At 41.1% G+C, this 72,089-nt stretch overlaps 2 protein-coding genes across 2 annotated transcripts in view; both read right to left on the reverse strand.

Moving 5' to 3' along the window:
- Window positions 1–21,865, reverse strand: part of ADGB (androglobin) — a 91,547-nt gene extending 69,682 nt beyond the window's left edge. Inside the window, exons 1-10 of the mRNA XM_063125694.1 lie at window positions 21,792–21,865; window positions 13,964–14,141; window positions 12,965–13,057; window positions 10,710–10,781; window positions 9,902–10,108; window positions 8,433–8,572; window positions 7,020–7,106; window positions 3,731–3,930; window positions 2,000–2,122; window positions 473–567 (exon numbers count right to left, since the gene is read on the reverse strand). Coding sequence (XP_062981764.1) covers window positions 473–567; window positions 2,000–2,122; window positions 3,731–3,930; window positions 7,020–7,106; window positions 8,433–8,572; window positions 9,902–10,108; window positions 10,710–10,781; window positions 12,965–13,057; window positions 13,964–14,141; window positions 21,792–21,865 — 1,269 coding nt within the window. The remainder of the gene's footprint in view (window positions 1–472; window positions 568–1,999; window positions 2,123–3,730; window positions 3,931–7,019; window positions 7,107–8,432; window positions 8,573–9,901; window positions 10,109–10,709; window positions 10,782–12,964; window positions 13,058–13,963; window positions 14,142–21,791) is intronic.
- A 7,856-nt stretch (window positions 21,866–29,721) lies between these two features.
- RAB32 (RAB32, member RAS oncogene family) lies at window positions 29,722–54,558 on the reverse strand. The gene is made up of 3 exons (XM_063124573.1): window positions 54,142–54,558; window positions 37,752–38,029; window positions 29,722–37,295 (listed from the first exon to the last, which is right to left on the reverse strand). Exons 1-3 carry the CDS (start codon window positions 54,392–54,394, stop codon window positions 37,146–37,148), a joined length of 681 nt encoding a protein of 226 aa, XP_062980643.1. The 5' UTR covers window positions 54,395–54,558; the 3' UTR covers window positions 29,722–37,145.
- Window positions 54,559–72,089: the final 17,531 nt, after the last annotated feature.

A 72,089-nucleotide genomic window follows, 5' to 3' on the forward strand; every position in this document is an offset into this window, starting at 1 on the left:
AAAACCTGTAATAAGGCCAGGATTGGAGTGTAATGAAAAAAGTAATTTTGAGTTGACAACGTCTCTTAAATATGCTCGGCAAACACGGCTGGTCAGCAGATTAATTACTGCAGCCTAATTTTGGATTATCCTTCATAATGATGAACATCCTGAACGTGACACGTTCCCACATGGGAAGTCTCCAGTAATACTGGGCAAATCTACTTGTCAAAAATAAGGATACTCTAAATGATAGACTTCCAGATATCCATACACTGCTGTGCCATGCTTGCAAAAGAAATGTTTACAAAATAAGTATTTCAGCTTTACAGGTCAAAAATGCTATAAGGTTGTTTTTTTTTGAGAACTTGAATTATATGCTGGCAGAAAGCCTGCCTACAAAGCAGCCCCTTTCAAAATTATGTTTCTTGTTCTGAATTGGTATATCCAGTTGTTAGTTCATTTTTAAAAGCCGAAGTATATGTGTCCTTACCATTTTCTCTAATACAAAGATCTTTTTTTCAGACACATAAAGAGGCATATAGCAAGCATATGCTACCATCTGTGGCTGCAGTGGTGCTGCAGAACCTATTAAAAAGAACCCATTAAACCTATTAAACAGTTAAAAAGAAATAATGCTGTAGATAATAACGTCATATTAACAGATAATATTCCTTCTTAGGTACTATGTTGCTACAAAAGCCAGAAAGAGAGTCATGAAAGTAACTTTCTTTTATGTGGTTCCAATTAAGTAACCTATTCTGAAAGAGATGTATTGAGCTATTTTAGAGCAAGAGGTTTAAGGATACCAGTCATAATCAGTTAAGGTTTTTCACTTAAACTGCACGGATTTCATTCACGTTGAGAGAACAAATACATTGTGAAGGGGTAGTGAGGAATTGATGCATTTAACTGTTACACTAGTTAAAATCATTTTATCTTCTTTCAAATGAAAAGACATAATGAAAAGAAAAGAAAAAAGTATTTCCTATAACTTATTGAAGAAATATTTCTTCCTGTGTGTTGTTATGTTTTAATTTTCTTTGAGCTTTTACTAAGGTATTTTCCATGAATAAAACATAACTGAGAATTATTTACTATTAAAAACGTTAGGCTCCATTGATTTAATCTGCTATTCTGATGGAAAATCTTCCATAGCAAATAGAAGGCGAAAGAACAGAGGAGATTGCAACATTAAAGACAGCAAAATAAGAGCTTGGCCAAATGAAATTATCTCAAAAACTAATGGAGTTAACAAAAATGTGTAATTACAAAAAGTATTTGTCATTAAATGTGAAACATTTCAGAAAAAAATTCATCTCTGTAGCATAAACCAGTGAGAAGTCATGCATATTTAAATATGGCAACTATATAATAGTGCGGCAGCCATGTTGATGACATCATCACGCAGCCCCCCCCCCCCTCACTTTTCTGAGACATTTATGTCATATATAAACCAAAAATATTCACTAAGCTTTGGCACTCACTGGGGTAAATAAATCCTGCCTGGCTCTGGATACATAACTGACAGCTGAGTGGGGGGAAAGAGTGAAAGGCAAATGAGCACTTAAAGCACCTGCAGTATTTCCTATCTAAGGAGAGAGGAGAGGAAGCCTACAGGATTCCAAGCAGGCCTTCCCATAGTCACAGATGTGGAGGTTAGCACATGAACCACTCATCAATGTCAGCAAATCCCAAACATTAGCAATGGGTTCAAATTGCAGTGCACATGTTGTATTTCTGAACCAGGGCTAAATTTCTTCCCATACAGAAAAGTGGGTCAAAATTCACATACCATGAGGTTGAATACACTGGTGAAGTACTTTCTGATTGCTTTTGACATTCATTTGTTTTTCTTGTAGTCTGCTATCACCTTCAGCAGACTCATTTAGTTGAACCAAACGCTGCAGTTCTTTATCAGCCATGTATATTATTATGTATATTATTATGAGTTAAAATCAAATAAATGTACAATATTAAAACTAGCTGTTACATATGCCTAGGAATATTTATAATTTACCATCAATAAACATCTGAAGAGAATTTTGAAAGTCAGAAGACAATCGTCCAGAATGAAGCACTGACTTATTTCTATCCTTTTCACCATCCTTACTTCTCTTCTTTCCAAGAAGATCAGACTTTTCTGCCAAAGAAAAGAAATACATGAGGGGATACTACTATACTTCAGAAATAAGAAGAGCCCTGCTGGATCAGACCAAAGACCGATGTAGTCCAACATTTTGTTCCACAGTGGCCAACCAGATGCCTATGCAAAGCCCACAAGTAGGACATAAGGGTAATAGCACCCTCCTATTCATGTTTCCCAATAACTAGTATTGAAAGGCATACTGCCTCTAATACTGGAGGCTATAGTCATCAGGACTCATAGCCACTGATAGGCTTAACCTCCATGAGTTTGTCTAAGCCCCTTTTAAAGCCATCCATGTTAGTGGCCTTGTGGTAGTGATGTCCATAGTTCAACTACATGTTATATTATCTCTCCTGAATCTCACATCATTTCACTAATTTGTATAACCCTGGGATCTAGCATGATTCATTGTCTAAACTCCATGCATAATTTTATATACCCCCCCCCACACACACACACTCGCCTTATTTCTAAGCTAAAATTTTTCCAAATGTTATAACCTTTCCTCCTAGGGAATTTTGCCCTACAGTAAGGCTTTCACAGAGAGAAATCTATATAATATTGGAGGGTTGGTTACAAAAAGCCTTACTTTAGGGCATAGTATTAGAAAGAATTAGAATTTATCTCTGGATATTTAAAGTCCATTGATTTCATTGGGAATTAAATGCAATTAATGGAGGGGTTCAGAGGAGGGCAACGAGGATGATCAGGGGTCTGGAAACAAAGTCCTATGAGAGACTGAAAGAACTGGGCATGTTTAGCTCAGAGAAGAGAAGACTGAGGGGAGGCATTATAGCACTCTCCAAATACTTCAATGGTTATCACAGAGAGGAGGGCAAGGATCTCTTCTCGATCCTCCCAGAGTGCAGGACACAGAATAATGGGCTCAAGTTACAGAAAGCCAGATTCCAGCTGGACATCAGGAAAAACGTCCTGACTGTTAGAACAGTATGACAATGGAACCAATTTCCTAGGGAGGTTGTGGGCTCTCCCACACTAGAGGCATTCAAGAGGCAGCTGGACAGCCATCTGTCAGGTAGGCTTTAAGGTGGATTCTTGCATTCAGTAGAGGTTGGACTCAATGGCCTTATAGGCCCCTTCCAACTCTATGATTCTTTGATTCTATACCCTGGAATATTGAGTCAAAATTCCACCTCTTTGTAACAGTTTTTAGGAATGGTATCTCCTCTGGATAACTAAAATATTCAATATGCTTACTTGAAGGTATATAAGGAAAAAGGCAAAGAAATAAAATTTATCTCTGACCAGAGCATTTTGTTAACACTCAGACTGTCTGAGAGTTATTAGGATATGGCAGAGTAAAAATGAACTCCATCAGAAACTGTTTGTGCTCACAGTAAATCTACCATCGGGGGTGTTTCTACTAGCAGTAAGAACCAGAAAGCCCTAAAATGAGGTGTTCTAGGAGAAGGGCAAGGGCAGGACGGTGGTGGCTTTGGATCCACGGGATTCAGTGGATTTAAAGGCTTTTTTGTTCACGAGGGAGGTCCAGGATCTACCACTTCACTCCCCCCACATACATACTTAGGACCACCTATCTTTTAAGGCAGCATATCATTTAGAGTCTGTATAATTTCATACCTTTGCCTGTTTTTTCAGCTTTTTCTGGCTTCTCTGGTTGCTTAATTACAGGAATGGTGTCATTTTTAATTTCAGAACCTTTTAGATCTTTTTTTGCATCTTGAACTGATCCTTCAGATTCAGGAAGCAATTCTTCTGGTAACTTAAACTCTGGCACTACATCTTTTAAGAATTCCCAAACTTTATCCAAATATCCAGACCTTCAAAAATATAAAGAATCATTTTAAAATATTATTGCTACTTTCCATTCATTTAGTGGAAATGCACGATACTACTCACAGTTTCGGGGTGGTGTTTGTTTGCTTGTTTTGTTTTACCTATGGGAGTCAATTAAAGAAATATCCCAAATATATTTTGCTACTATTTAAGTGGTGCAGTTATGATTGGAAAGATTGTAATAACTTGTAATAACCCTTTTGACAGCATTTTCTTCTAGTGTAACATACCTACTCTTTGAAAAGGAACGAAAATATGGAAGCAACCTAATTTAATAAACCCAGGAATAACAATTTGCTAAAATGTAAGCAAAACCTAGAAATATATGAACATCAAATAAGTTGAACTGAGCAGGTACAAAGTCATATAATTAAAAACTATCATTTGATACAATAAAATATGTTCCCCCTCCCCCCACAATATGCTTTAGATGAATTCAAATGGAATGTACAATAATGATTTTAAAAAGTAATATCCAGCTAAAGCAAGCATAAAGAACTTCAGGAGTGATAGCTTTAAAAATGTAAATTTTCCACAAATCTTGAGGCTATGGGGAACAAACTATATTTTTCAGAGCTTTTGGGGGGAAATGGAAATTTTGGGGAAATTGAAAAATAAGCAATACTTTTTTTAGCACTCTTTACAGATCTAAAGTCACTTTCTTGCTTTAAGACAGCCTTCCCCAACATGGTGCCCTCCTGATACTTTGGATTCAGTTGCCAGCAGCCTCAGGCAGCCTGGCCAATGGTCAGGAATGATGGGTACTGTAGTCCAAAAATCCAGAGGGCACCAGGTTGGGAAGGCTGCTTTTCTGTTTCTAAAGTTATTTTACGTAAAATGTAGTTTGCTCATAAAATTATCTTTTAAAAGTAAATTCAGTTAGCAAATTTGTAATTGTTATCTGAATAGATTCAAAGTACCTTAAATGACTGCTATAGCATCAGAAATAGGACTCTGCAGAAACTGTCAAGAATGCACATTTACTGTCAGGAATGCACAATTGTTGGGAAACTGAGCATAAATGTCTATCAGTAAAATTTACTTTAGATCAATAATTTTAATAAGGAATGGAAGAAACAACTATATACTGGGAATCTTACAGAAAGAATAATAATAAAAAAACATTGTCCCCAATGACATCATTATTTCCAGACAATTTACATCTCTAGTCTTTCTATAAAAGTGTTCTTACAATTCCAAGGAAGCTGTTTCAGTGCTAAACCAGCAGTAATGGACTGGCTGAGGGCAAACAAACTGAAGCTTACTCCTGACAAGACAGAGGTGCTCTTGGTCAGTTGAAAGGCAGATCAGGGAATAGGGAATCAGCTTGTGCTGGATGGGGTTACATTCCCCCTGAAGACACAAATTTGCAGCTTGGCTGTACTCAGCCCCGAGCCTGGATGCCCAGGTTTCGGCAGTGGCCAGGAGTGCATTTGCACAGTTAAAGCTAGTGTGCCAGCTCTGCCCGTTCCTTGAGATGTCGGACTTGGCCATGGTGACACATGCCTTAGTTACATCCTGTTTGGATTTCTGTAACATGCTCTAAGTGGGGCTGCCTTTGAAGAGTGTTCGGAAACTTCAACTGGTCCAAATAGCTGCAGCCAGATTGTTGGCTGGTTATAGGAAGCATACAACTCTCCTGTTAAAACAGCTTCACTGGCTTCCGGTCTGTTTCCGGGCACAATTCAAAATACTGGTTATCACCTATGAAGCCCTATATGGCTCGGGTCCAGGTTATCTGAAAGAACATATTATTATTATTATTATTATTATTATTATTATTATTATTATTATTATTATTTATATAGCACCATCAATGTACATGGTGCTGTACAGAGTAAAACATATTCTCCCATATGAGCCTGCCTGTGCTCTGAGATCTTCTGGGGAGGCCTTTCTCTCAGTCCCACCAACATCCCAGGCACGGCTGATGGGTACGCGGGAGAGGACCTTCTCAGTGGCTGCTCTAAGGCTCTGAAACTCCCTTCCCAGGGAGGCTAGGCTGGCCCCCTCTGTGTATGAAATCTTTATTGCTAAAAGCGATAAGCCATCACAATTTGACATAGTTAGAAAAATAAAATACAAGTAAAAAGATGAGTTAAAGTAAATGGAATAAAAACAATTTAAAATAAAATAAAAATAGTAAACAGAAATACAAGAATTTAAAAATGGTAATTCATATTAACATAAATTAAGAGCTCCCCAGTGGAGTACTAGATCAGCACATATAAAAAGGGTAAAATCTCCAGCTCCCCCTTACGAAACTTGTAGATGGTCTTGATGCGTAGCTGTGCTACACTTTCAGAGGCAGGCAAAAGCTTTTTTTGTTTTGGCAGGCTTTTGGAACTACTCTGGACCTGTGTTAATGCATTGGATCCCCCCTTTTAATCTGTTAGTGTTTTTAAATTTTTAAACATGTTTTTAATTGTACTGCAGGTTTAATTCTATTTTAACTTTTGTAAATTAATATTGATATGTTTTAATTGTACATGTTTTAATCTTGTAAACCACCTTGAGTCTCAGTACTGGGGGAAAGATGGGAAATAATAATAATAATAACAACAACAACAACAACAACAACAACAATAATTTTTAGAAATAATTTTGGGGGGAGTAAATCCTGGGTAACAATATATAAATGCTTGTCTTAAATTCTAACAGAAAATTTTCATGAACTAAACCAGTTCAATTTTTCGGGAAAAAACAAAACCGGTTCTTGGGGAAAAACATTCCTTCCTGGTGTAGACCAGGAAGACAGGTGCACTATTGTTGGGTCGGATGCAAACTTAGTTATGGTCATTGATTACAATGGACGTCCCCTAACTATGGCTAAGTCTGTATCCAACCAATTAAAATGACTTCAGCAACAAACTACTTCAGAAGTCCTGATTTTCAAAGATACAAAGCACTTGAGTTAAATATATGGCTTTCAGAGAACTGATTTTGATTGCTTTAAAGGTCTGAGTCATGGTGTAAATCTATCCCCCCACCAAAAAACAAAACAAAAACACCCTGATGAATCAAGTACGTGGCAAACAAAGAGAAGGGAACTCTTTATAAAAGTAGAACTTACTGGAGAGGAATAATTTCTGGTATCCATCCAGTAAGTGCATGTAGAACTGTGAATTCCCCCAGTTCTCTTTTTCCAACTTCACTTATACTACAAAAATACGAATATGCATATAAGCAGTACAATATAATATTCAGATTTTAATTCTATATCTCCATTTATCATACAATGTCCTTCCCAATTCCCCACATTTCATATATAATTTTCACCACTGAGCCATTTTATTTGTAAGTAAACATGAATGCTCAGAAATCTAATAACTGCATAGCTATAAATAGTTAAAGGACTACAGCTCTCTTTTCGTATCTTCCTAGAAACAACAGATTGCAATGGACAAACATGCAATGTTCAGCAACTCAGCTTTTCCAAGGTCTAAAGAAATTAAAATGGAAAACAGGATCAAAGTACTTTCTCTTGGAAATACAGGTTGCTGCAAGTTAATGTACAGACTCAATTACAATAATTTCCAAAGGGGTGGTCTTGTTAGTAAGTTGCAGCAGAAGCAGTTTTAAAGTACCTGAGAAATGAGCAGATTTATATTAAGGCATACATTTTTGTGTATATGGTCTCCAGTGTATAAAACACATGACTCAATAAATATGTTTGCATTTTTGTTTCAACTTAAGTATATATGATGTTATATTGTCAGTCTCCATCCTCTCTGTATAAGTATGCAGCTATAGCAACTACTTTTCTTTAGAAGAGTAATAAATAAATAAAATAATTATCCAAAGACTGATTCTAAATCTATGTAATTCTATACACCTGAAATTCCAAGTAAGAAAGAAGCATAAAATAATGGAGTTATTGGTCAACAGGGATAGATATGCGGGATGGCAAAGCCACAAAACTTAACGCTATGGTTATTATGTTAGTGTTCTAATCACTAACACAGTGCCAAGATACACAGTGATATCCTATAAAATGTTCTAATTCTAACACCAGGAATATTTCCAAACTTTGCAATCATTTCCTTGCTTTGGTGGCCCTGAGTTTTGTTAAAGAATTCTGTAACAGTTACACCTCTGAACAAAACAGATTCTTGGAACTTAAAACTGCACGGGAAGTTTCACACATGGAATGGGGCTTCTGCACCTCCTAGGGCAGCGTCCTATGTAGGGGCCATCAAGAATGGTATTCACTGTAGCCTGGGAGGCTGCAGTTGTTGCATGTGTGCATGAAAGTATGAAATCGGAGACCTTCACTCCTTCTGCCAAGGGGTCTAATAGATCAAAGCCAATATTTTTTTTGTTCATGAATACAAACAAACAATGCCTTCTATGCATCTGAGGCTCTTTCTTTGTTTATGACAAGTTTCAAAAACACCCACATTCATCCTACATATTACATTCAGGTTTTGTTGCTTATTGCTCTATTTTGATTTCAAAACAGGCATAGGAAACTTTAAAAGCATACTCATTGTTTGCTAGTTTAATTATGGCTTTAGTTAATATCAGCGGCCAAAGTTCAACTTCACATGTTGTAGTTGGAAGCAGCATGTCATTGTCCTCATTGACAGGTATGCTATCATCCACAATGATCTTTCGCCAGCTCCCCTATAAAAAGAGAAAGGGATGTGGCAATGAAAAATACAGTTGGTATAAAAATCGGTGTGACCTTCCAACAATCTAACCCGCATTACTACCTTAATAAATAGGGAGTACAAATTTGAAAAACCAGCAGATTCCATCAGACAACAGTACAACTAGTACTTTGGCAACCATTTGTGAAGTATTAATGAGCTATTCCTCAGGTGCCAGAATTCATATGGCTTTTGCTAAGGGAAGAATATGCTTTAAAGGACTAAAATGACTAGCTAAAATATTCTCACGTTATAAAAGCATAATGAAGAACATAGTTTGTCATTATTTATCATTATTACAGTTATATAGTAGAAATACTTGGGGGTGCAGTGTGTGCTGGACGGATAATGCCACTGAACAACAAACTGGGAGGGGGATAACCTCCTCTACGATGAGCTGCAGAACCCACAGGAGCCACTTTGCATATCCAATCCCTACTCAGCAGTTGCACATTGTGCAAACCATCACATCACTCTCCAGTTGCTGCTATTGTGCCAAGTGCACTATGCAGGCCTAGCCTGCCTCTGCCTCTCTTGCATAGGCCTCCTCCCACATCTCAGTGGCAGCAGCCAAGCGGTATAATCCATCCACAACATCTATGTGCACTGCCACTATAGTATTAAATGCGAACATACTATTGAAGACTATTTCCCCAACCAATATGTCCCTGATAAAACAGCAAGAGAGGAACATTTGCTCATTTTAGAACACTTAAGTGAGACCTGAAAACAAGAGAGTTGTATATGTGCCTTGAGCATGGAAGCTGCTTCAAATGGCTTCAGGCATTTATATAGAATGCATTTGTGGTACAACTTCTCTAACAATGGGCTATACCCATCTCTTACTGATCACAATGGAATCCCTTCAGGGACTGAGGGCCAACCCTGGTTCCCTAAAATACATATATAGGATGTACTCATAAAAGGCTAGATAAGGCTCTGATACTTACAAAAAACTCTTTAAAAATGCTCATTATAGAGGGCTTATACGGATTACTTCTGTAAATTGGCCCAGATCAAGAACACACACACTATAACACATTGTATTTCTTTACATTAAGAATTTCCTATAGGTACTTAGGGTTATATAGAAAATTGTAATGATGTAAATGTTTTCTGCCTGTTGTTCAGCTCTTCTTTTATTTAAGTAAAACATATATATATATATATATATATATATATATGCAATCACTGTTCTCCAATTTGGGGGTTGGTGCATTGCTATATAGGGGAAAATGTCCTGTAATTTTATTAAGATTGTATGCAAAGCTAATATATAATAAAAAGATAGAAAAGTACTTACCATCCAGTATAGTTTTACCACATATTTTCCATAGCTGTTGTACAATGGCATATGTCCCTTGACAGCTTTGCATAATGAATATATATGTTCCCATGGCTTCCACAACAGCTGAGGCATTTCATTGGCTGCTTTAGCATCAGCACTTAAAACACTTGCATTATATAGTCTCCATACGGCATAGATTTCACTTATTATCCATCTCATCAGCTAAAGCAGGGTTTGAGTGGGTGGAGAAAATTACAAATGTCAACTGAGCTCTATTCACAATCTATAATTTCCAGCTCTTCTTATTAAGAAAATACATAATAGCAATATTTTTTATTTATTCAGAGGCTAATAAACTAAATTATACACAGAGAAGTAAGCAAAGACAAGCCCATATCTGAAATCTCATAATCTAAGTCTGGGAGAAACAGGATATATACATTTGGGCAGCAAAAGGAGCTATTTAAGGGAATTTGGAATCCCCCCCCCAAAAAAAGAATAATAAAAAGTAACACGCTCTTTTATTATAATCTAAATCAGAACATAATTATTTTGTATGCTTGATATGCTGTAACAAAAAAAAAAAAAAATTCCCACTTACTGTGGCCAAAGGTATTCTGTTGCCTGAAGTGGAGTTCCTTCCAACCTTCATCTATGATTCCCTCCAAGGTACTCCTGAATATGGTTGCTTCACCCTGCTGCATGTTAGGGCCGGTCCTACCTATTTCTCATACCTCCTCTTTTGTAATAACAAATGCCTTTTCCATTTATCTAAACAACTGATATGCTTTATTGCTTATTAAAAGAGTGGGTTTTCACATACCTCACTGTTCATTAAATGTTCATTGGCTGAAAAGAGGTCAAACCAAGTTTCATTTTTTACTATCACAGGCACCTAAAAAAATAAGTTTCATTATTTTCATTAAAATGTTTATGAAAAATTATTGATGGCATTAGAATTAAAGTTTATACATGTTTCAGGATCTTGAAATAACTTGTTAACATCCTACAAAATATATTTCAAAAGAAATATAATTGATTTTTTTTAAAATCATGGTTAAAAGTTTGAAAAAGATTGTGACATTGAACCAAGTTACCAATGAGATATTAGGGAATTGTCAGTGTGCAACAGACAAGTCTCAACCTGGAGACCAGCAAGAGTTTTTAAAAGAGTTGAAAATGAATGCTTGAGGAATTGTTTCCTAGGGCATACATGCCTTTCTTTTGTTCCACTGTTAGACTTTGGCAAGACAGCTTGGAAGTATTTCAAAAAGCTGAAAAAGCTTTGAACAAGTATGACAGAGGGATGGCTACACACACCACAGGCAACGATGCCCCTGTCACTGCACCTTGAAATCTCCGAAAAGAAATACTGTCTGTCTCTAGCCTTAGATGAGGCAGGAATGGTTCTATCTCAGTCAAAAAGAATATTAAACTGATAAAACATCATTATTTTTCAGTAAATATATCTTCATTTAAAAAGTCTTATTTATCCTAACACACAGCAAATGCTTCTCCAATAACAAAACAAATATACAATGGAATCTTGCAGCAGACCAATGAGCAAAGTCATAAGCATGGTGGTGCAAAGAATGGTACTTGAGTTATAGATGGGAAAACTGCCTTCAATCTTAAATTGTATCTGTTCCTATAAATTCTCTTTTGGGGGATTTGCAAGTCCATTGAAGATATATTTGTTGTGGACTAAACTGCTAATTTGAGCCATACTGCATTGCGCTGCACCAAGTGCTTTGAGCATAATGCATCACAATCTAGTTTAGAAAGATATTGAACCAAATGCTGATGATCTACGAAGCAAACAGCCTATGCTACTATTCTTTGCTCATTTTATATTCTTTCAGTTGTCAAAATATTTTTTGGGGGAATATTTATTTCTTTAATTTGTACCACACCTTTCTACAAAAAATGGCACTTCTCAGTAAAATATAGGTACGTAGGTGGAGTTATGATTCTGATACTTGAAATGGTGTTGAGATGGGCCAGATAAGCATTTTGCATTACAGATTATTCTTAAGCAGATTTGGAACATTCCCCTTTTAAAAAAATTAATATGCATCCCTTTTCTTTTTTGTTGTCCTTACCTGTAAGCCATCCAACTACATCAGATCAGTTATGGCATGGGTCTGGAATCGTTTTCAGGCCAAGGGCCATATTCCTTCATGACTCAAAGGGGAGTTGAATACCAGCAGTGAGAGAGGCCAAAGTGGGTGGGATCATTGCACACCCACTCTCTCATACACACACACACACACACACACACACACACAGATATCCACACAAGGAAGACATGTCCACAGTATTATGTGTTCTTAAAAACAATAAAGTGGATAGCTCTGTGATGAATAGTATGTCAGCCAAAGAAAAAAAGGGGGGCACTCCAAGAAAAAGTAACAGAGGAACTAAAAAGGGAACTAAAACAGCCTTTGCCTGGCACTGAAAGGACAAATTAATACCATGCAAGTAATTACATATATCGAAGTATCAAGCTATCAAAAATATAACAGACAAGACTGCAAAACACTTTCAAACAATGAAAAAATGCAGTGGAGGTGTGGGGGAGAGAAAAAAGAGCAGCTTTTAGTGGCTGCTGCCAACACCAGGTATATGGGGCCTTGTTACACAGCTGTCCTCAAACAGGATGTGATGCCTCTCACCCATCCCTACAGTTATTCCTGCAGCAATGGAAATGATATTAACCATGGCAGGACTCTCTTTGTTATGCATACCTCCTTCCCACTCTACTCCACCCTTCCCTACCTTCCAAACATACAAGGGGTCCCTTTCATCCCTTCCCCATGGATTGCCCCAGCTAAACAGAAATCTGCTCCGATGGATGCTGCTCCTTTACTCCCAGATAACTGAATTGATACTGGTGATACATGCCTGGTTATAGCAGGGTGGTGATCGACAGGTTCGATTCCCTGCTGGTTCCTGATTTACTTTTGCAAAAAACAGGAGATCAATATTTTAAACAGATTATTGGTTTTATTGTTTCTTATTTAGTTTTATTGTTTCTTATTTGCTTACTTTTCTTCAGATTAACACAAGTATTCTTACCTTATTGAATAACATTTCTTGTGGCCTTCTCCAGGTGCTCAATTTTAAAGAAGGAGGAAGTTCAATTTTTCCTTCTGGATCTTCAAAGACATGCTGTATAAAGAATTAATATAAAAAAATTAATATCTATAACCATTATGGATTGAATCCAGACAAAGTCATGGCTTAGGGCAGCAGCACTGAAATCCCTGTTTTTCATCACTACTAACTTGTCCCATTGATTTCAATATTTCTACTCTAAGCATGAGTAAGTATGGATCCAATCCTATATGCTTATCCTTAATAGAGGCAACACAATTCAAAGATAAGCTGGTGACTTTCCAATCATGTCATGTCTTATAAGCATGTCTAATATAGCAAGCCATGGTGAAGTTGTGGCACGTGCAGGGCCATAATTGTGCATATCCAATCTCCTTTCAGGCGTGGTATGTGAACCCGGCAAGCATGGGTTATGCGAGGGTTAAACAACCCAGACAATAACATGTAGATCTGACTCAGCATAAGGCAGCTCCCTAAATTCCTACAATGTTTTGCCTGGCCACAAGGACCAGCCAAAATTTATGCAGCCCTGTTTTAAATCCTTGATTTTAATGTCAGATCAAAATGCAGATATAAGCATTCTAGTTGAAATCAGTGAAACTTAAAACTGGATCCTATCCTGTCTTCACAAACTATTCAGAATAATGAAAAAAATATTTCAATAGTTCTGCACCATAAATATAGTGCAACAGTTAGATCTCTCTTGATCGTCCCCATATAACCCAAATTTACTTACCAACTGCTTGCTTTCACATAACCTAGGTCTCATTGTCATAAAACCAGAGAGATCAATCCTGTGAAGATCGGTGATGCACGAGCAGAATCTCAATACAAGATGCAAAAACTCCAGACTGGCACTTGATTGGTTAGGGAGCCAGGAGAGTGCCAAGCTTTAAAAGGTGTACTTGAGAAGATACTGTATTAACAAATATATTGATCAGTCTCCTACAGCAAACTTACTAAAACAGGACTTCTTCCAACTTTATCTTTTTCCTTTCCACCTTTTCCTGCATCCCACTTTTCTATGTTGATGTCTGCTTCATTCCATTCTGGCCAGATAGGAAATCTTCCCCTCCTAGCCTCTAGTGAAGCAACTTGAGGGTTTACAGAAGAGGCTGATCCAGAAAGAAACCAAAGGCTGAAATAAAATGTGCGCATGAAAAGAAGTTGCATTTTATTTTGAGAGTTACTCAACAATAAACTTTCACATTTGCTTATTCTAATGTCAATTGGATGTAATGTTGCTAAGTACAATTTCTTTTTCCATTTTGAATCCCATTACACTACTATCTGTATAAGTACAATGGGAATGCAGTTCAGGCATGCTTTGCTTGATCAGTCTGCCAAGGTCTGTGCCTTGGGTCAGATACAAGCATTAAAGCCCCTCATAGGTAAGGCACCCCCAAGATCATACACAATTATCACTTCCGCTTTCAGAACAAGAAAGAATATTGCCGCAACTTAAAAACCAAATGCCCAGATCACAGCATACATGGAAGGAAAAGTCACTTTATTTTCTTTGCCTTGTAAGAGTTAATACTTGTGCTTCATTCTTTGCTCTCTTCAGTCTTTCTTTCTCCCCACTCATTCCAAGGTTTACCCATGTCTCCTCAGGTCTAGTTATCTGCATTCAGGTTCCTATCACTACTCCATTTAGACCCTTAAACGATGGAATTTTCTACCACCATACATTGCGATGCTCATGGTTTTAAAAGGCAATTAGACAATTGCCTTTTAAACTTCTAGGATTAGAGGCAGCATGCTTCTGAATAACAGTTGCTGGGGAACAGCAGGAGAGGGCTAATGCCTTTAAGACCTGCTTCCGGTCTTCCCAGGGATATCTGGTGGACTACTGTGCATAACAGGACTAGATAGGCGTTTGATCTGAGCCAGCCAAGCATTTCTTGTTTTCTTAACTACTCCTTTCCATAACAAGTAGTTTCTATACCCAGATCTATTTATTATTTACTTGCTCTATTTTTATCTTACTTCTCAGGCAATTGTTGTCTCCCAAAGTAGCAAACGTCAATTAAAAAAAGAAAAAGAGAGGCACTACCACCAGGCTTACAAAGTAAAAAGACAAAGAGAGATTAATTTACTAATTAACTCATTACTTACGGTCAGCAAGATTGCTATGTCATGTGCTTTCAGACTTAAACAACAGTATGTTGACTAGTCCTGTTTTTTAAAAAAACAACAACTAATAGGCTTCCAAACCTTTAATTCTAGTAAATTGTCTGTAATCCTATACCAAGTTACCTAGACCTAAGTCCCATTGAACCCAATGGGATTTACTTTTGAGTAAACATGTGTAGGATTACACTGTTAGCTATTCAATAATATACATACAAGCTTAGGCCAAAAGACTTGGAGAAATAAATTGCCCTATTTTGCCAAGGGGGAAACAGTTTCTTTTGAATATGTCTTTAGAGATAAAAATGTCACTTAATAGATAAGAACAAGCTGTCATCAACCTCTTGATTTAAATTCACTATCTACAATTCAGCAGAAGCTAAACTTAAATATTTCCTGACATCTGGGGCCAGAAGGCTTAGCTGGTGGATTGTTGAAGAAAAAGAGAGATATGCTGTCCTGACCTGACATTCATTCAACTACTGCTTCGGAAAGGGCTTCATATATCCCTAACATCTTAATAATGTTAGAGGTTGACATGGTTAAGGTCAACCTGCAAAGCAATGCCAGAATTCATTGTTGTCATTAGGTTATTGGTTGAAGGATTTCTTCTTACAGTGATGCAATCTATTGATAATGAAGAAACTGACCCTGGAAACTTTTATCTCCTGAACTTGAAACTGACCAAGGACGTAGCCAGTAATGTGCAAAATATGCTCTTTGACATTGGCAGTTTGTCTCTTGCATTGTTATTGGCATCACTCTGGAACTCTGGCTAAAGAATGCATTTCATTCCAGAAAAGGCAGCAGAGCCAGTGGTTTAAAGGTTGCCAAGAATGAGAAGAGAGCTGTGAATGGCCACAGAGGGAATAACACGGAACAAAGGGCAATGAACCACAAGAGATGATGACTAGAGTACTGATGGAGAAAATCTCAGCATGAATCAGAGTCCAGCTGGAGATCTATTTCATGATGTTGAGCACAACGAAGAGAGCTCATTTCTCTGCCATGGTTGCATTCACACAGAAAGACAGGCAATGTTTTTCTGTATAGTGCAGAGCCTCCTTCATCAGGATTCTGGAATCAGGGTGCCTGTGCAGTAAGTGGCCTGCTGTAAACAATTTGCTTTATTTTTTTGCAGATATTCTCTCAGACCTGCCTTGGTTTGGACTCCAATATTGGGGCAGTTGAAATTGTTGTGACTTTGGCAACTACTTGTCCAGTTGTGTTGGATTCTTTTCGGCTTGTGGATCTTGAGGATGTGTCCAGGATGTCGCGAGTGATGAGGGCTACCAACTGTTTACCTTTATCCCTCTTAGTTGATTGAGAGTTTCATCAGACAAGCGTTTCAATGCACGCTCGCTACTGCCTACTTACAGATGGGCGTTTGTCTTTTAGATGACGATATCTGCCTCTTGCGCACCTCCCGCTCATTTTTCTGTCGCAAAATGGATCCCTTTTAATATTACGTTTAAAAAAAATAGAACGTGCTGTGATCTCCTGCTGTGTGCAGGAAAAGTGGCATGATACAAACGGCCCTTGAATGGGCCACGTGGTCTTTGTTTACTTCCTCTTTCCCCTCCAGGCAGAAAGACAAAACAATGAGGGACAAAAGGAGGGGTGGAGAAGCGACAGTAAGGAAACACACTAAATCAGCCAAGGCAGGATGGTTGCTATGGTAAAGGGATATGATTAATGTCACTTTGCAGCAGGGGATTGTTTCCTTTTGCTTAAAGGAAGCAGCAATAAGACTCTTATTAAAGAAAATTCCCCATGACCTTGTAGAGTTAAGTAATTATAGATCCGTCTCAAATGTACCATTTCTGGCCAAGGTATAAAGAAAGTAATGGCCTCACAACTCCAGACATATTTGGATGATACTAATTATCTGGACCCATTTCAATATGGGTCTTAGATGGCTTTGGTCACCTTGGTGAGCAATTTATACCAGGACTGAATATGGGGAATATGGCCCTCCTGGATTTCTTGGTGGCTTTTGATACCATCAACCATGGAATTCTACTGAACTGCTTGGTGGGCCTGGGCCTTGGGAAACTATATTGCAGTGTTTCCAGTCTTTCCTTTTGTGTCATGTCCAGAAGGATGACACCCAGGTCTATTGCTCTCTGTCACCTAATACTAAGGAAATAGTTGATATTCTAAACATTGACTGGGCTCACTAATGGGCCTGGTGAGGATAAACAACTTGAGATTCAATCCAAACAAGACAGATGTTGATCAGTAGAAGTCAGATACAGGAATTGGGATTCAACCTGTTCTGGTTGTGCTCCCTATGAAAGTTGAGGTCTGTAGCTTGGCAGTGCTCCTTGACCATGCACTGTCCTTGGATTGTCAGATGGCAGTGATGGCAAGGAGTGCATTTGCACAATTAAGTTTAGTGTGCCAGCTGCAACCTTTCCAGATATGGCAACAATTATCTATCACATTTAGACTATAGCAATCTGCTTTGTGTATGGCTACCCTTGTTAGCTCTGGCAGAAACATGTTATAAAAATACAGTAAATAAGTAAATAAATCTGTCTATGCACTTCCTCCATTCATTATAAACAATAGCTTTATCTCTGGGTAGTATTTGTTCTTTTTCAGCATTTATATTTGCTACGTATTGTATATATAAAATTGGCATATTAGGTTTACTGCAGGGAAAACAATGCATAATGGCAAAGATTTTCTGCCACGTCTAAGAATGGCTGTAGTCTCTTCTAGTTGGTATATGCATTAAATTATTCTTGCTTGGCATTTAAATTTCAAAACTTGTTTATATAACTTTTTGAGCCCATGGGGGGAAACTCTGGTGAGTCTAGACTGATTTTCAGCCATACTGCCCGAAGGTGAGCTGCTTGTATGACTGACAGAATCACATACTAAGCTCAGCATTAGCCGCCTTTTAACACTTACTTACAACTTCAGCTTAGAGTGTGTCACAAGTGAATCATTTCAGTATGTAGTGCCAGCAGTCACACAACTGTTTCACTTAGGGGCAGTGCAGCTGAGAGCACTAACTGATTAAAAAAAAAACGGGGCTGCCATGGCAAAAAATGTCATGTGATGAGGCCCTTAGGATCAAACTAGGCATGACATCTGACACATGGTTATCTCTGGAATTCAAGATTAAAAAAATAAATGGCCAGAACCCCGGGGAGGGAGGGGCTGGATCAGGGTCACAGTGTGGGTGATGGGTCCTTTAACTATTTGACCCTGCTGTGGTCCTGATTGAAAGTGAGCCTCCCCACACTTACTATTTGTAACTGGAGGAAAGCTGACATTAGTGCCAATGGGAGTTTTCCTCTCATTATAACAGAATTTCTGCCTGTGTAATCAGAGCTTCCCTTGCTCTCCTCCCCCTTGCTGCTTCCTGCACTGCCCCCCTATCAGCTTCAGCCTGTCCCCCAACTTTCTAAAGTAGATTTGGATTGCACACAGCAGACTGCGGGGGTGTGTGTGTAATTTGCTCCACCAACAGTGCCCATTCCACTCATGGAAGGACACCATTAGATGCCAACCATAGAGCTTAAGTGGTTATAATTACCTTGTTCCAAAGTGAAAGGAACACAAAGGACCTCACTTAGTGGTTTGTTTGAGATACTTGGAAATTCACAGTGGATGAAGGCTTGACCCTGTTCTTCCAGCTTTTGGTTACAAAATTTATAATGGTATAATTTTCATTGGATATAAGGCCACAGTGTGTACAGCAGTCTTTGTTCCAATGTGGGAAAAGGCTCCAAGGCAAAGATGGGGACTCCAAATGGAGAGTAAGCCACTATTTGGGGATCCAAGAGCCAAACCAATTTGGTTGCAAAAATATAATTTAAAATGAAGACCCTTAAAACTGGGCTTCTCCTTAGATAATGACTATATCAAAGAAAATATCAAACAGGAAAGAGAAGAAGGCAAGAGAGTGGGAACTAGCTAACACGAGAACCAGGAGTAAGTGAAGCCTTTGAAAGACTAAGCTAGATAAGTAAATGAAACATCAGTTATCTGCTCAGTCCCACAGACTCTCTATATGGTACACAGTACCTTTGAAATTACAGCCACGGATCTTCAAAGCAAACACATTACTTATTTATTCTTTACATTCATATTCCACTTTCCCTCCAAGGAACTCAAGGCAGTGCACATGGTTCTCCCAGGCCTGTTTTATTCCCATAAGAACCCTGTGAAGTAAAGTGACTGGCCTAAGGTCACCCAGTAACCTTCATGTGCAAGTGGGATTTTAACCTGAGTCTCCCTAGTTCTAATCTGATGCTATAACCACACAAACATTTCATACATCTTCATGTGTGCCTGTTGAGTGCAGGATAACTAAGGGGGGGATCTACACTACTGCTTTTAAAGCGCTTTAAAGCACTTTGAAAACGTTTTGAAAACTGTATATGCAGTGTGTCCTGGGCCCAAACAGTTGTCAAAACTGTTATAAAGCGCTTTAAAGCAGTAGTGTAGATCCCCCTTAAGCTAACCAAGAGCTTCATATGTTACACTACATATAATCCACTTGACCTCACTAAACCAGAAAGTGTCAAGATGGCAAAACATTTAAGTGGCTTTTGGAAAGGGGAGGGGATAAATAGATATAAGATTAATGTATCAGTGGCAAGCATGCATGATAGCTAAAAGTGCAATTTCTATTTTCAAACCTCTGGGAATGGCTATCCCCAACTTGTCCCAGGGTATTTTGCTACTGTCAAATCCAGAGTGCTGTGATTGATGGATCTTTGGCCTGAGCCTGGTCCAATACTTCCACAAAACTGCAAAGCTTGTCAGTTTCAAGGGAGATCGTTCTGAGATACCTCCTGGTCAAATGACCAGTCTATAAGGCAAGCCCTTCTTCTGCATGGGAAGATATTAGCATTCAAGGCCCAAGAAATGTACAAGACACCTTTCTGATTTAGCAACTTATTTAATTCCCAGTTAGCGGGAAACAAATGAAAAAGGCTGGCTATCTCCACTAACACTGAAGTACAGGAACTTCATGTGACTTTAAATCAACAATAAAGATGGTACTATCCATTGCTTTTGAAAGTCAAGCTATTTCTGTGTAGCGTAATGAATTCTCAAAGAGATCCATTTTTTAAAACCTAGCTTGGTATAAAAACTCACCCAGAGGACCCTAGAGACTGCTGTGTCATCTCCTTGTCTAGCTTATTGAATATGTTTTATACACCTTAGTAAAGAAACTGTTTTAAAGCTATCTAAGAAAGCTACTCCAAACGTTTATTGCTCAATCCACAGATCATTGCAACACATACAAACTTAAAACTTAACAATACTATTATACTGTATCAAAGTTACACATAAGGTTAAAACAATAGAACTATGGATTACACAACAATCCTTACTTAAATGATGGTAAGGTGGGTGAACGGCAAACATACAGAAAACTTTAATAACCTGTCAATCAAATTGCATTCATATCTCTTCACACCGATAGTATCCAAAAAACTTGTTCTGCACCTGGTAGCTTTCACTGCATATAGTGCAACCCTCTGTATCACATATGGGTTGGTTGAATATAAGAAAACAACCATCACTGCATTTTGTGGTAACGAATATAATGAGATAATTACACTTTTTTGTGGTAATGAATACCATATGTTAATTATGCTTTTATCTATCCTGAACCTACTGCCAGTTGATTAAGAGCCTATCCTTCCCTCTTTCTATACTCCCCTCAATGAAAATCCCTAAAAACATGGCAACACAACTACTAGTGTGAAGTATGAATCAGCCCTCAGTGAGTCTAATGAAAGAAAAGTAAAGATTTGGATTATTTAATAAGTCCTGCAACTCTCTCTTCCTCTGACCTAATGCATATGTGGACACCATAGAAATTATCCTGACTAAGTTTGCTTGGAGCAGAGCACAACTCCTATAGCAAAGGCTAAGTATTCAAGACACGAAAAAGTCAACAGCATCTATCTTTTAGGAAAAGTAGTGTAATGAAAGGAGGGCTCTTCATAGAGTGGAAAGATCCAGGTTCAAATCCTCACTCAGCCATGACACCCAAGCTAGTTGCAATATCTCAGCCTAATCTACCCCAGTTTTGTTGTAAAGTTAAACTAGGAGGGGAACCATGTATATCACCCTTCTGAGCTGAAGGAAGGGATGATAAATAAATAAATAAAAATGCTGCACAGTTTGTTTAAAACCCAGTAAGCAAAATCATTCAAGGATCATGTGAGCTTTATGTCCCAAGAGATCAGGCACCACAGATTCTCAAAAAACAAAGAATTCCACTAAATAGCGTCAAAGTATACATGGGTGAACAAGAAAAATGTTCATAAGCAACCGTTAGTTATTATAAATCTAGGCACAGCGATATCTACCAGGAAGGAGCATTACCAGCCTTGGAAGCTCTTCCCATTATCCCAGTTATTGTGAACGGGAGTTGGCAAAGATAACACACTCTGCACAAATCCAGAGACACTCTTTTCACTAGAATTATTTCACATGTTCCTGGAGTAAGCCCTTACCTTAAAAAGAGGTGTACTTTTAAAAGGCTTTTATTGTGTGTGTGTGGGGGGGGGGATTCTGAAATTTGGGGGCGGGGCAAGAAAAGGTGGGGGTATTTGGTCCCCGCAAAGTAGGAAAGTGGGGGTGGGAAGGACGCTCCTCAGAGATAAAAGAGTCTTACTCTTTAGTGGGTGGGCCTGCCTGAAGAACGTTGTTGCTTTTCACTACCTCCTTCTTTTTGGGAAACTTCGACATGGCCGGATCTTTAGCAGAGCTTCAGCCCCGCAATAGTCCGTCTCTCTCCGGCGGCAGCATCAGCGTCCACTCCGTTGCTAAGAGACATTCCTGGGCTGAGATGGCCACAGAGGTACAAAAGAGTAAAGAATGACACACAGCCTGTACTTCCGGCGAAGGAGAGGTAGAAAAGGGAGCGCACTCACACACCACCATCCCATCCCAAATCGGCACTTCCGGTCTGGAGAGGGACTATAATTAATTTCAAAGCCTAGATTTTACCATAGAGGTGCCAAGGAATGGAGCGGCACTACTCTGCACCCATAGAGATAGTAATAAACGACCCCTCTGACTTCCTGTTTACTTTGAGATATCTTTCTTTTCCCCCCCTTTTTAAACAGTTACACAGGTGGCTGCGTGCGAGCGAATCGAGCACAACGACCGTAGTTTGGTTTCAACTGAGCGATGAGAGGATGGCAATTTAATAAGATTTACCTTTTGCGTCAGCTAAGATTGTTTGGAAGATGGAATTTGTTTTCTTTTTAATATGACTATGATTTCAGGCAATTTAGATACACGAACGCTGTTAACAATAATAATAATAATAATAATAATAATAATAATAATAATAATAATAATAATAATAATAATAATAATAATAATTTCTTACCCGCCTCTCCATTTTGATTGAGGTGTGGAACAACAGTAAATATAAAAGTACATAAAACTTAATTAAGAACATAATATACATTGTTAAAACATCCTAAAAACATCCTAAAATTATACTATATGTCTAATATATCTGTATCTCCTATATAAATGTTCTGCTGTCTTTTGTATCAAGATAATGTGTAGAGATCTTGATCTGTGACACTATATTTCACCGTAAATATTTATTTATTTATTTATTTAATTACATTTTTATACCGCCCAATAGCCGAAGCTCTCTGGGCGGTTTACAAAAATTAAAACAATATTAAAACAACCAACAGGTTAAAAGCACAATTACAAAATACAGTATAAAAAGCACAACCAGGATAAAACCACGCAGCAAAATTGATATAAGATTAAAATACAGTTAGAACAGTAAAATTTAAATTTAAGTTAAAATTAAGTGTTAAAATACTGAGAGAATAAAAAGGTCTTCAGCTGGGGACGAAAGCAGTACAGTGTAGGCGCCAGGCGGACCTCTCTGGGGAGCTCATTCCACAACCGGGGTGCCACAGCAGAGAAAGCCCTCCTTCTAGTAGCCACCTGCCTCACTTCCTTTGGCAGGGGCTCACGGAGAAGGGCCCCTGTAGATGATCTTAAGGACCGGGCAGGTACATATGGGAGGAGGCGTTCCTTCAAATAACCTGGCCCCAACCCGTTTAGGGCTTTAAATGTCAATACCAGCACTTTGAATCAGGCCCGGACCTGGACTGGCAGCCAATGAAGTTGTAAAAGGACTTATAAAGAATAAGAAAGTGACAGCTCTTAAAGCCTGTATTAGAAAGCTGTTGTAAGCAACCAGGAACATAGGAAGCTGCCTTATACTGAGTCCATTAAGCCCAGTATTGTTGACAGTGGCTCTCCAGGGTTTCAGGCAGGATATTTTCCTAGATCTACCTGGAGATGCTGGGATTGAACCTGGGACCATCTGTGCATAAAGCATATGCTCTACTACTGAGCTACTCTCCCAGGCTACAACTCCTCTGATATGTGGAGATCATGATACACAGAATAGTTCCACCCTGCCCACACACACACACCATGTAATGTGAAAATGACAGTAGTAAACTATGTTAAAAGGTTGTCTGAAGCTACTCTTAACTTCAGTCCACCACCACACATATACAGCTTACAATGGGAAAATGGCATTGGACTGTTGGATACTATTTTATACTGTTTTTATATTTTTGATGTTTTAAAATTTTGTATACTTTTAAATGTTCATTGTTTTTAACTTTTGTAAACCACCCAGAGAGCTTTGGCTATGGGGCGGTATATAAATTTAATAAATAAATAAATAAATAAATAAATTGTAGTGTCCCATGCTCAGTATGCCCAGTGAGAGATTGTAAGACTGGAAGGGATGGAGAGAAGTGCAGCTTTAAGCAGACATGAACAAAAGCAAAATTAAATAGGCAGTGGCAGCTGGATCAAGGAAGTGAAACAAACTACAGTAAGAGGATTTAAGAAAGCTCTGGGAAGTCAAATTCAATTGAAAGGCAGAATATATTTTTAATAAGCAAATAAACAAAAGAATACTTGAGACTCCAGGCCATATCAAGGTCATCCTTTTTATTCCAGATTAAATGATCCATCCTTTATCAGCTTTTCATGACTAGGAAATATTTACTTAGAGTAGACACTAATTAATCCAGAGAGATCCAGAACACATTTCTGAATAGAGTGTCTATGCTTCACACATGTATGTAATATGGTAACATGGTGGGTGGCATGAGTTATTCTGTACCCCAATATGGGTGGGCTTTTGCCTCGAAAGGCATCATCATGATGATGAATGATGATATGTAAACATTGTAACAGTGTCTTGTGCTCTGTGGAAGAACTACTACATGCACTGGTAACTTTGAGGCTCAACTTCTGCAGTGTGCTCTACATAGGGCTACCTTTGTGCCTAGTCCGGAAACTTCAACTAGTTCAAAATATGGCAGACAGGTTGGTCACTGGTACACCTAGGGGTGACCATATTACACCAATTTTAAAATCACTTCACTGTCTGCCAATTAGTTTCCAGACGAAGTATAAAGTGCTGGTTATTACCTTTGAAGCCCTACATGGTTTGGGTCCAGGTTACCTGCAGGATCGCCTTCTCCTGTACAATGCACCCTGCACACTCAGGTCCTTTGGAAAGAATTTACTTCAGCCAGCCAAAACTAGTTTGACAACTGTTACTCAGAGGACCTTTTCTTCTGCCGCTCCCAGACTGTGGAATGGCCTGCCGGGAGAGATTCGCCAACTCAACAGTCTTTTTGAATATAAAAAAGCTATAAAGACTGATCTCTTCTGGTAAGCCTACCCAGTTGAATTTTAAGATGCCTTTTTTAATGTTGTGCTGTTTTTAACGATACTCTGGTTTTAAACGTTTGAATTAGTTGTATGTATTTTATGGTGTTTTTATTTGTGTTGTACCCCGCCTCGATCCAGAGGGAGTGGCGGGTAACAAATAAATAAATATATTATTATTATTATTATTATTATTATTATTATTATTATTATTATTATTAATGCTGCACTGCCCATAGAGGGTGCTATAGTGCCCAGGTAAGTGAGCAAAAGAAAGGAAGTAAAAGCAGTTACTGCGTGTGTTTTTGCCTGTGTGCGTCCTCATTTGCTGTTATTTGTCTGGCTGTTATTTTAACAATGTATTAGTTTTATAGGTTTTAATCAATTTTATGTATTTTATAACATTTTTTGTATTTTATGTTGTTCCCCGCCTTGATCCAGAGGGAGAGGCGGATAAGAAATAAATAAATAGATGATGGTGATGATGATGATGATGATGATGATGATGATGATGATAGTGAGTTACATAAGGACCAACACATTATACAACCCATAATTTAGGTTTGCCACCGAAGCTGGTTCTACACATAGAACAGAATAAGGTGACAGAATGGAGTGCACCCATTCAGACTACACGGTGGGGATACTGCTTTTGGAAATTGAAAGTACAGCATGGAAACATATCACAGAAAAAACTTCTAGCTCAATTCTTTGCCAGCCGTGCTGGTTTCCTGCTTGTACAACAGGACAGCATTCAAAATGTGATTTCTCCCAACCTTTACTCTGACAAGAGTGCCATCCATTTCAGAACCTCAACATGTTGTCGCCTGTGTGGACCCGTCCTGAATGTACACAACAGGGAGTTGCAGCCAATCCCAGCTCTCTAACTGATTAAGTCTCCAGTGGGATACTGCTCTTTGCAGAAGATGCATGTCCCTGTATTGTGATTTAGTTGTTTGACTTGTTTGGTGTTCCTTGTTTTGTGCTGTCACAGCTACAGTTGTAGTTAACTGAAACAGGGAGAAAAGTACAAATTGGCTCACCATTTGTAGCTTGTCCAATGGTGTTCAATTAAAGCCTTCATAGAACTTAAGGAAATAGTGCAATTTCTAAGAAATAACATCCCTACGCATTTTAATAACAATACTCCAAACAAATCAGCAATGGATTCAAGCAAATGAAGGTCCCAATCAAATTTGTACTCCAGAGCTCCACACTTTTCTCTCTCTTAGGCAACACACTTTCATTTCTTGTCTGTTATACAGAAGATAGTTTCATACATTATGCAGTTAAAAAAAAAACCCTGGTTATTCCAATAGGTGTACACCCAGCAATGAATTGCAGTTAACTTGTGTATAAGCTGGTGTTTGAAACAGGTCTGGCTGTACAATTAGGCAGAGTGAGGCAGCCACGTCAGGTGACAAATGCTGCAGGCTGAGGAGTATTGGATGACAGAGTTCTGTATGCCACAGTTCAGTGCCCCCTAAGCTAGCCTTCTGTCCTCAAGTGTGTTGGAGGATGCTTCCCCCCACCATTGCCAGTGTCGAAAGAAGATTCAGCTTCTGTACATGGGGTGGGATGGCATCTTGTCCTTTGCCTCAGGTAGCAAAATGTCTTAGGCCAGCCCTGGTTAGGAGGTACATGCATCACATTCACATTACAATTTTAGATGCCAGCTTAAAACTTAATGTGTGACTGAAAGCCCTAGACCCCCGAAATCACGTTGGGTAAGATTTCGCCAGTCATCTCAGTGAGAAATGAGAGTTAAGAAACTTAGGGCTTCTTCACGTGAGTGAAATAAGGCATGCTCGTGACCGGCCACTCATGAAGGTTTGTGGGTTCTTTTGATGATGTTGGCAATCTCCTGCACCTTCCCCAGTAATTCCATTAAAAACGATAATCCTGTGATATCCCGATTCTGCTGAAATATCTCAGGATTTCCTACCACATGCCAGGGAGGTTGTGCTGCAGATCACCCATTAGAGGGCTCTGTCCCTTTCAGGACTATGAGGAGCGAGAGGAGGGGAAGTTTTCCATTAGACTATGTGGTCGTCCCTCTCCAGCCGTGTAATGCAGCCTCATTACGATGCAGGAAGTAAAAGCCCTGGTAAGGAAACCTTAACAAAACTTTCCCCTTAATCTAAAGAAGCCCTTAGCACAGGGGACAGCACATGCATATACAAACATGCTCCCAGACAGACTTCATAGGAAAAAATCCCATTCATGTTCAGTTTTGACCTTTCATTTCCAAAATTTACTGTATTTGAATTCCCAAACCTGTACTTTCAGACACCTACTCACCCACCTCCACAAACAGTAGTGCTCCAGGCAGAATTGCTGTGTTTAAGCCAACGTGGGTTGATGTTACAAAGAAAATGAAGCGAACTTGTGCTAGATGCAACTAACTTATCCTGCCCACATTACATTTGTTAAAGCATAATGTAATAATACTTGCGATAATAATAATAGTTGCGATAATAATAATAATAATAATAATAATAATAATAATAATAATGGCTACTTCTTCCATATATTCAGGAGTGCTTTTCATTTTACTTTGCATGAACCTAGCCTTGAAAAGGGAATTGGAGATGGAGGCGGGGAGAGACAAAACATTAAACACACATTCTGGAAGAATCCAAGGGTCTGTGCAGATCTGAATACATGTATGTATTCTGCCAGACTGCATGATTTGTTAAATTTTTAATCACTTACCTCTAGTGTTATATAAAATGTTTGAAATTTATAGAACCCCCCTCCCCAAAGTTACACCAGTATGGGTATTCCCCCCTCTACTAGGGTGACCATATGAAAAGGACAGGGCGCCTGTATCTTTGTTGCATAGAAAAGGGAATTTCAGCAGGTGTCATTTGTATATGTAGAGAACCTTGTGAAATTCCCTTGTCATCACAACAGTTAAAACTGCAGGCGATGTACTAGAGTGACCAGAAACAGAAGAGGGCAGGGCACCTACAGCTTTAACAGTTGTGATGAAGAGGGAATTTCACCAGGTTCCCCATATATACAAATGACACCTACTGAAATTCCGTTTTCAATGCAACTGTTAAAGATATCGGAGCCCTGTCCTCCTTTTCATATGGTCACCCTACCCTCTACACCAATAACAGGCTTGTCTGACATAAGGACAGGCCCTTGGCTAATTGCAGTATCTTCCATGTCTTATTTCCAGCCCTCTGGGGAAAATTTCAAATACCCACTGTTGATGGCCTTTTCCAGATGAACATCTAAGGCCCACCCAAACACATCCAAAGTGGAAGCTAGAATGCCTGATCACAAGATCTGCAATGCCCCTCCTCTTCCTAGATTCAGAATCACATGGTGCTGTGCATGCTAGTTTTCCACTTGTTTACAGCCAGCTTATTTATCACATATCTTCAAAAGCTAAGCAAACAAAGTATGTTTTACAATGCCTCCTAAACCATGGCAATTTAAAGCATTTCAAGCTTCTTATGGGAAAGTGTTCTGCAATGCAGGGGCCACCATAAAGGAAGCCCAGCTTTCCACCCCAGAAGACAATGTTCCTGAGTAGGTTTCACCTAAAGCAGCACCTGTTCAGATAATAACAGGTGGGAGCAGTGCTCCAATTGTTGGACTCCAGCTCCTATCATTCCTGGCAATTGACAATACTGGATGGAGCTGGTGGGAATTGGAATCCAATATCTGGAAGGTTACAGGTTGTCCACCCCTGACAGTCAGACAGAAGGTATGCAGGATACAAGTGCTTTAAATCCACCAAAACCCTTCAGATGTATCAAGGTGCATTGGGCTTGATCCAATTTTATTCCACCAGTAGGAGTGTACTCAATAGCCCCACTGGTGGAAAGTGCAGCTTCTAGCACCACCTCCCCACCGTACCAGGACTCCAAAACAGATTTTCAGAGGACCTAAGGGAATGGAGAGGCAGGGGAGGATCAGTGAAGATCACCGCCTCCCCATTCAGTCAAAAACTCCACTGGATCAAAAGCCTCCTGCTGACAGAAGGAGCCCATGGAAACCTTTTGCTGGATCCAACCTGTTAGTCTGAGGTTACTCTTTTCCTTCATTCTCGATTTGTGTCTCTGAGCAGCCCTTCTTCATGTTCATGCAAGAAGTCCAGGGGGACCTTTATGTAGTAATCACCAATAAAATATAAATCCTGTGGAGGCCATGGTATGATTTTTCTGCCTTCCTGAAATACTAGAAGTCAGAAAGCGCACTTGCTGTAGGGTACAATGGCCACTTATTAGTCACTGTCAGGGCTAATGAGTCACCGCGGAGAAGGATAGGTCCAATTTACCAAGAGCAATACTGTGGGCATATGGCTCAAATCTGAGGCCACTTCTGAAATATCAGCTGCCAACAGCGCACTGAGTCAGGTTTAATCTACCACTGAAGACAAGTGAGACAAACGCATAGACTAAAATCTTTATTTATACAAAACATAAGAAAAGACATTTTACTAAACAAAATAGTGCTGGAAGAAGGAAAGATTAGAGCACAGAAGAATTGGTCCCATTATCCAAACGTAAGACCCAGACATCCTTAGTTTGTGAAAAAACAGTGTTTTGAGTGCAAATCGGCTTCTTGTGTTGCTTCTTGATTGAGTGCAACTGCTTTTGAAAACAAATATGGACATTGTACCCAACAATTGTGCTCCAAATGTTTAATACTAAATTCAAAGTAGAAAATGTAGCAAAAGACATTCCCCCCCACCCCTTCAACAACATTTTCCTAAAAATATAGAGTCCTTAAGTAGCGCTGAACAGACGCATCATAGTTCCCCATGGGTTCAATACAGCCATATTTCCCTGCTCAAGAGTGGATGCAAAGGGAGGCATGGGCTGGGTGTGGATATGGAACTTGGGCACTGCCTGTTCATTCCCCTCATGTGTGAAGACATGGCCCTATTGAACCATAGGGGAATCTATGTGAGGATAATGCACCCATTTAGAGACTGGTTCATAACTGTCATGTGGGAAACACATATGTTCTGTCTTGTTTTAAACAGCCACGTTCAGGTGCCCTAAAAGAGGGAAAATGCACAAGCTGCCATATGGAACGTACTAGCTGTTGCTGGTGAGGCAGCAAACATATCCTGTGAAAAACAGCTGGGACGGACACAACCTTAAATCTGCTCCCCCAACTTGGCACTCTCTGGATGTGTTGGACCAAAATTCCCATCAACCCCAGTGAGCACACTGGCTGGGAATAATGGGAGCTGTAGTCCAACACATGTGGAGGTTACCAGGTTGAAGAAAGCTGACCGAAATATTCTTGCTGTTTCAACTGTTGCTTTAATTCACTCATCACATGTATATAATTCAAAACAGGTTTCTTGCTTTATTATAGCAGGGCCTCTTTTAAGGGAGCATCACCAAATGGGATTAACACTGCAATCCTATACATACATTTACCTGTAGTCAATCCTATTGAACTCACTAAGACTTACTTCTGAGTAAATATGCCCAGGATTGTGCTGTTAAAACCTAAGGAAGAGAGCTGTTTTTGACTTGCTTACCTTCAAATGAACAAGGGAAATACAGAGAGATACATTTGCCCACTTTAATGTGTGTGGAAAGACTAGACATCAGGAAGAATTTGTTGTTTCGATAACTCTCCAGTACTGGGAATTAGTACAGGTGATGAGACATAGCACTGACTTTGTGAACATAAAGGGTGTGTGTTTGCAGTATAGCATTCTGCATCATTCCTCAGGGAAGAGACAAACCAAACAAAAAAATGAGAAAAAGCAGCCAGGATATGGCTGCACTTGACCATTTTGAAGAGGAATTGAGAGGAGTTAGGGGTTCCTCTTAATTAAATTATTTTAAATGTTTAAATAGTCATGTATTTATTGTTATGAAGTGTCTTATTTTAGACTAGTTTCTGCAGGATGGTTCTAAATAGATTTACTCAGGAGTAAGGCCATCCAATTTCAATGAGATTTGCTCCCAAGCAATTGGCATCAGAGCATTTCTATGCCCTTGATGTAAGTCTTGTCTTGCTAACTCTCATTTTCTCTTCACTCTTTTCAAAAGTCCTTTATGGCTTCCAATTTGGAATCTTGCATGTTATATTTAATATTTGCCCAGGCATAGCCCCCTGCCTGTTAGTGTCTCCAAACCAAAGAATCATTCTTAAAAGACAAACTGATTTAATGCAGAATAAGAATGGTTAGTAAGCTCTTGCTTACAACGTGATGCTGCACTAAACTGGTTAGTCCGAGGCAACCTTCCCCAAGGTTGTGCTCTTCAGAGATGTCACAGTACAATCCCTATCATCTACAGCCAGCATGCCCATTGGCAATCAGGCTGGCCTCTGGTGCCACACAACTTTGTAAATCAGTTTTGATTTGGAAGCACAGAAAAGACCCAAACTTGCACAGGAAGGGCTTTCTTTACCACATACTGGCTGTGTTCGGACAACACAATCGTCAATGGTGGATTAATAGTCAACTCCATGGTTTATTATCAAGGGGTATAATCAACTGTGGTGTGGATTAAGGCCAGTGTCGAGTTGACTGTTAGTCAAGGGAGCATTAGATTGACACATCCCCGCCCTCCCCCACCCCAACGTCAGTCCTCCTGCTGGTATCCCAACAGCCATTTTGAGTTCTTCTGGCTGGACTAGAGTGGCAGCTGCTGCTTTGGTTGCGCTTGCCAGGGGACTCTGTAGTCACCGAAAATAACCAACTGTGTGTCACAAAATAGTCAATGGTGCCTGACACATGACATGACCAATGGTTGTTCAAATAATCAATTCTGCACAGTGCTGGTTATTTTGTCTGAATAACCAACCATGGTGTGAAAAAGTCCTGATAGATGATACAATAACCAACTGTTCACTATTTAACCACAGTTGACTATTTAACCCACCACTGGTTATTGTGTCGTCTAAACCCAGTCACTGTCTGTTCCCAGTGATAAATGAATGAAGGCATGGTTCATCAATGTTTTGAAGTCGGGGCCTCTTTTTAAGCCTCTACATTTTGCTCTCTCCTCTACAAAGAATTTTAATTTGTTATTAAAAGGGTTGTTTTTTTTAAAATAATAATGCTGAGCCTATGAAATGAAATGCTCTAACCATATATATCGTATATGTCACAATTCTATTCAGCCTAAAGGCAAACAAAAACACTAGAGAAGGGATATGAACACAGAAAGCTGCCTTATATCGAGACAGACCACTGGTCCATCCAGCCCAGTATTGCCGACAGTGACTGGCAGTAAATCCTCAGGGTTTCAGGCAGGATTCTTTCCCAGCTCTACCTGGAGATGCTGGGATTGAACCTAGGACCATCTTCGCATAAAACATGTGCTCTACCACTGACTTACAACCCCTCTCCATTTTAACAATTTTTAAAATCCCTACTAGAAATGCAAACTTTAGACAGGCTAGAAGACCAGTACTTGTTGGAATGTTTGATAACTGAATAAGAGAGAACCTGCCCACCTACCTAACAGGATTATAAAAATTAGCATTCCTTCCATGCCTCCCAAGCACAGTATTGCAACTTATCTCATCTACAGCCAGGAAGACACAGGGGAGAGGGACTCTATTGATTCTACTGGATCTCTCAGCAGCTTTCCAGAATGCCAGTTTTTCCAGACTGCTTGCACAGATTGAGAGTAGGAGCACTGCTTTATCATTGTTCTGCTTCTTCCTTTGCAGTGATCAGTTCCAGAAGATGGTACTATAAAGCTACTACTCTGGCCTGTTGTACCTGCAGGGTGCTTCAAGGCTTTGCCGCAGTTCCAAGTCCTTTTAATATCTACCTGCAATCACTGTTCAATGGCATTTGGAGCCTGGCATCATCCATATGCAGATGACACCCAGTTATGCTCAACCTTTCCCCTGGTGTCATGTGCACCATGATCCTTCATGAACAACTAGTTTGGGAATGGACTAGATAAAGAGTGAATAATCCAAAGCTCAATTTAGCTAAGATAATGATTAACTGGTTACTGATAAAGACGTTGTTGTTGTTGGTACTGTGTTCTGAATAGAATGATGCTCCCAGTTAGGGAATACCCCTATTACTATTTTACTTTTGGATATTTTGATGATATCTGTAGCCTAGGGTGTGCTTTCTCTTCTTCAGCCAGGACCACTGCTCCCGATTCTTGAGAATAAGGATCTAGCCACTCCCTTGAACACCCATCTGAACTTGATGCCCATCTTTGCAAGCTGTTTGGAAATGTAAACATTTCAAAAATGTGGCAACAGTGCACTTAGATCGTACCCCCCCCCCTTTTCTTTTTTTTGCATGCTGGTGTATTCCAACGCTAAATTTAAGTGGGATTTTGCCCCTTAGAGCCCTAAGCAGCTGAAATCAGATAACTTCATGAGCATTTCCTCCCATGTTTATCTTCTCCATGAGTTACAATCATGAAGGAGGCATAGTGCTTTGAGGTGTATACATGCAGGACCACTCTTAAGGAGGTTTGTTTGTTTATGTACATTGTGCAGAGTTTTTAAGGCAGAAAAGTGGCTTAGAAATCCAATAATAAAGGTAAGATGGTGTAGAGATGCCTTATACCACATGAGGCCACTGATCAGACCCCTACCGTGGGGGTGGGTGGATAGAGAGGGTTTAAAGATCTGGATTGCTGCCGCTCTTGTGCCTACTCTAGAGTAAAAATGAAAAAGAGGTACTGCTCAAAACAGACTTAAATGTCTGTTTTGGTCCTTAATTGGAGATTCCGGAGACCTTCTGCATACAGCTTTAGATGGTCAGACTAGGAACTCCTCACCAAAGGACAGCTTGAAAAATATTGGATTAAGTGGATAGGACTTTGACACAGAGGGGGTCATTGATGGCACTGCTGCCATATTTGCCTTCGCTCAACAAGATGACCACGTCAAGTCACACACAGCAATTAAAGTTTACGATTCTGAAATTAAGGTTAAAAGGTATAGAAAGGGATCTATTTATCAATAGCTTGTACATCACTTAAGGCACAATCCTATACATGCTTAGAGAGAGAGAAAGTTCTACAAGTCCCAGACTTCGCGACAGCCATCCTGGCTGGGGCATGCTGGGAACTGTAGGGCTTTTTTTCTGTCTAAACATGGGATTGCACCCCTTATTCTGCTAGTTATAGGGAAGGGTAAGAAGATGTGCAGGGCACTAGAGTCCTCCCCCAACCTACCAACTATAAATGTTATGCTGTAGCAGTTCTGGCTCTTGAGTTTTACCAAACATTACCCACAAACTTTAAGCATAGTTACAACTATAGAGGGCTGGTTTGTTTTTAAAAATGAGATTAAGCTGCATGCTGCAGATAATACCATAGTCTACACCATATGGACAGACCCAGGTGTAACCTTGGGCATGAAGTAGACCATCACGCTCCCATAAGCAAATACTCCCCACCTATTTAGAAAGCTTCCTTTTCCATACAATCTCCCATAAACGGAAATGGGTTTTGAACAATTGAACAGGCACACTGGGAAATGTTTATTTGACCAGTGTGCGCTTGCCCCTCATCACGGAGACAGTAACTGCTTCTGTCTCCATTTGATACATTTCTAATGAGTGACCCTTTAAATTGCATAGTACAGATGTCTTTTCAGCTGGGAAGTCTTCACCATTTTCTAACTTAATTTCATATGCCACAGTTCCACTTTCACTATCTATTTTGTGCAGTTTTTAGAATTTTCCAGGGTGAAGGCACACATTTTTGATAGAAGGGCTCCTAAGATGATACAGGCCGGTGAAAGGTAGCTGAACTATTCCACTCTTTCATGAAGTTGTGCACAAACACTGTTCCCTTCTAAGACTCTTCATATTATATTCATCTGTCCAGCAAAAAGGTATTAAATTTATGAACGCTAAGGTATTTTAGAATTTTTAAGTCAATGAGACAGATTTTTGAAAAAATCTAAACTTGTAAAGGACAAAACAAAATTCATTTAAACAGTTAATCATGTGGGTAACATTTAAAAAGCGATACATTTCCTTGTTAAGAAAGGGTGGTATAATACTTTCTCACTGAAGACAATAGAAACTTGAGACAAGAACAGAATCTTTCTTATAAACTGAAATAGTAACAGCTAACAAAAGTATCGACAAGTAACATATCCATCTCATTCACAGTACAGGAGGTTCTTATAGCTATTACAACTACAGACCTTTTCTGCCCTGAGGATTGCTAATGTTAAGTAGCATATTGGATGCCTGGTGAAGGGCTTTTTATATACTTTGTAAAAGCTACATTTTAGTTTCAAGGTCTTAAGCTGAGGTGAAGTGAATATGCGTTTTTCCAAGATATAGAGGAATGTTGCAAGGGTTTTCTGGTTGATTTTTTTTCATAGTCTGTGCATTTATTCATTTTCCTTTATAAAGCATACATTTAAAAATAAAAAAAACCCACTATAAGTTGCTTATGCTTAATTTAGTGTATGCACTTAATGTGCTGCAGACATCTTCTATGTTTCCTTTATTTTAAGTAGAAAAGTAAATGGGAATCATAGGACAGTTAGGCAAATCAAAATTAAAGGAAGTTCGACCTTTTTGGAATTTCAACAAAGTTAGCACAGGCCTAGAAGATTAATAACATGAGATGTGCTCTTTGGATTCTTTGCTTTTTAAGTGACAAAGTGCCTGAATGTACCTTATAAAAAGTATTTGCATTAAAAAACACTCATATGGCATTAAATTTAACTTCAGGCACATAAAAAAGTACCAAGTTTAAGCCTGAAGGAGGTTAGACCAAAGTATTTCAGGATCTGTAGTAGTTGGCCAGCTATGCCACATGAGTGTAATGTGCTGAGGACAAAACAGGATTCACAGATTCAGCATTAAATTTCAGGAGTCATTCCTCCAGACTTTCACAGATGCCATCAGAAATAGCAGTCAAGAATTCTTTCAAGGTAGATGCAACATATTTTCTTTTTTTTTTAAAGCCTTAGGGCTGTTAGCAATAGTTATAATTCAAGAATATATTAGCAAGTTGTTCTGGTGCATGAAGGTGTGACACCCTTATCAAGCCTTACTCCTTTGGCAGCATCCAATGCTGCCGCTGCACCTTCGCTCTTGCGATAGCAGCACCCACCGCTAACACATCAGGAAGTTAGTACTTCCTAGAGCAGCCTTGGAAATGAACCAAAATGCTCATTTCTGAAATGGGACAGTTCAGTGGAGCTCCCTTCCTCTAGTTCCAATACCCTGTTCTGTTCCAGAAACTAGCATTTCAGCTCATTTCCAGTTGCTTTAGGAAGCACTTGTTTCCCATTGCATTAGCAGTGGGTCCCGCTGATGCATGGGCAGCAAAGGATACTGTTCCTTGGGTTAAATAGCTATGTGGCAAGATACAGGTACTCTAGAAGAAACATGATTAAGAAAAGGACTTTACTAGTAACGCTACCGATACACGAACGGTCAAGAGGAAGACAGTTTTCTATGTTGCAATCTAGTTTTATAAAACAAGAATGCAACATTTTAATCAAAGGTACTTTTCTCTTTTGGCACAGACATAAGACATTTTGAAAAGGATTGTGCTTGTGCAAGAAGAGATAATTTGTCTTTAAAGTTTAATGGTGCACATTATTACTTATCATATGCAAGTGTACTAGGTTTATTATTTGAATTATCTGAAGAAGAGACTCAGAAATTAATCGTTTCTCATTTGTTAGGTGGATAGCACTGACATATACCCAATACTTTTTACAGCAGCTTAATTCTCCTGTCCCTACTTTCCAAGTGTTGGACTCTTTCATAGTTTAAGGGACAATATAAATAAGGAATGCATGCCACTGCTTAATATCAGTCCTGTGTTATTCAGAAATAAAGGGTTTATTGGCTGCCAGGAATCCCAAAAAGGACTTGACTTTGTGGTACTAGTGCTGAACAGGGATGAAGAAGAGAGAAAAGAAACAAACAAAATAATGTATCTTAAAAGGAATTTAAGAAAAAAAATAGTGCTTCTCAAAATGAACACTTCCATTTAGACTGACATTCGTGTTCTAGTTCTGCAATAGCAGGAAGAAGGGTAAGTGTCAGGATCAAGTCCCTTGCCTTGATGCCCTGCAGAATAAGTATTACCTTCTTTTTGTTGGATGCCAGCTTTGGACTGTGCTAAATGGTTCACAAACAATACATCACGTACAAGGCAATTTGTGAAGTCCTACTTGACAAGAAAAAAAAGTGTGTAAACGCCCGGGAGTGTGACCAACTCAAAGAGACCCCACTAGGATTGTCATGATGAAGCACCATAGCAGCTGTCCAATATGAGAAACAAGCACCTTGTTGCTCTCACAGAGTGTGTCAATGCAAGATCAAATGTAATTAACAGCACTGAGATTTACTTTCTGCTTTCAAGGGATCCTGGTCCAGTTTTAGTTTTCTGACATCATTTTCCTCATTAGGGAAGGCTTTGAGGTTTGCAAGGACGTTTTCCACCAAGAACCGAGCAGCTTCATCGATGTTGATATTATCCTAAGGAGACGACAAGACAGGTTAATGCTTTCCAGCACAGAAGAATCTAGATGGTCCAAAATGCCACCCCTTCAACACACAGGTGTTGTGTACATCTGCACTTCATAAAAAGTGCTTAGATACTAGTTTATGAACAAAGAACTTTACCATCCTTACCATGTGCCCAAGGAGGAGTCGCACAAGGAACATGATCAGATTTCATGACATCAATATCAGTCACACACACACACACACACACACACACACACACACACACCATCATCATCTCAGTCTTCCCCTACCACCAGCCCCACTTGCTTTTTGTAACATCTTGTCAGATGAAGCGATCTGGAGAACTTGAAAGCTTGCACATTTTAGTTGGCCTACTAAAGGTATTGGGCTAATACAGATTTTGGAATGTGACAATATGACACTTAAAAGCTTGACATCCTGGTCCTATTTTAGGAATATTCTTACCTTAGCAGAGGTTTCAAACCACCCAGCAAAACCTCCATCTTTGCAGAACTCATCCATCTGAGAAGGATTTTGGCCACTGTCTTTCTTCTGGTCACATTTGTTGGCCAGCAGAACTGCAGGGATCGGACTACCATTTGGGAGAAGCACTTTACTGTCCAAGTCATGCTTCCATTTGGAAACTGCCTCAAAAGTTGACCCTCTTGTGACATCAAAGACCACAAAAGCACCTACAGCTTCTTTATAGTACACTCTGGTCATATTGCCAAAACGTTCTTGACCTGAAAGACAAAATGGGGAAGTATTATGGAAGACAGTATTAACTATGCATTGTCTTCTTAAAGTAGCCAAGGCAGAATATTTGTGTGTGTGGGGGGGGGGGGGGGGGAATGTCCAAATTTTTTATTTAGTATAGATAACTGAGATAAGTGGACACCTTGAAGGAAGCCAACTGCAGCTTCTCAGAATACATATGACAACAGAGAGAGAGAGAGAGAGAGAGAGAGAGAGAGAGAGAGAGAGAGAGTGATAAGTGCATGCTTCAGTATTGTGCTACCATACAGGAGCCAGAGGTAGGCAAAAGAATTTTGTGGAAGTTCAGCAACACAAGATTCTGGGTAGGTAATTTGTGGAATTGGAGGGCCCAGCAATCCAGCAGGTATCCATCCTGAACCTGTTCAGAGAACACTGGCCTACATTTGATAATAAATCACTGTTCTCTCCCATTGCCCTAGCAAGTGCTAGTTACCTTGCACTAGCATTGCTTTACACTAGTGCAATGCCATTCGTGCAAGGTGGATGCTACCTTATGCCTTTGTTGTCCTCTCAGTATTGGCCCAGCAAGTTAAAGACAGCACTCATCATTTCTAGTGTTTTATTCTGATATCTTAAATGAATGTTTGTCCAATGTATCTGATCAAAGTTTGACTTTGCAATAATTTAGTCTAGAGGTTTATGGCATTCTATTTTTATCTTGCTTTTCAGACAAATATCTCCCTAAGTAGCTCACAACAGTAACAGATAGTCCCTGCCCTCACGCTTGTAAACTAAGATGACAAGACACACAAGGGAAGGGGAAGAGGCGGGGAAAAGGTTCCTACTTCTATTGTAATTGCATAAACTGACATGAATCTTACATTGTCTTTGGGAAGGCATGTTTTGGGATGACATGTTTACTATGTTATTTCATAACAGGCTTCAGTGTTTGAAGCCAAGGAAGCAAGCATAAATTGAAATTAAGGGACTATTTTGGCTAAGGGCAAATTCATACATGCTAATAGCCTCCACACAAATATCTCGGGAGCTTAACTGAATGAAGACCAAGGGATTTAGATAGAAACATCAAGTGGAGGGAGAGTAAGTTGTCACTACCAACTTATTGCTGCCTGGATAAACATTAGCATGGCCCTTTTGCTTGGCCAGTTACACATAACAACGGGGCCTGGCATAGGAAAAGTTAACCCTGTGGTCTAACTTGCCTGTTTTGGGCACTTTTGCAAGACTATAGCTTTCTTTAAAACATTGAGAAATCAAGAAAGGCGTGTGTGTTTGGAAGTGCATATTTCAAATTCACTCATTTCTCAAAGTGGACTGGAAGACGCAACACAGTAATGTGATATCTCCTTCAAGAACTAAGATCAGAATGAACTTTGGTATATGCGTTTACAAAAAGAAAAGAAAAAAGTGTCTTTTGAAGTATGAAAACCAGATTGACTCCACTCTCCATAAAATGAGCGTTCTCAAATATTGTTCTTTAATGAAAACTGTAATATACTAGCAATTTGTATTATTTGCAGCAATTGGTATTATTTGCAAACTCTAATGAATCTCCAACCTTCAACTTGGCCTAGACTAGAGGCTAGAGGCCATCTTTAATGAATAATTAAACCTGCCTTTTGACACACCCCTTCCCAAATTCACATCCTATACGTTTCTGCCACTGCAGTCCAGAGACAGATTAGTATGTGACTATATTCTCAAAACCCAACATGTGCTATCAGTGAAATAAGATTTCTACATGTGCCCTGATCAAATGGCTTGTAGAGGTTTAACAAAATCCACAAGCCTTCACACCCCAATTTGCCCACTTTGGGCCAAATCGTGACACATCCCCATGCGGCTTGTGGGTGAGTAAGCACACACATCTTTTTGGTCCGTAAGAGTTCTTGTTAGCGGATTCCAGACTGCACTCCTATGCACAGTGACCTGGGAGTGAGCCCCACTGAACGTGGTGGAAGTTGCTTCTGCATAAACATGCACTGGTTTGCACCATAAAGGGATTTAAAAGAGATGTTCTTGAGTTTGTTTACACTGAAATGTATGTCTCATATTTTTATGTGGGCACAGGCACAACTGCAGGATGTCCTATGAAAAGGATGCTTGCAGTGAAGGATTTTAAACCCCTCTCATTATTAAAGAAATATTACTTTCATGTTCGAGTACCTTCACATGTTGCTGTATAACCTTATCTTTGTTTATTGGCATTCTTCAAATGAAGAATTCCCTTTTAATATGAGCACCTCTAAGCATATAGAGGCTTTCCCTGGGCTGTAAGTGAACTAATCATAGTGCTCCATTTTGCTGCTCCTTAAACATTTTTTATTGCAGTTGTTTTAATGTCATACTATTAATGTTGTATTTTTAATATATCTACATGTATTTTAATACTGTGAACTGCGGAGGGATTTTAATATATTCAACAATATATAACTACCACAAATACATACATACATACATACATACATAAAGTACAGTATAGACTGTCTTTTCTGCAGTCACACCTAACTGCTATTCAATAATGTAACGCCATGAATACCCCACCATGCTTTCCAGCCTCTGTGCATGGTTACAGATGCTCATTTTATATTTATATTATCAGGTTTACTAAACAGTTGTTGGTTTACTCTAACATATGTAGCAGCAGTTGTAAAGCAACCATGGAATGGCTTGGGGGTGGGGTGGGAGGGATAGAATTGTTGCTTGTGTGCGTCACAGCAGAAGTAATACACATGATGCTTCACATTTATATGACACATTTCAAGTGCTCAGAGTGCTTCACATACATTATCTTAATCCTTACAACAGCGCTGCGTGATAGGTGAGTATTATGTCCACAAGCAGGTGGGCCAGAGGGGCCCAATCTACCAACAGTGTGCTGGTCTAAGGCAATCCAGCTGATACCCAGACAATTGTGGGGTTTTTTAACACCAGCAGTAAAGGTTTCCTGGGTAGAGAGCCTGGTCAGTCCCAAGGTGGTGGTGGTGAAGCAAGAGGCTTTGCACAAACTTGCTCTTTTTTCTTGGAATGTGTGGGGCAAGCATGAGGCACAGACAGACTTGAGAGCAAAGAAGTGGCCTGATGGATGTTGTTTATTTTGTACTATGGAGAGGATTGCAGGCAGAGTTCCTGTGAGCCCTGGGCAACTGCAGAGAGGAGAAGGGAGGGGGTGCTAATATAGATCAGGGGTAAGCAACATGAGTCCCTTCAGATGTTCTGGCTTTCATCTCCCATAAGCCCTAGTCAGCCTAGCCAGTGGTGAGGGATAATGGGATTTGTGTCCTACAAATTGTCAACCCCTGAGGTAGATAGTGGATGGAAGAGGGGAGGGAGGGAGAGAGAGAGAGAGAGAGAGAGAGAGAGAGAGAGAGAGAGAAAGAGAGAGGGTATGTCCCTGTGCACATACACAAGAAGGGGGCATGGGAATGAATGGATGGAGGCTGTGGGAAGTGCGTGGAGAGAGCCAGTGTGGGGTGGGGCAGTGAATATGTGTAAGAGAAAAACTTGGATGGGTGCCATTTACTTCTCTGCCTTAGGCAGCAAACCATCTTGGGCTGACCCTGGTGACACACAAATGCATTTCAAGCTGTTTTCAGGTTCCCGTGAAATTACACACATAGATGCCCACAAGTCAGCACTTTCTCAACTGAAACAAAGTGAAACAGACATTGGGCAGGATCCAATGCTATCTCTGCTGATTATGTTGCGACAACAGGACCCAGCCCTGGTGCAACAGAAAGCTAGTACTTCTTTGAGCAAACCTGGAAATGAGCCGAAATACTTGTTTCTAGAATGGAACTGGTCAACAGGACTCCCTCACATGAGCGCCACTGACCGTTTCCATTCCAGAAATTAGTGCTTTAGGAAGCACCATCCTTCTGCTGCGGCGCCTTCTGCTGACACATGGGCAATGTTAGATATTGCCCATTGCTTCCATCATGAATCCGAATCCATCTACAGCCCGGGATACATACAGGCTAACCATTGTGCATATAGGGCTAATAAAACAGCAGAGAATATGTTTGTGCCAACTCTGCCAGCACATTCACTACTCAATAACTTCACGTTTAGTTTGATGTGTGTATATAGAATAGCCATCACAGATCAAAAGACACACACACCAAACAATTCATGCCTCATCGTCAAGTTGCAGAATACTTTTAGTAGAGGCAATTTCTGTTCTACATCATTCTGCCTATATAGAGCATGGGCACAATTTGATTTGCTGTACACTGTTAGCCAATCCATTTTAAAGCAGATAAAGTTAGCAACAGACATTATCAATATTTAAATACATAAAACTATAATGTTACTTTAGGTATGCATGGAATTTGCTACAGTTGTCGTGATTTCTAAATCTTATTTGATTGATTCCCCTGCGCATTTTCAATCCTATCTAGTGGGCCCACATACTAACATGGACATTACGTAAATATACAATTGCATGTCAGCACACAAAACCAAACAGCTCTCTTTGAAACCAGACACTGTAATTACAACTCTTCACAAGCCATATTTATTCACTTGTCTGCTTTTACTGAAAATATGGCTAACTCTGTACATCACACCATCACATGTGCCAATAGCCCTGACATCTGGATATCCACGGATCAGTGCGACTATCTAATGGACAGGGCCATTGCCACACGTGACACTGCAGGCAGGACCAGCAGTGTAGCTCCCTTCTCCGTGCATAGCTTCTCCATGTGGAAAACTACTGAATAGAGCTTAAGTCTGCAGTAAGCAGTAGCAACAACATACATCCCTCTTGAAAAACGCTCGTCCACACATGTCTGCAATGCTGACTGATCATCACTGGCAACAAGCAAACTAGCATTTGCCCTGCCCTTCATTTTGCAAGCCATTGTGTCCTGCCTGCTTGTTTTAGCTAAACTCCAAATTGAAAGGTATAGCTAGGCCCAACGAGGAGTAGTGACAACTGCAGTGTAACAAGTAGCGTTCCAAACGCCTCCTCTTCTCATTACATTCCCTTTCTCCATCTGCTCTCCGCAAGTTTGCCTGGGAACCAGCCAAGACTGCAAAGTAAATCCAACATCTCTGTGCATTCCTATGTGGCATTTCACAGCCCAGACTGAAGCAGCCCTCTGATTATTCTGCTCCAGCAATAATTCTGTATCACAGGTTTTAAGAGACATTAACCTCTAAACTGGCAGATATGCCACAACACTAATTTATTCCTCTTCTGCCTGATGAAATTTAAAAGGCCATTAAAGTTCTGAAGCAACTCAGAAATATTGGCTGGAACGGTTAGAGGAATGACCCAATTTATACTGGAGAGTGTTGTAACCTCCAGTGTGCACTTCCTCTCCGTTTCTTTTGAGACTCAATAAGCCGGTGCATTGTTCTAGAAGTTATTTGGAATTTCTGTGTCTAGCAGAAAAACTGCAGGGCAAGAATTCGGTGGGCCTTTTTCGGCCATCATCAATCTTCCAAAGCAGTTCATACGAATACAGGGATTTGTACTCAATCCATACAGGAAGTTGCACAAAAACTACACAAGCCCCTACTTTGGGAATACAGAACCCAACAGGAACTCTTGGCAAGAGTTAGAAAGCAGCGAGTTCTCAGAATAAGAAACCCCACAGGTGAGGTTGCCACAGCTTTCAGAGAAAGATGGAAAGAGACTTCTACACTTCTCAAACTCAGCCACATTTGCTTCTAACAAAAAGTCAGAATCCTGGAGAATCCTGCCTTTCATTCATGAGCATCATGCTCATGCGATTGCTCCCATTTAGAGTTTCCTGCCAGCGAGAGCTGCTAAAGTACTAACCAGAGCTAAGCAGGAGACAAAAAGCTTAGCGTTACTCCAGATTGGGATTCCTGGCTTGTCACTTCCAAACAATGCAAGAATTGGAAACTGACTACAAACCCTAGGTTCAGATTCTGCCTTGTTAGGGAAGGACAAACCAGGAGCCCTGGTCAGGACGTAACATTTTTGGTGGGATGAGCCAAGTGGGAGCTATTTTGCAGCATGTACTAGCATGCTGCTTGTGAACAGTAAGGCAGGATTCTCCTGAGTTCTGGCATATCATTATGCAGCACTGAATTTCTAAGACCCGAAAAGCACGGCCCTCCTCTCCAGGCATCCCACCAATTCCCTCTCTATGACCTATTTTTAAGGATGTTGGATGTTCCCCAAAATACCTTCAAAGCTTACATCCCAACTATTTGCTAATTTCCTCCCACTTTCCTGCAGAAGACTGGGAAACTAAATGTTTTTGTCTGTTTGTTTATTACTTTCTTATACCACCGAATAGTCAAAGATCTCTGGGCAGTTCACAAAGGTTTCAGTGTTTCTATACCAATGCTTCTTCCCAAGTTGGGTTGTGCCGCAGCCATTTTAGACAGATGCAATAGTTGGGGAAAAAGTAAATGCATAATTTGTAAGACAAATGAGAAAGGGTGGGTGAGTGGGTACAGGTATTCCACTTTCAAATGCTGCTTTCCAAAGCCTTTATTGTTGTTGTTGCTGTAGAAACTGTTTCCCTGTCGTGGATAGGCCTCTTAACACTGGGGAAACAGGAAGACTGTAATCCCCTCTCCCCACTTAACACTGGGGAAACAGGAAGATGACAAGCAGATTTCAGTCTCCTGTACCCTTACATGGTGGTCCTGATCCAGACCAGGACCTTGTGCACTTACTTGTTAGTAAAAAGAGAGCATTGTGCAGCTTGACTGTAAAGCTACAAGCCACAGGAATTCCTTGGTACTGCAAGCTATCATTGTTCAATTATATCATCTTGCATTAGTACAGCCTCCTCATCTGGAGGAGTCCCATTGTGACAGCAGCTATCTTGTGCTCAGGTACAACCTGATCTTTCAGATGCCATCATCACAAGTTAACCAGACATATTATCTGGGCCAGGATCAAATGGCATATTTGGAGCTTGCATGTACCCAGAAATAGTTTCCCCAATCAGTCAATTCTTATGTCATACAAAACACTCAGGGTATATAGAGACCTACATAATGTGAATCATGAGTCCGCTGTAGATGGGGCAATCACCAGGATTTATTTACATGCACAATCTTCATTGTGGGATGAAGCACAGGAGGAAAAGAACTAGTGTTTTACAATAAGAAAAGGTGGAAAGTGATGCCACTACCCCACTTCCCTCCCAGAGTAGAACTTTCAAATGGGGAGTGAGGCAAAAAAAGCACACAGCAATTTACAACCTAGCCCCCATCTTTGTGGCACTGCAAGGCACCTTGCACCCACACTTGCGGTCCTTCCTGGCATCTGCACAGGAAGGAAGGCAAGTGTGAATTTCCCGGCCCCGCGCCTCTGGAAAAGTAAAAACAAACAAACGGGGGGCAGGGCGGGGGGAGGAGAAGAACTATGCTGTTCCTTCCCCGCTTTTTAAAATTTGTATCTGCGGAGCTCTGCAGAGACAGATAATAAAAAAAAGGGGGGGAACGAACAAGCCAGCCAGAGGGGGACGCAAGAGGGACTGGGCGTTTCCTCCCTCTGGCTGCCCATTCCTCCCCACCCCACCCCATTTCTTTTTATTTTTATTATCTGTATCTGCGGAGCTCCACAAATATAGATAATAAAAATTTAAAAAAGAGGGGGAGGAACAGCCCATTTCCCTCCTCCCCCCATTTTTATTTTTACTTTCCCAGAGGTGCGGGGCCTCTGGAATAGTGAACATCCGCTATCATCACAGACTTTTTCAAGAACAAAATGTATACTAGCAATGACTTCCAACCAAAGAAGCCACATGCCCACATCACATGTCTCAATGAGGCATTGCCCTCATTACTTCACCAGCAGGCGGCAGAGCCAGGCTTGAACTGCACTGCTCGGATACAAGACTTAGACGAGTCCCAATTGGAATAACATATGCTCATCCACACCCTCCTTTTGAGATATTTGGTTTTCCATATGGCACATGTGAGACTGCTGCCCAAGGAATACATGCCTAAAGTCCAGGGTAAGCATAGATCAAATTGCATGGTCCAGTGGATCCTGGCTAGGACTTTACTTCAGCAGGGCGCTGGGATTGAACCCCTCTCCAGATTTTAGATTTCACTCCTCCTCACTTTTTTCATTTAAATAGCACACCAATATATTTCTCCAGAGGTTTAGAAGGGAACTAATTGGGAACATCCACCCTAGAATCACTTAGCAATGCTCTTCCACCATCAAATGGAAGCACAATCACTGTGGCTCCACACCACACAAAAGTATTTCCATTTTAACATCCTGTGCCATCCATTGCTATGGCAGAGGCAGTCTCAGTGAGAGCCTAACAACGTTCATGCAGGAGTAATTCCCATTTGGTACAATGGGATTTAATCCTTGGATAGTGTATGAGGAGCACTGCCTTTTAAAAATAGCCTTGTGGTTGTGCTTCTGCACAGCAGCAGACAGGAAGACTAGAGGAAGACAAATATGATGGGGGAAACACACCTGGCTCCCCCACCCTGGGTTTCTTGCTGCTTCTAGTAACCTCTCCCCTGGACAAAGGGTCCCTGCCATTAATCAACCCACCGCCTCTTTCTGCATGCTTTGCAGCCAAAGCAGTTGCTCGTCCAGGAATCCTCTCACCACAAGGAAAGAGGAAGCCATTAGGCAGAAGCTGCAAGCCTTTTAAAGCAACGGTATTCCTGATGAGTGCATTTGCACATGGCCCGAACTCACTGCAACAAGCTAATGATGCAACTGCGTTTAAGCCACATACATGCACTATGACCACAGATGAGGCCTGAAATAGATGGGAGATAGGGATAAACAGGAACAAACAACATATCGAGATCAACCTTGTCTGGATGCTGTATCAAAAGTGAGTGATATAAAGGAGGCAATTCCCCACCACCACCAAAAAAAGGAATAGTGTGGATTGTTCATGATCAAGCAACTGAGACAATCAGTTAAAACCTTATACGTCTCAGAGGATTTTTATTGCATTGTGCTATTGGGTCCACCGGAGCTACCATTACACAGTCATTATCCCCACTCACATTTTTATTTGGGAATTTCATCACTATCAGGAACGAATGCTGACACTACCATGTACCTCCCTTTGCAACAGGGAGCACAATGTCTTACAGAACGAAGCTTTCCCCTTCCTTCACCAGAACTGTAAGTGAAATATAACAAAGTAAACAGTCTGATTCTGTAAGTTAGGCCGCAATCCTCTGCATGCTTAGACAGAAAAAAGTCCTACAACTTCCAGCATCCCACAGACAGCATGGCTGGCTGGGAAATTCTGGGAGTTGCAGGACTGTTTTGTGTCTAAACATGCAGAGGATTTCTCGTTTAATGTGGTAAACACTTCAGAGGCTGCCGTTGTGTGGAGGAGACCAATTACATTGACAACACCCTAAAGAACAACAACAGAATTCTGTACCAAGATGACCCATTTCATACACCAGAGCAGTGACTATTATATGGATATTGTAATAAATAGTCTCATCTCACTCTTGACTCCTATAATGGAAGTCTCTACTCACAGCTAATAGCTTAGTCATTCATTTCCTTTGGAAAATAAATTGTTGGTGGCTATTGTTGTTTTAAAAAGGCTTCAAAAAAAGAACAAGCTATAAATATGAACTTGGACATTTTCCCGATACACAACCTTGATGTTACGTTAGAAAAAGAGCCACTCTCCTATTTGCTTCTGAGACCTATATTTCCTTTCAAAAACAAAACCTAAAGTTCTCTTTTGCCTGTCCCCACATATCTGAATTCTTGTTTGACATATAAAGATGGAAGGCTTGAAAAGTTAAAAGAATGACCATCACATGCTCAAGTTAGAGCATCACACCCTTTTACGAAACAACAAGGTTTATTAAGAGTCCACACATTCAGTTCACGAAGGCATTTGCTACTAAAACTTAGCCATAAGAATATTTTAAACCTTCCATTGATAATCTATTTATGTACCCCTATATAAAATCATATAACAGATTTACTGCTGTGAAACATCTAGCTTGCAGGTAGCTTAACACAACTGACAGTTCCCTTAAATCAGAAAATATTTCAAGTAACCATTGATCTGCTTAGTTATGGTTAGGATTGCAGCCTATAATTCTTCTAATTGTAGGCTGCAAGAGTACTTAAAAGGATAGTCTCAAAGTGTGGTATTTTAACACACTTTTGGGACTATAAAAACTCAAGTGAGAATTTTTAGAATGAGACTAGTTGACAATACTATAGCCTCATTTATCTTCGTTAGGAAAGGTACCTTAGAAAATGGAACAAATCAAATCTACTGCTACTTATTTATATTTCATGCCTTATACCTTTTCTATGAAACCTTTGTTAAAACTCTTCTCATTAGCATGAAGGATACTGTTCTTTGATACTATCAGCCCCCCCCCCTTTTTTTTTAATGTGAAACCATACACAAAATCAACTGAGGATTTTGGACCAACAAAAATTCCACTAAATTAGAGTGGACGGAAGAGAGATAGATCTGGATGTACTGGTAAATCTTTGGGCAATTTGCAGTAGATCTAAAAATCTAAAGTTCTGACAATCAATTGCTTAGACACAGCAACAGCAAAATGAATCCCCACCCCACCCTAATTATACAGCTGAAATGTGAAAAAATATTGGGATAACCAGGAGTGGATTTTTGTGTGGCACGTCTAGCCGTAGTACTCAAAAACAAGATCCTGAGAGCAGAATTCTTTTAATTCTACGTATATGTCTTCTGCTTAAGTCTTCAGTTGGTGGATCTCAGGGTACTAGTGAAAAAGTAGATCCTACAAAAAATCATTCCTGGAAAAAGAAACTAAAGTCCAAAAATCTGGCCAGATGCGGTGGCACAAAGTTTGCAGTTTACATAAACCCAGTCTCAAAATAGAGATTTGCAGTCAGAATGAATTCGTCAGTAGGTGTTGCACGTATCAGATTTCTCTGGTTCCATCCCTACTATTAATTCATTCATACAGCAAATCTCCATGTTAAGACTGTGTTTAACTAAACTGTAGACCTCACAGCCATTAAAGCCTGGTCAATTTTTTGGACACAGTTTCTTCCCCCATCCCCTGCTTGATGAAGAGAACATGCAAGCTTCACAATTTTGTGGAATAGTGGTTAGTCCCAATGAAGATATTGCTTAACTGAATTTTGGGGGTTTTCCCCTCATGGACCAGCATGGCTACTTTTGTTTTGTTTTAGAACATATACAAAATTTGCAGTCCCAAAAAAAGATACGCAATTCCAAATGAACATTCCTGCAGTTCAAAACTCAAGCCACACACAACTTATTTTATGTTGATGTAAATAGTGGCTGATGATAATGTGAAAAGAAAAACGAGTAGTCCAGGGTCCTGTGGAAACCTAAACCCTGATGAAGCATAGCCACTTTTCCTCCCCCTACCAAAGATCCTTTCAAAAGACTCCACTGCTAGAGTGTACTGTACAGCAATGTTTTCAAGACGAAGGAAATCATTCTAGGACAAATCACATGCAGTTGTCAATGTTATCATGAGGACAGTGATGTCATAAAATATCCAATACGACATTCTTAAAACTGCTGTGCTGTGTTTCTGCATCTGTTTTCCTCCCCCTTTTTCCTTAGTTTTCTTAATATCCCGCACTCCAAATAAAGTTTAGTTGGCATTCATGATGCTTAACTAGAATACTCTTCTGCATTATGGCTGTGAAATTAGCTCCGGCTATTGGGCGGTATAGAAATGTAATAAATAAATAAATAAGTAAATAAATTCCCCAGGAGGTGACTCTAAGCAACAAAGCATGTCCAGACACACAAGGAAAATGCACAGCTGTGTTGTAGCAGCGCATGCCATGCATGTGGATTACAATAGCACAGCACTGTGCAGCTTTGCCCGCCCTGCTGCCACCCCCACCTACCCCGCCAAAATTCTGCAGAAATTTATGAAAAAAGCAGATGGAAAAGTTCATGATAACAATGGTCTACGCCCTGCAGCAGTGCTATCCCAGCTGGATGTTATTTCAACAGCCAATGGCAGCTAGACCCATGTGACTTTTGTTAGCCAGAAGGATTGTGGGAGAGCAGGAGAGAGGGTGGACAGGTAGCTGCAGGTGCAATTAACTATTCCTCTGCTCTCTGCCTCTAAAGAAGAGTTTGTGCAGGGGTGGGGGGGACGAGGAGGCGAAGGTATCTTCAGAACTACACAGGAAAGCTGTCATCTACATCCACAGCAGCATCGCACAGAAAACATAAACTGTGACAAACTAACTTCAAGATCATGAGTTCAAAACATGGGGGGGGGGGAAACTATCCACACAAGAACATTCCCTAAGAGTCAACATGTTTTGTTTGAGTAAAAAAACCATAGCACAGAAAAGAGAAGCTAAGGCAAATGACTTGAAGTTCATGAGGCAAAGCAAGGGAGGAGAGATCCAGACAGCCACACAAATGCACTCTAAGGAGCCAAATATTCCTGTTCCAGTAACAACCCTCAATCTACAGAAAAGGGAAGCTGAGGGGAAGGGAAATAGATTCTCTCTCATAAGCACACACTTTCTCTCTCTCTCTTTCACTGGTGGCAAGAAAGATTGAAAAAGGCTGATGGAAGGCTCGCTCTACCCCACACTCCTGTATCTGTTTAGTGTGTGGTCACTAAACAGATACAGTATTTTAAAAAACAAACAAAACATTACTAGTATTGTTGCCTATGGGAATTCAACTCTAAGCACTACTCCAAAACCCAGGCAACCCAATCATGCCCATATTTGGGAGACAGGCAGTGCAGTCCTCATAGATGCTATGCTTCTGAGCATGCGCACCCAATGCGTATGCTCAGTAACCCACCCAGCAAGTACAGAGCCGGACAGTGATGGAAAAGAGCACCCAGTGAGGTAAGGAAGAAGCAAACAAGAGCGCCAGAACCTCACCTCACACCCCAATTGTAGGTGATTCCATTAGAACTTGCTGGGAAGGGACTGGCAGTCGGTCTCTATTCTTTTGTGGACTGCAAGAGATGGGGGAGTGGTACCTTCCCCCCCCCCCCACCAGTATAAAGCCACCACTGGAACTGACAGGATGAGAGACTTGTCCTAATCAAAATATGACCAAAACACATAAACAGTCTCATTAATACTGCATTTTCTGTTCATCTGCCAAGGAAAATAGCAGGCACACAAACAATACTACTTATTTTTTAAAAAAATGTCTTAGATCACAGGTAAGAAAAACCCAGCTCATCCCAGAACAACAGCATCCACTATCTGCAGAGCTGTACACATTATAGAATCTCACCTTGAAGCAACCCAGCAACTACCACAGAAGGATTTACAGCAGTTTGGCTGTCATTTCATACATGCATGTGACTAAACAGTGGTGTTATGATTTCCCTTAATTACAGGTGTTAAATGTGGTGCTTTGTTAGCAGTACTATACTGTCTTGGTTGTGTAAACATCTGCATAACAAGTACCATTTCTATACTATTGGTGAAATGTGACTATTGGTGAAATGTGATTCTATGAACAGCCTTGGCAACAGAAGTGTTCCCTATATTAGTGATGAGTTTAGTAATGTACAAACAAAATGGGAAGTGAGTAGCTCCCATTTTGAAGCAACTCCCAAAGAATGGACATATTTTTAGTAAGAGGAATGTAGAGCAATCTGCAAATCAACTAATTATCTTGTTAAGTCAGTCATGATGGTTCTTTTTGCAGGCCAGAATTTGAAGTTGAGCAATTTCCTTATTTGCACCCAGGTTAAAGTACATTGGTTTTATGCATACAAAGCTCTCAAGCAGTGCTGTAAGGAAGTTGTTCTAGTCCAGTGGTTCTCAACCTGGGGCACTCCAGATGTGTTGGACTGCATCTCCCAGAATGCCCCAGCCAGCAGAGCTGGCTGGGGCATTCTGGGAGTTGTAGTCCAACACATCTGGAGTGCCCCAGGTTGAGAAAGGCTGTTCTAGTCTAACCTGTCATCTGAGAGCCTACAAATGGTTTACCTCCCCATTACCTAATACCCAAAATTCCTTGTATTAGTTTAGCTAAGTGTCAGAAGAGCAGTAATCACAGTGTGATTTTTTTTAAATGAAGGTTTTAGCAGCTATCCCTAATCCTCCTGCTCTTTCTTTGAGAAACAGATGCTGTGCCCCAAAACAGCTGTACCCAATTATGAGGGAGCGGTGTTGGGAAGAGAATGCTGACTCCATACTGGAAGTCTATCAGATTGGTAAAAGAAAGGGGGGAACTTCTTGCTTTCAGCTGCTATATAAAATGGCTTATAATTCTAAAAAACAGAGCAAAATGGAAGCTGAGAGTTGTCTAAAGAAAAAGTGATACCAAAGAAATGTTTAAATGAATTTAAATGAACATCAAGTTTTAAAAGCTTTAGGAAAAAGAAAAGTTTTTAGTTGAGCTTTAAAAGCTGCGATTGAACTTGTAGTTCTCAAATGTTCTGGAAGAGCGCTCCAGGCGTAAGGGGCAGCAGAAGAAAATGGACGAAGCCGAGCAAGGGAAGTAGAGGCCATTGGGCAGGCGAGAAACATGGCATCAGAGGAGCGAAAAGCACAAGCGGGGCAATAGTGTGAGATGAGAGAGGAGAGATAGGAAGGAGCTAGACCGTGAAAAGCTTCGAAGGTTAACAGGAGAAGTTTATATTGGATTCTGAAGTGAATTGGAAGCCAATGAAGAGATTTCAGAAGTGGAGTAACATGGTCAGAGCGGCAAGCCAAGAAGATGATCTTTGTGGCAGAGTGGTGAACAGAAACCAACGGAGTGATGTGAGAAGAAGGAAGGCCAGAGAGAAGAAGGTTGCAGTAGTCCAACCGTGAAATAACCAGCGCATGAACAAGCGTCTTGGCAGAAGAGACAGACAAAAATGATTGAATCCTGGCAATATTATACAGGAAAAAACGACAAGATTTAGCTACTGCCTCAATATGAGGAATAAGGGAGAGCAAGGAGTCAAATATAAAGCCAAGGCTACGAGCATCCTTGACCGGAGTTATAGGGAACATCTGGAAAATTACAGGTGCAACATAGAGGATTAGCAATAATTCCCCCTTCCACAACTGCAAGATAAGCAAACATTCAACAGGTGTTTTCCCATCACTATCGATGTGAGTTTAATTTCTTGAAATCCTGCCCGCCATATAGCTGTTGGGAAAACAGAAACTCTGAAAGAAATTAAATCCCAAACTTTAACAGAATGTTACAAAGGCTTTGAAAATCTAATGCCTGTGCCCGTGTTTTATATTTGTGCTAAGGCTTATTAGGGCTTTGACGTTTTTCCTACGTTGAATGTCACTTCAGTTTTTTCCTACACAGAAGGGTGCACACCACCCTTCCCCAACCTGGGGCCCGCCATATGTTTTGGACTGTGAAACCTAGTCAGGATGCCTATGAAACCTAGTCAGGATAGCCAATGGTTAGGATTGATGGGAGTTGTCATGCAAACCTCTGGAGGGTACGAGGTTGGAGAAATCTGGTACACACCATATGTAGAAATTCCACATGAATTTAGTCAATGAACACATGATGCAAATCTTCCCAGAACCAAAGCTGCTAACTGACATAGCAAAATAGACACATGGATTCATCCCAATAGAGAAACTTGTACATATATGTTAGAAAGAATAGCACATGGAAAGTGGCTCTTATTCCCAGGACATCATATTGTGTTATTTTTTAAAGCTCTCCTCTCCTGTAGGAGTAAAGACTAGTGTGTAAGATTTCTGCTCACCTAAGGGAGTTAAGATTGAGAATGAGAGAAAGCGGTTGCTTAAAACCACTCAGTGAACTTCATTACTGAGCAGGAATTTGAATTCCGGTCTAATCAGTCCAAGTCTAGAAGCCTATCCTCTCTACCATGCTGCCCTTCCACTGTGGAAACCACATTTAAATGTTTTATCTTATGTGAACCGCCCAGAGAGCTTCGGCTATGGGGCGGTATGTAAATGCAAAAATAAATAAATAAATAAATAAATTTTAAAACCAACACGTTTCTACCCAAGAACAGGCATACTCATAACAAGACAGTTGCTTCTGAACATATGCAGAGTACTCTCCCCTCGGGACTGAGATAATCCCAGCCGGCTCACAGGACACACCTCTAGCTTGATTTTGGAGCCGCGCTGCTTTTGCAGACGGCGAATCGGGTCGCCTCCGCCCCAGCCCCGCTTCTCTTGCACCCTCACCTGCGATGTCCCACAGCTGCAACCTCACCAGGGTCCTGCTATCCCAGTTGAGGACTTTGAGAGCGAAGTCCACGCCGATGGTGGCCCGGTAATGCTGCGAGAAGAGCTGGTGGACGTAGCGCTTGATGATACTCGTTTTGCCCACTCCGAGCTCACCGATGACTAGAACCTTGAACAGATGCTCCCGACTTTCAGACGCCCCAGAACTGCTGCTACTGCTGCCGCCGCCGCCGCCTCTCTCCCCTCCAGCCATTCTCACTCTGCCTCCTTCCCGCGTAGGGAACTCCGCCGGGAAACGCAGACCAGGCAGGGGCGAGGGAGGAGGGAAAGGGCCCCGCTCACGAACGTCCCTCTGGCAGCTCAAGAAACTTTCTTTCTCCGGCGGCTCCGGTGGGAAGGTGCGACCTTCTACAGACACAGAACAAGGAACGGGGAAGAAAGGAGGGCAGGGAGGGAGGGAGGGAACCACCTGACTGGAGTCACAGGACGCGGAAACCCTGCAAGTTATAAAACTCCAGAAAGTGGGTGGAGGCAGCCAAGGCCGGGGAGGGGCATGGAGGCCAGCGCAGCCCCTCCCTCTACGAAGTTCAGTTTCCTCTCGCTGCCTGTGAGGGCTTAGCTACGTATGACGTTGCGTACATATGGCAGAACGGGGGGGGGGGCTCAACGCTGCTGCTGCTGCTTTTGGGGAAGGGAAAGCAGCCGATTGGGTGAAGAGAAGCAATCATACGGGAAACAAATCGATACAGCGATCTCTTCAGCAGAGGCAGGGCTGGGCAGAGGGGGCCCCAGTTGGCATGGGCCTATGATCTTAAGGGGCCTACTCCGAGTCCCCCTGGGCAAAGTTACTTGATTTTTCTGTTGTTGAATTTGCCCAAAGAACAGCACGTAAAGCATTTCTGAATGTGAAGAAGTGATGTCTATATACATCTTGAATAAAAGTGCTTGCCATTACCTTTTTTAACAAATTGTTCTAGTTCATATGTATTTAGAACAGATTAAAAAATATGTAATGAACACTTTGAAATGGGGCCTACATTTCCTATCTGGCCTGGGCCTGTCACCAGCTTTGCCGGGCCCTGAGCAGAGGCTGGAAAAGAACAAGAGGTAGGAATGGTCCAGCCAGGAAGCCCCTACGTCTGCCCTCTTCCGCCGCCCCCCATGGCACCTCTTCCTCTGAGCTTTGTCAGTTCAGGGGAAGTGTGCAAAGCAAGAGAAGGCTGCTTCGGCTCTTGCCTCCTCTCTCTTAGTCACCCTCTCTAGGATGACTGGGCTCATATTGCTGCCTAGTATGTGTGTGTGAGAGAGCAGCCCCTCCCTCGGTTGCCCATCGCCCTCTCTGGGCAATGCGGCATGGAGCCTTTGGTCACTGAAGGAGCAGCTGCCTGGCCTTCTCAGTCACCTGCACTCTGAGTGATGGTTGAGATTTAGGCCCAGCTGGCCAACTCCAACACCACTAAAAACTTTTCTACTGGAGGCATTTATTCTGTGCTCAAGATTCTTTACTCATGTCTTTAAGACCTTCTCATGATCCTCCAGTTTTGATTTTTTTTAAAAAAAAAGCACTTCCCCAGTAGTGTTTTTTCCCCTTTTTTTCCCTTAGAGCAGGGGAAATGGGGCATTATTTCTGAAAGCAAAGGAAAAGGTGTTTTCCTGCTTGTGTAACTTGAGATGCTGCTATAGCACAGTGCCACCTAAAAGCAGGAAAGGAAAGGCTCATTGTGCAGAGCTCAGATGTCAATTCTGAGAGGAAACAAAGCAATTAGAGTGATTAACAGCCTAGTGTAGAAAAGCTCTAAGAATGAGAGAACAGGCAAAAGTGGCTGGTGATTGTTCCTCCAAGAAGCAAACACATTTTACTCACTTGCTTCCTCTGGGTGGCTAAGCCTAATTCTTCCCAGTGCATTGTCCAAAGTGAATTGGAGGATTGCAATCATCCCTTGCCCTTAATGCTGCGAGAAGGAAGAGCTGAACCATTTTGTGAAGGAACCAGCTAACTCTCACTCACTCACCCAGCCTCCCTCCCTTTCTCTCTTTGGGTGGGGTGGTTCTGGGGGCAAATGAGGACGCACACAGGCAAAAACACACACAGTAACTGCTTTTACTTCCTTTCTTTTGCTCACTTACCTGGGCACTATAGCACCCTCTATGGGCAGTGCAGCATAAATAATAATAAATAATAATAATAATAATATATTTATTTATTTGTTACCCGCCACTCCCTCTGGATCGAGGCGGGGTACAACACAAATAAAAACACCATAAAATACATACAACTAATTCAAACGTTTTAAACCAGTGCATCGTTAAAAACAGCACAACATTAAAAAAGGCATCTTAAAATTCAACTGGGTAGGCCTGCCGGAAGAGATCAGTCTTTATGGCTTTCTTAAATTCTGGAAGACTGTTAAGTTGACGAATCTCTCCCGGCAAGCCATTCCACAAACTGGGAGAGGCAGAAGAAAAGGTCCTCTGGGTAATAGTTGTCAGCCTTGTTTTTGTTGGCTGGAGTAAATTCTTCCCAGAGGACCTGAGTGTGCGGGGCGGATTGTACGGGAGAAGGCGATCCCGCAGGTAGCCTGGACCCAAACCATGTAGGGCTTTAAAGTTGATAACCAACACTTTATACTTCGCCCGGAAACTAATTGGCAGCCAGTGAAGAGATTTTAAGACTGGTGTGATGTGGTCATCCCTAGGTGTACCGGTGTGACCAACCTGGCTGCCATGTTTTGAACTAGTTGAAGTTTCCGGACTAGGAACAGTGGTAGCCCTATGTAGAGCGCATTGCAGAAGTCGAGCCTCAAAGTTACCAGCGTGTGCACTACCGTCTTTAGGTCTTCTGACTCTAGGAAGGGGCGCAGCTGGCGTATCAGCCGAAGCTGATAGTAGGCACTCCTGACTGTTGCAACTATCTGGGCTGTCATTTGGAGCGACGGATCCAGAAGCACCCCCAAGCTGCGAACACAGTCTCATACAAAGTTGGTCACGGGTGGAATGGCTAAGTGAATCACTTGCTTGCCTGAATTCTCCCTCTGGACAACACAATGCTGGGCATTTTGCCTAGTGAATCAAATCCTGCCTGCTGAGAGGTAGAGAGAGAAGATGAGTGAGAGAAGGCAGCGAAGGAGCCATTGCAACCTCCACATGATTGGTTGGCCTTTTGTGCCAAGGATTGGGCAAGTGGTAGTTGCTGCTGTCTCTGATGGCTCATGCTGCAATGCTTTACCTGCTTGCTCCTCCTGGCTCTTTTGGGAAAAAGTGGGGCTTAGCAGGGCCATCCAGATGGAGAGAGGGAGCAAACAGAGGTGTGTGGGTGGGTGGGGGGGTTTCTGCTCACTCGCTTGCCCTTTGCCTCTGCTTTCTCACTTGGTCTTTCTTACTGGATGGTGCAAAGGAGACGGAAAGAGCAAGAAGTAGCCGCTCCATGGAGGAAGAGCTGCCTCTCTGCCTGCTCACTCGCCCACTCTGCCCCAGTGGAATTGCAACTCCGAAGGAGAGTGCTGCTACTTCACTAACCAGTCCTCTGTGCTGCACTGCCCAGAAAGAGAGAGAGGTGGCAATCTGCACCTGTTCTTTAAAAACGTATTTTTTAATGATGTTTTTAATCTGTTTTTATTCTTTTCCCCCATTTGTTCACCACTCCAAAATCCTTGGATAGGGAGCGGTATATAAATATTATAACTAAGTAAAAACAAACAAATAAGTGGGCAGAGGCAGCTGCTTGTTCTCTTTTGGAGTTTCGAGGTGGACAGTTACTAACAGTACAACTGAAAAGCTTTGTGCAGCTATTCTGCCTTTCTCTCTTTAACAGTGTGTGTGTGTGTGTGTGTGTGTGTGAGAGAGAGAGAGAGAGAGAGAGTGATAAGAATAATGACAGAAGAAGATTTCTGGATCCCTCATAAAACGTTGTAATTGAGGCAGGGTATTGACACAATAAATGTCTTGCTTGGAAATTAAGCAGCATTGTCAGCTCAACCTTCCCTGCCATGGCCACGGCCTTCTCTTACTTGCACCCTTTGCTGCCCACCAACAGAAGTGCCATCGCTCAGAGGAAGAGGCACCATGTGAGAGGGGGGACCTGAGAGTTTCCTGCCCACGCCCTGTTCTTTTCCAGCCTCTCTAAAGAGGCAGCAGAAAGAAGCAGCCATCGCAATTGAATGTTTACCCTTTGATTGCTTCTCCTCATCTAATAATTTGCTTTTCCTTCAAGACATAGCAGGGTTAACCACCCTTTTAAAGTATGTGTTTAACATCATATATAGTTAGACCCTGAGACCTCTTATGTGTACTTAAACTAGGGGTGTACGGATTTTGTTAAATCCATTCCATCTGTGTTTTGCGGATCTCCAGGCATTGTCCACTCATTGATGGAATCGTTTTTTGGTTTTTTTAGGGATGTATGCTAATTTCGTTCCTGTTTGCAAATGTGCAATTATCTTAATGTGCACTTGTGCAAGGGTGCACTAGTGGTAATGCACAGTTGTGCAAAACACACTTGTGCAAATCTCTTCCAAAAGTGGTCGGCAAGTCTACAGAATGTGCACGACTTGGAAAAAAGCCAGTCTGCTCCAGAATCCACAGAAAAGATTCACAGAAATCCGAACTCATTTGAATCTGTTCTTCGACATCCATAAGTTAGACCCTGAGACTGTTACATTAAAAGAGTGCAAAAGGAGCTCTATTGGGGGCTGTCTACATACAGGGAAAGCCCTGCAGGGTCTATGAATCTGCGCCCTGTTGGTTAGATGACACAGGCGGAGGTTCACAGCCACCGTGGGGCTTCCCTGCAATGCTGCATTTGAAAAAAGCCAGGGATTTACCCTGATTTTTTCAAAAGGAGTGATGTCTACACAGTGCTTCTGCCATGTAATGTCGCTCTGTGGCCAGTCCGGGGCCAACCCGTGGGTGGAGCCTGGGTGAAGGCAACCATCGATTAGTTGCCTTCCACCAGGAAGAAGGGGGTGGTGGCTCTGAGGCTCGGCTGGCCGCCCAGAAACCCCACGCTCCCTCCTCAGCATTGAGATTACCAACGCCACCCCGGGAGTGGGAAAGCACAGGGCTGAGGAGGGAGGCAGCGCCAACCCAGCACCATGAAGACAGCCCTTAGGGCTGCCCAACTTGGTCTTTTGGTTCTAATAAAATAGATGTGTGGGGAACTTCCCCTGCCCACAGGGGATTGCATATTGGGAGTTGTGTATGCAAAATCACATCGGTACATGCCCCACATGAACCATAGTCTCACTGTGGGTTAAAAGTAACCCTTGGTGGGCTGTTGTGTTGTGTGAAGTGCCCCACAGGCACTTTAGTGTTTGATGCCAATTCCATACTCCTAACATGTGAGAGCTAGGGCTATCGTCTGAAGTTGTTTGCAGGGGCCCATGTCTCATCTCTTTCTCCAGCTTGTTCTCAAACCCTGAATTGATCAGCTCACTGTTTCACAGTTCAAACACATGAGAAAGTGCTTAGGAAATGTCCACAAGCAACTAGGGGTTATGTTTAAAAGGGCCCAACGTGTTATCAATGAAGTTAACTGAGTTGTTGCTGTTGGCTAGTAATGGGACAGACTGTTTGGTCTCAGCTTCGTTTTTCTTTTTAATGTCATGTCTAACCTTACGTTCAGTGCTGTCATGTCTAACCTTTAGGCAGCAGAGTATAATACTCTCCTTCATATTTAGAAAACTCGCACTTGTCATACTTAATTAGCAAATGTTATGAATGTTCTCATGACTTCTGCTTTGTGTATCTTTGCCACGAAAAGCATTATTTGCAAGCTAGTTTCACAGTGGCAAGGATATATACTGGAGGACAAATTAGAAAATGAACTTGCCATTGTTAATTAAGCCCGCTTGCTTGACAACAGAATGTGATATGAATTTTGGAGGTTAGTGTGTTGCATTCCTAATGCCTAAAGCCTTTGATGTTCTGTCCTGTAGACCAAATTCATTCAAAACTTAAAAGATCTCACCAGTTATCCATTCACTGTCTTACCCGGGAGCATTAAAATGTTGTGAAATATAAATATGGCTTTTCTGCATTTGAATGATACAAATGAGATAAGACACTCTACTTGAAATGAGAATCATAGAAAATAAGTACTAAGCAAATCACCATCTGCACACCCTGTAGAATAATAACAGCACAGAAAGGCTGATCAATGGGATGGTGATGCTATTTAGAGAGATTCCCAAGCAAATATTCCACTGCAATCATCACAGCAGCTGATACTTTTTAACCTAATAAGCTTGGTATTGGCATATGTGTGCATGGTGAACTGTGAACTTGGAGTGTGACACACACACCTTCCATACAAGTTCCAAGAAATTCTTAAAAGTTTTATTGAACTTTTTTGACTTTCCCTTAAAGTTCCTTGGATGTTTTGTCTAAGCAGATAACGCTAAACTCAACTTAAATTTCACTTTCACTTTAGGTGAAATTTGGTGGCAACCTGCAGGGGTACGGCCTCGCTCCCCACATACATACATTTCATTACTTTGTTGAAACACTTTCAGCTTCTCCCAGACTTCCACAGAAGTTTTGCCCTAGCAGAAACCTCAAAAATGGGCCTTCCCAATATGTTGGCACTACAACTCCCCTCATCCCCAGCCAAGGCTGTAAATTCCATGGCAACTTTACAGAGATGGATTATGTTCTCAAAATGTCTTTCATAAGACATGGAATGCTGTTTTAAGCTTGGGCACCCTTGGTGTCTGGAAGTTTATCCCTGACCACCAGTTAAAATTGAATGTAACCATACAGCATCACATGTGCTGAAAGCATATCACATTGTGTGTCATTGGGCCTTTGGGCAAGACCTCATCTCTAGCAGTTTCCTGGAAAAATGCTATGCTTATTTGTAGTGTCCTTTAATGGCAGAACCGCTATAATCACAAATGTCAAGCTTCCATTGACTTTAGAAAGTTTTTTGAACAGATGCTTCAGAAACCTCTTCTGGTGCCGATTTAATTGGGTTGGGAAGTGAGTGAGAGTATTTTGTACGCCAATGAAATATTTCTTTCCCCCAAAACAAAGGATCCCTTAGGAGAGAAACTGGTGATATTTATCTACAAAACACAGTTATTGAGTGTTTTGTAGGAAGTGCAGACATAGAAATGTGTAACAATCAGGCCTGGACCAACCTACTGTGCAGTTCGAGGCAAGAAGTCCCCGGCTTCCTTCCCAGCTGCGGGGACCTTGCCAAGAGGACAGGTGACCGCTCCTCGCTAGCTGCTTTCTCAGGGTGGCAAATGCAAGAGCACCCACTGGAGGTGGCTGTGGGCCCTGCTGGCAGGAGCAGTACGACAATGGAACCAGTTACCTAGGGAAGTCATGGCCTCTTCCACACTAGAGGCCTTCAAGAGGCAGCTGGACAACCATCTGTCAGGGATGCTTTAGGGTGGATTCCTGCATTGAGCAGGGGGTTGGACTCGATGGCCTTATAGGCCCCTTCCAACTCTACTATTCTATGATTCTAGGGTGGGTGGCACAATTTGTCACTCTTCCCTCTCCACCACCTGAAAAATGTGCCTCAGTCTGCCTAAGGAGAAGGATGGCCCCAGTAGCAATCGTATAATTTGATGGGAAGGGTGGCCAGAATGCTGCATTTCTTCATCTGTTTGAATGAGAAAATGAAGATTTCTTTCATCACGGAAGCAGCTATTCCATTTTTTTAACTCACCAGCAGTAGAGGGAGATGAAAGACCTCTTGTTTTTCTCCTCGTCCTTCCCCATCCTGTACCTTTTGTGTCGTGTCTTCTTAGATTGTAAGGCTGTGGGAAGGGACTGTCTTGTTTTTATTGACTGTAAGCTGCTCCTAGAGCTTTTTTTGGCTGAGGAGTAGGATAAAAATGTTTTAAATAAAGAAATAATCTTTGCCAGTCAATGCAGTTTCCACTCAGCTCAGCCCATATAATTCACGGGAAAAGATCTGACTGTGAGTTGCTATCAATCCCATGCTAGATATGGGGGCCATGTACAATCCATGATAGTGTATTTTGCACTTTATTCATTGTATTTTTGATTTCTTTTTCACTTATTCCATTTTAACTGAAATAATAGTGTTTTCAAAAACCCATCAAACCTGCAATACATGGACCTCTAGTGACATAAACTGTCAAGAAGCATTTGAATGAAACATTTGAATGACAAAAAATACTCATCGGTCTAGACTGGAATCACATCTCATAAAGTGTATACATTTCCCACATTTTATATCCAGAGCAGAGATCTGCTTAAAACAGTGACTGGCTTCAGATGATGTGCCGTGAGCCAGGTTGCATTTGGGGGTTGTCATGTCATGTGAACCCAGTGAGCATATGTTATGTGAGGGTTAAACAACCCTTGTACAAGACACACATATACAATAGCATCTGACTTCCTAATGAGGGTTGCATATTCAGACTGGCAGCTGCACACACTCCACATGCACTGCAGCCTCACTGTGGGTTAAATAACCCCTAGTGAGCTGTGTTATATGTGTTGTGCCTCAGCTTGAGGAATTAAACAGAAAGGAGGAACAGCTGAGCCTGGGAGTGTTTGGGGAGTGGCCCTTCACAGGAGCAGGCAGAAGCTAGCTGAAGGCCCATGCAGGTGACAACAATTTCCAATCACCACAATCCCCATAAAAGACTTGCCAGAACTCAGAAGCGACGCTGGAAGCAACTATGGTTCTTGGTGCCATGTCTTCGGTGCTTGCATCTTGCCTGGACTTATCTTGACCTTGGACTGGATCCTGATTACTTTTTGGCACATTCCTAAACCCAGCATTGTTTGACCTGGTTTCTGATGGATACTTTTGGCTTTTGACCTCGGACTGTTTATTGATGTTTCCAGCCTGCTTATCTCGCTAACACTGGTGATTTACGACAATATGAACAACCCCAGTGACTCACAGGCAGCCTGGGTCTGCTTATTCCTTCTTTACTAGATGTCCCCATAAGGGACTTTTCTGCACGATCACATTCCCTTCCCCTCATGTGCATTGCACAAGGCCTACATGCCTTCATTAAAAGGAACATTTTTGTTGTGTGGATATCATATTGTACAAGCACTCAAAGCCACAATATTTTGAACCTGAGAAAATGCCATATTTTCTCCAGCTATAGATTTATTGCTATAATGTTGTTGTGATTGCTGTCTGGAATGTAGTTTTTCAAGTGGCATGGATACTGCTTGTGATGTACATAGCAACAAGTAAAATTACCCACGCTCATGCAGTTTTTAACGTTCCCCCTGTAAACTGGTTTAACTATTCTTTGGAGGCTGTCTTTAGCTGTTGTTCAGAATTTGTGAGTTCACAGTATGAATGCCCCTCATCCAGAATTTCCAGCCTAATCATAACCCAAGCCCAAACCTCTCTGCAGATTGCTGTCAATTTATAATTAGCGCAAGCTTCTCTCCCTCTCTGCCGTTAAAGCTTCCCATTCCTCCTGATGAAACTTATCACGGATGTTGATGTGTAGGGCTGCTGCATTCATCAGGCCCTGCATCAGCAGTAGGGCTGATGCATTCACCAAGGCCTCTGGGAAATATATTTTCCAAGTGCCTCTGGCTACTTATTAGAATGCTGCATCTCTAGAAAAAACACCATGGAATCCAGGAAGCTGTCCTAGCAATGTTTTATGGCCTAATCCAAATTCAGGAAAAGGAACGGGTCATTATAGGAAAGGTTAGAGGCTGGGAAGGAGTTTGGGGTGGAGAATCTTTCGGACTATGTTGTGCATGATGAAAACTTAAGTAGGGATGTATGAGAATTTCATTTTTGCTTGCCCTGTCCGAAGCCCTGAGCATGAGCATGAGCACATCTCTACCGATGATGTTCATAGATTGCCGAGCATGCACTCACATTCGATTTGTGCAACGTTCTCAGTTTGATTTTCACAAATTTGGAGAAATTTGCCCTATAGACTGGATCAGCCCTGCACAGATTTTTGCCAATTTTCCATTCAATTGCTGCTTGATTTGCACAATTTTCCTGTTCACACAGAGCAAGCACTGATAGCGAACAGGAATCGGGCAAGAGATGAGCAGCAAAACGGTGTTCGGAGAATCCCAGCGATCTCCAACATCACTCGTTCATCCATCCCTAACCTGGAGCTTGAAATAGGACTGACCTTAAAATAATTTGTGTTGTAGTGGCTAGAGTGTTGAACTGGGAGTTGGAAGATCTGAGTTCTATCCACTCGGTCATGAATTTCACTGGGTGATTTTGGGCCAGTCAGACTCTTAGCTCAACCTATCTCACAGGATTGTGAGGATAAAATGGAGATGGGGGAGGATTATGTACACCGCCTTGGGTTTCTTAAGGAAGAAAAAAGGCAGGATCTAAATGTAAATAAATAAATAAATAAATAAATAAGACCTGATCCAAATAGCATTCAACTTTTCTCATTTTAATCATACATACCTATATACAACTTTACAAAAGCCCAGTACAGGGAGCTTGTCTATCGCTAATTCTGGCCTTCTGTTCTTGATAGCATCAAGTGGGAGTTATGTAAAGAAAAAGTTCCTAAAGATACTTAAAGAGAATAATATGTCTACCTCCTCCTTCATTTTAATATCACATAAAAATTAAGCAATTCTCTAATGGCAACAAATTAAAGGATACAATTAAAAAGCTGCATTTAATTACTCTCGGGGAATGGACAACACTGAAGGGAGAATGATTATTCTGCTGACTTCAGAAGTATGGACCTACTTAGTGAATCATATGGATCTACTTCATGAATTATTTAATGGGGATTGCATCAATATTTTAGGAATACTCAGTTCAGGCAATCTACCAAAAGAAATGTGAAATTATTTTCCCTCCATATAAACTGTGCTCTTTTAGAATTTCTTTATGCTACTGCATTCTACCAGTTGATTTAGGCTGGTATAGCCGTATTGAAAACAAATTGCCCCAATTGTTGCTGTTGTCATCATGATCATGGTGGTAATCTGCAAAGTGTGTGCAATGTTTGTGTTCCTGCCTGAGATCAACATGGCGTACACCTGCAAGAAGTGCAAGGTGGTTGCACTATTGGAAGAAAAAGTGAGAGTACTTGAGTGGCAGGTGTCCACCCTCCAAGGAATAAGGGAAGGTGCAGAGTTTTTAGACAGAACAGTGGAACTTCAACAGCAACAAGAAGCACAAGAGCTGGAAGAGCAATAGCAATTTGAAGCAGAAGTGGAGAATGCTGAGGTGAGGAAACTCCCTGGAAAAGGGTGACAGGAGCAGAAGAACTGGAAGACACTCTGCACCAGTGGAACCACTAGAGCTATGTAACCCCTTTCAGCTACTGGAGGAGAAGACTGGAGGACAGCCTGCAGAGGGAGAATTATAGGTGTCCCCCTGTAACAGTGTGAAAGAAGCAGAAGGTCAGTCAACCAAGAAGAGAAGAGTAGTCATTTTGGGAGACTCCCTGCTGTGTGGGATTGAAACCCAAGTATGTTGCGAAGACCCATGGACTCACCAGGTATACTGTCTCCCTGGAGGACAGATTAGAGATGTGACTAAAAGGTTGCCAAAGCTCATACTGACACATACCCTTTGCTCTTCATCCATGTAGGAACAAATGATACTTCCAAGCGGAGCTACAAAGAAATAATTGAATCATAGAATAGTAGAGTTGGAAGGGGTCTATAAGGCCATCGAGTCCAACCTTTCAAACTCTGGGAAGGAAACTCAAGAACTTTGGGGCCAAGATCGTTTTCTCAAACATCCTCCCAGTTCTTGGAAGAAGAGTAGAAAGGGAAAGAAAAATACTCGGACTATGAAGGTGGTGCCGACAAGAGAGATTCAGATTCTGGAACTGGCTATGCTACTTGGAAGATGGCAAGGGACAGGTTGCACCTCACAAGGGCTGGGAAGAATGTGTTTGGCCACAGCATGAAAAACTTCATCAGGAGGGCTTTAAACTGAATCCTATGGGAGAGGGAGGTGTAAACTTGGAGGCAACAATGGATGAAAGCTTGTGCACCATAACAGAGAGAACAGCTCAAATAGCATCCAAAAATAGTCTTCACAATAACGTAGTAAAGAAGCCAGACCATAAAGCACATGGTCTTCGATGTCTATATACTAATGCCCAGAGTAAGGGAAGCAAACAGAACGAACTTGAACACGAAGGCAAATACAACTTGATAGGTATAACTGAAACTTGGTTGGATGACTCTGATGACTAGAAAATAGCAATTTAAGGATATAACTTGTTCAAAAAGAAGAAAAGAAATAGAAAGGGAGGTAGAGTTACATTATATGTTAAAAATACTTATCACTGCTCAGAAATACAGGAGGATGAGCCTGGGAGCCCCATCGAGAACATCTGGATTAAAATAAATGGGGCAAGGAATAAAAGGAAATGATAGACGGAATCTACTACTGACCACCCAATCAAGGAGAAGATGAGGATGAAATTTTTGATAGGCAAGTTGCCAGTATTTCAAGGAAGTGCGATGTACCTCAATATCTATTGGGAGACAAATTCCGCGAAAAGTGGCCCCTCCAAGAAATTCCTGTCATGCATGGCTGATAACTTTCTCCTACAGAAAGTGGAGGAAGGATCAGCTATCCTTGACTTGGTACTAACTAATAGGGATGACTTAGTGGATAAAGTGATAGTTAGGGTAAGTCTGGGGAAAAGTGACCACGTCATACTTGAGTTCTTGATTTTAAAGGAAGCAAAAACTGAGTGTAGCCATATGCTAATGTTGTCTCTATCTTCAAAAAGGGCAAAAAGGAAGAACCTGGGAACTACAGACCAGTTAGTCTGACATCCATCCCTGGGAATTCTTTGGAGCAGTTTATAAAGAAGTCAATCTGTAAGCACCATGAAAACAATGCAGTGATTACTAGAAGCCAGCATCGATTTATAGATCATAGATCATAGAATAGCAGAGTTGGAAGGGGCCTATAAGGCCATTGAGTCCAACCCCCTGCTCAATGCAGGAATCCACCCTAAAGCATCCCTGACAGATGGTTGTCCAGCTGCCTCTTGAATGCCTCTAGTGTGGGAGAGGCCACAACCTCCCTAGGTAACTGGTTCCATTGTTGTACTGCTCTAACAGTCAGGAAGTTTTTCCTGATGTCCAGCCAGAATCTGGCTTCCTGTAACTTGAGCCCGTTATTCTGTGTCCTGCACTCTGGGAGGATTGAGAAGAGATCCTGGCCCTCCTCTGTGTGACCTTTTAAGTATTTGAAGAGTGCTATCATGTCTCCCATCAAGAACAAATCCCGCCAGACTAATCTGATCTCATTCTTTGATCAGGTAACCTCCCTTGTGGACTGTGGGAATGCTGTGAACATAATATATCTTGACCTCAGCAAAGCTTTTGACAAAGTACCCCATGACATTCTGATCAGCAAACTAGCAAAAAGTGGGCTAGGTGGAACATCTATTAGGTGGATCCACAGTTGGCTACAGAAAGGGTGCTTATCAATGGTACCTTCTCAAACTGGGGGGAGGTAACAAGCGGGGTACCTCATGGCTCAGTCCTGGGCCCAGTGCTCTTCAACATTTGTATTAATTGTTTGGACAAGGAGGTATAGGGTATGCTTATTAAATTTGCAGATGTCACAAAATTGGATTTGGTAGCTAATACCTTGGAAGACAGGAACAAACTTCAAAGTGATCTTGATAGGCTGGAGCGCTGGGCTGAAAACAACGGAATGAAATTTAATGGAGATAAATGCCAAGTTCCACACCTAGGAAAAAAAAAACCAAAGGCACAGTTACAAGATGGGGGATACTTGGCTCAGCAATACTACAAGTGAGAATAATCTTGGAATTGTTGTAGATCACAAACTGAATATGAGCAAACAGTGTGATGTGGCTGCAAAAAAAGCAGATGCTATTTTGGGATGCATTAATGGACGTATAGCTTCCAAATCGCATGAGGTACTGGTTCCCCTCTATTCGGCACTGGTTAGGCCTCATCTTGAGTACTGCATCCAGTTCTGGGCAGCACACTTCAGGAAGGATGCAGACAGGCTGGAGAGGGTTCAGAGGAGGGCAACAAGGATGATCAAGGGTTTGGAAACAAAGCCCTTTGAGGAGAGACTGAAAGAACCGGGCATGTTTAGCCTTGAGAAGAGAAGACTGAAGGGAGACATGATAGCACTTTTCAAGTGCTTGAAAGGTTGTCACACAGAAGAGGGCCAGGATCTCTTCTCGATCCTCCCAGAGTGAAGGACATGGAATAATGTGCTCAAGTTACAGGAAGCCAGATTCCAGCTGGACATCAGGAAAAACTTCCTCACTGTTAGAGCAGTATAACAATAGAACCAATTTACTAGAGAGGTCATGGGCTCTCCCACACTAGAAGCCTTCAAGATGCAGCTGGACAGCCATCTTTCAGGTATGCTTTAGGGTGGATTCCTGCATTGAGCAGGGGGTTGGACTCGATGGCCTTATAGGCTCCTTCCAACTCTACTATTCTATGATTCTGTGATTCTATGATCATAAGAGGAGCATATTCGTAATCCACAATTCATGTTGGAATAATCTATGAACATATGAAAACTAATATCTGTTAAAGTCACATGAACCAAAAAGGTGTATGTGTCACCAGTGAAGATTACTTTAGAGAACAATTTTATGGTCCCTGGGATAGCATGCCAGGGATCGTAGGATTACTTGAAAAAGCTCATCTGAGGTTGGGGACAGTGCTCCAACCTTGGCAGGGGGAATCAGAGACCTGATCCCCTGCCTCCTTACAGTTGGCACAGAAACTACTGCACTGGCTACCCTCTGAGGTCAAAAAAGCAACCTTGGAGAAGGAGGTCAGGGAGCATTCCAGTGGGCAGGGAGGGGAGGAGTCTGGATAGAGAACAGGGTATGAGATATTGTGAAGCTCTTCCAGCCTCCTTCCCTTGCCTTCCAAAGTGTCCTTGCTAGATGGGCTAAAAAGCCTGTCTAGCAAAATCACCAAAGACGGAAGACAGGGAGGCAAAGATCACCTCTGCTGCTCCTTCTGCCTTGCTGGTGTCAACCTGGCACTGGAATCTTGGAAGTCTCCAAGTTCGGAGACTTAGAATAGTGAGTATGAAATTGACAGGATTGAGCCCTTAATCAGAAGTGCAAACTCAGATGTTGGTTAGATTTGGGCTTGATCCAACGAGTCCATTCAAGGTTAAATTGTAGAAAGAATTGCATTTTGATGTGGTACTTATCTTTTAATACATCATAGTTAGGGTGGTTAAATTTATTCTTGAAAATTCTGGCAGCTCACACTGCATGCCTCGGAATGTGGAGAGTATTATTCTCCCATTTCTAACAGGAGCATTTTATTTTTTTAAAAGGACAATGACAAAATGCTCCTGATCAGGTACAGAGTGCCTCTTCTTGTCTATCTGGAGTCTTTGGTGGAATCTGACATCCTGTACCTAATCCCTCACAGTTTCCCGTAATATGGTGAGATATATTCTGTTTCTATTTAAATTATCACAATTATTTCTAAATTTCTAAACAAATATATTCACACATGCAAAGTTTACAACTCTGTGTCCTCTCTTTTGGTGATGCATTTCTTCTTTTTTGGTGATTAGAATGTGGACACCCTTTGCTCGCCTAAAGCAGAGTACTGCACACACAAATGGGATTAAGTGACAACTGCCATGAGAGTTAATAAAAACTTTGCTACACTGTATGAAGATGTTCACCTCAGCCAGTAAAAGGTGCTGCTCCTTAATCACAAAGTCCTTTGCCTTTTAACAGGAATATCTTGTCAAAACTCACAGCTGGGGTCTTGAGTTCAAGGAGCTGATTTGTTTTGATTACTTCTATTTTCTGTCTACATCTATTCACTTATCTGTTATAAGACAGCGTTCAGGCGCTTTCTAACTGTTGAACAGTAAACCACACAAATGTTAAGTGGTCTGGAATTCTAATTTGATTTTTTTAAAATCAAATTAGCGGGGAGGTACTGGTTCCCCCGCAAACACCAGCGGGGAGTCAGTTTTTCCACCCATCATGTTATTTATAGCTGCTGGGCTTCACTGGTATCAGGGGTTGGCTGAGCGAGCAATTGCCCAAGGGCCCAAAGGCACAGAAGGGCTCCTCCCCTCCCTTTGAGGCTGCCACAACAGCTGGCACCATCTTCTTCCTTGTTCACTAACCCAATTGACAAAAGGAAGTTCCAGGGCTGAGCCTGCAGGTCCTGCAGCGCCCCACTCAAAATGGTTTTTTAATGTACATTTTGAGTAGCAGCGACTTGAACCAATAGGATGCTGTCTTTGGGAAGGACACAGCCAATGAGGGCACAGTGTGATCTTTATACAACTCCTGTGCCCTCATTGGCTGAATCTCTCCTAACAGCAAGATTTGGTTGGTTCAGATTGGTGTTACTTAAAATGTAATTTTTAAAAAAATGTAACTGTGCATTGCAGGGTTTCCAGACTCAGCTGGCCAGGTGCTGCTTTGCACCTGGTCAACCAGGTTAGGAGGAGAAGAAGGAGGAGCAAAAACAAGAGTTGTACCCCCTCATCTCCCACCTTCCACCAGTAAAAAAAATCCCCAGAGGTCATGTTGATTGTGTGGTTAGCTGGCTTGCTGGCTGGGTGTTGTTATGGACAGATTTCTGTTCTTATAGGTTGTATGGTTATTTGAAAGGCCTTGGTTCATTTGTTTCCGACAATTGTAATATTTTCACCTGCTCTTCTAATAAATAGATACAAGTACTTACATAAGAAGGCCAAACACTAACTTTTTTTGCTATCTATATGACTACTATCACATTAGTTTTGCTGTCTATATAACTACCCAGAACCCCTCACTTGTAACCATTAATTTTCAACTTATGCTTGCACCAAGTCCTCCAAATGAACTCTTCTGATTCCCAGAGGACATTGTCTTATTGCTTTCCAAACTGCTAAAACTGTATCTTGTTTTAATTACTTGGCCTAACATCCTTCTGTCAAATTTAGAGATGTGAGAGTGTTTGTGTGGATTGTTTTCTCTCCTTACAGTTAATCATAAGAATCAAGAGGACTTCATGAAGACTTCAGTCAAGACAAGAAATCATAGTAATAAAGGATAGGAGATAGTTTTTTGGTAGGCTATGAATCTTATCTGGGTTTTAGTTAGAACCAGCCAGATCTCTAAAGGAGCTCTCTAAGGTGCCCTAGCCTCAAAATAGGTCCAGCAGCTTGGATAGTTCTTTACAATTCTGACTAAAACCCAGAATGGAATCACAACCTCATCATAATTGCCTCCACTGATAGGAGATGAGAAGGGTCTGGAAAAAGGGTGCAAATGATGAGGCTACAATTGCAAGATGTGCCCTGCAGCCTTGAAAGGTAAGCACTGAAGAGTAACAGCTCATGGGAACTAGCTCTGGCTAAATGTGAAGAGAAGCACTTCCAAGAGATTGAGTATCTCAAAGGAAGCTCCCCCTTGTCCTGGAAAGTATAAGAACTCTGTGGACCCAGAAGCAAGTTGGAGATACAGCAGACCCTAAGGACAATGAAGTGCACACATTAGAACTCCTGTCCTCCATCCCTGGCTACACCCTGGCCTGGCCTGCTTGAAATTTATTTATTACATTTATATACCGCCTCATAGCCGAAGCTCTCTGGGTGGTTTACAATTGTACATGTGTGGAAGTATGGAAGGATAGTTTAATAATAATAATAATAATAATAATAATAATAATAATAATAATAATAAATTTCTTACCTGCCTCTCCCTCTAGATCGAGGCGGGGAACAACATTAGATACAAATACCATAAAATACATAAAACTGATTAAAATATATAAGACGAATACAATATTAAAATAACAGTCAAATATCTTAAAATTTGACCGGATAGGCCTGTAACTACTGCATTTCCCTTTGGTTTGAGAAGTGGCCTATCTCATCTGCTTTAAACTGATTATATTTGGTGCCTTATACTGAGGAAGGGAGTGCATGATATGGCACATAACAAAAAGCTGACTAAAGCAGCTTCCCAGGTTAGGAGATTTGGAAT

This window comes from Elgaria multicarinata, chromosome 4 (genome assembly GCF_023053635.1).
Source record: "Elgaria multicarinata webbii isolate HBS135686 ecotype San Diego chromosome 4, rElgMul1.1.pri, whole genome shotgun sequence".
Lineage (NCBI taxonomy): Eukaryota > Metazoa > Chordata > Lepidosauria > Squamata > Anguidae > Elgaria > Elgaria multicarinata.

What these genes read in the sequence shown, in the direction of transcription:
- RAB32 (XM_063124573.1), bottom strand. Translation starts at nt 54,394, where the DNA reads ATGGCTGGAGGGGAGAGAGGCGGCGGCGGCGGCAGCAGTAGCAGCAGT. An exon ending in GCAGCTGTGGGACATCGCAG is followed by an intron (nt 38,030 to 54,141) that starts GTGAGGGTGCAA and finishes TTTGTCTTTCAG; the next exon opens with GTCAAGAACGTTTTGGCAAT. An exon ending in GGTTTGAAACCTCTGCTAAG is followed by an intron (nt 37,296 to 37,751) that starts GTAAGAATATTC and finishes TCGTCTCCTTAG; the next exon opens with GATAATATCAACATCGATGA.